This window comes from Salvelinus sp. IW2-2015, linkage group LG32, assembly GCF_002910315.2.
Source record: "Salvelinus sp. IW2-2015 linkage group LG32, ASM291031v2, whole genome shotgun sequence".
NCBI classification, from domain to species: Eukaryota; Metazoa; Chordata; class Actinopteri; order Salmoniformes; family Salmonidae; genus Salvelinus; species Salvelinus sp. IW2-2015.
In genome coordinates, this window is record NC_036871.1 from 35,543,100 (window position 1) to 35,598,008 (window position 54,909).

Genomic DNA, 54,909 nt, shown 5'->3' on the forward strand with positions numbered 1-54,909 from the left:
AGCTCCTCTTCAGCTCCTCTTCAGCTCCTCTTCAGCTCCTCTTTAGCTCCTCTTCAGCTCCTCTTCAGGTCCTCTTCAGCTCCTCTTCAGGTCCACTTCAGGTCCTCTTCAGCTCCCCTTCAGGCCGGGGTAGGGGTAGCCAGGTGGAAAGCATGGCCAGCCGTAGAAAAATGCATTGTCGTAGATTTATCAGTGATGACAATGTTTCCTATCCTCAGTGCAGTGGGCAGCTGGGAGGAGGTGCTCTTAATCTCCATGGACTTTACAGAGTCCCAAAACTTTTTGGAATTAGTGCTAGATGATGCAAATTTCTGTTTGAAAAATCTAGCCTTAGCTTTCCTAACTGACTGAGTATATTGGTTCCTGACTTCACTGAAAAGTTGCATATCGCGGGGGCTATTCGATGCTAATGCAGAACGCCACAAGATGTTTTTGTGCTGGTCAAGAACAGGTCAAGAAAGGCCAGGTCAAGAACAGGTCAAGAAAGGCCTGCTCGCTGAAGTGTTTTAGAGAGCGTTTGACAGTGATGAGGGGTGGTCGTTTGACCGCGGACCCATTACGCACGCAGGCAATGAGGCAATGATCGCTGAGATCCTGGATGAAGACAGCAGAGGTGTATTTAGAGGGCAAGTTGGTCAGGATGATATCTAAGAGGGTTACCGATTTAGGGTTGTACCTGGTAGGTTCCTTGATAATTTGTGTGAGATTGAGGGCATCTAGTTTAGATTGTAGGACAGGCGGGGTGTTAAGCATGTCCCAGTTTAGGTCACCTAATAGTATGAACTCTGAAAATAAATGGGGGCCAGTCAATTCACATATGGTGTCCAGGGCACAGCTGGGAGCTGAAGGAGGTCTATAACAAGCGGCAACGGTGAGAGACTTGTTTCTGGAAAGGTGGATTTTTWAAAGTAGAAGCTCGAATTYTTTGGGCACAGACCTGGATAGTATGACAGAACTCTGCAGGCTATTTCCGCAGTAGATTGCACCTCCGCCCCCTTTGGCAGTTCCATCTTGTCGGAAAATGTTATAGTTAGGGATGGAAATTTCAGCGTTTTTGGTGACCTTCCTAAGCCAGGTTTCAGACACGGCTAGGAAATCCGGGTTTGGTGGAGTGTGCTAAAGCAGTGAATAAAATAAACTTAGGGAGGAGGTTTCTAATGTTAACCTGCATGAAACCAAGGCTTTTACGGTTACAGAAGTCAACAAATGAGAGCGCCTGGGGAATGGGAGTGGAGCTAGGGGCTACAGGGTTAACCTCTACATCACCAGAGGAACAGAGGAGGAGTAGGATAAGGGTACGGCTAAAGGCTATAAGAACTGGTCGTCTAGTGCATTCGGAACAAAGAGTAAAAGGAGCAGATTTCTGGGCGCGGAAGAATAGATTCAAGGCATAATGTACAGACAAGGGTATGGTAGGTTGTGAATACAGTGGAGGTAAACCTAGGCATTGAGTGACGATGAGAGAGGTTTTGTCCGCTAGAGGCACCATTTAAGCCAGGTGAGGTCACCGCATGTGTGGGGGGGTGGAACAAAAGAGCTAGCTAAGACATATTGAGCAYGGCTGGAGGATCTACAGTGAAATTAGACAATAATCACAAACCAAAACAGCAAGAAACAGGCATATTGACATTAGGGAGAGGCATGTGTAGCCGAGTGATCATAGGGTCCAGTGAGTAGCTAGGCGAGCAGGAGACACAACGATTCAGACAGCTAGCGGGCCAGGGATAGCAGGCTAGCAGATGGGCCTCCGGGGACGTCGCAACGGAAGAGCCTGTTGAAACCCCCTCGGACGGTTACGTCGGCAGACCAGTCGTGATGGATCGGCGGGGCTCCGTGTCAGTAGTAAAAGGGTCCAGGCCAATTGGCAAAATAGGTATTGTAGCCCAAGAATTGGCTGATGGATCTCTTCAGCTAGCCGGGAGATGGGCCTAGCTCCAGGCTAGCTCCAGGCTAACTGGTGCTTGCTTCGTGGCAGAGACATTTGCCAGGAGTAGCCACCCAGATAGCAGCTAGCTAGCTGTGAATATCCGGTGTAAAGGTTCAGAGCTTGCGGTAGGAATCCGGACATGTGGTAGAGAAAAAGCAGTACGATATGCTCTGGGTTGATATCACGCTGTGCAGACTGGCAGGAATTGACCGTGCTGAGGCTGGCTGATGTCGGAGTTAACAGTGATGACCGCTAGCAGTGGCTAACTGACTAATAGCTAGTAGCTAGTTAGCTGGCTAGCTTCTGATGGGGGTTCCGGTTCTAAAGTGTAAAAAATAGCAGATCCATACCACATTGGGTGAGGCGGGTTGCACGAGAGTGTGTTCAGTCCGTAGATGGAAAATGAGATTAAAAATATAAAAAATATATACAAAATATATATGAAGAAAACGATATATACATGGGACGGGACGGGACAAGACAAACAGATGTTCGACAGCTACGCCATCTTGGAATCAAGAATAAGTTAATTTCTGCAAGTTTTTTTCACTTTTGTTTATTATCTATTTCACTTGATTTGGCAATGTAAACATACACACTGAGTATACCAAACATTTTAAGAATACCTTCCTAATATTGAGTTCAACCCCCCCCCCTTTTGCCCTCAGAACTGCCTCAATTCATCGGGCCTGGTCTCTACAAGGTGTGGAAAGCGTTCCACAGGGATGCTGGCCCATGTTGACTCCAATGCTTCCCACAGTTGTGTCAAGTTGGCTGGATGTCCTTTGGGTGGTGGACCATTCTTGATACACACGGGAAACTGTTGAGCATGAAAAACCCAGCAGCGTTACAGTTCTTGACACAAACTGGTGCGCCTGGCACCTACCACCATACTCTGTTCAAAGGCACTTAAATATTTTTTCTTGCCCATTCACCCTCTGAATGGCACACATACACAATCCAAACTGTCCCAAGGATAAAAAAATATTCTTTAATTAACCTGTCTTCGCCCCTTCATCTACACTAATTGAAGTGAATTTAACAAGTGACATCAATAAGGGATCATAGCTTTCACCTGGATTCACCTGTCATGGAAAGAAATCTTCATCACCCTCCCGGATCCGGGATCCTCCTCATCAAAAAAGCTGACTAGCATAGCCTAGCCTAACGGACGGGATATCATATAATATAATTTTCATGAAATCACAAGTCCAATACAGCAAATGAAGATAAACATCTTGTGAATCCAGCATTCATTTCCGATTTTTAAAATGTTTTACAGGAAAACACAATATGTATTTCTATAAGCTAACCACAATAGCCAACACACAATGTTTCACAATGTTTCACCGCATAGGTAGCTTTCACAAAACGACAAAATAGAGTAAAATTAATCACTAACTTGAACAACTTCATCAGATGACAGTCTTATAACATGTTATACAATACATTTATGTTTTGTTCAAAAATGTGCATATTTGAGGTATAAATCATAGTTTTACATTGCAGCCACCATCAAAATAGCACCAAAGCAGCCAGAATAATTACAGAGAGCAACGTGAAATACATAAATACTCATATAAAACTTTATGAAAAATACATGGTGTACAGCAAATGAAAGATAAACATCTTGTGAATCCAGCCATCATTTCCGATTTTTAAAATGTTTTACAGCGAAAACACAATATGTATTTCTATTAGCTAACCACAATAGCCAAACACACAACGCATTTATCCCGCAAACATAGCTTTCGCAAAAACCAGCAATAGATATAAAATTAATCACTAACTTTGAACACTTCATCAGATGACAGTCTTATACATCATGTTTACAATACATTTATGTTTTGTTCGAAATATGCATATTTAGAGCTGCAAATCGTGGTTATCATTGTGAATACGTAGCAACAATTCCCAGAATGTCCGGAGATATTTTGGACACTCACATAATCTGACCAAAGAATCATCATAAACTTTACATAAAAATACTTGTTGTATGGCAAATGAAAGATACACTGGTTCTTAATGCAACCGCTGTGTTAGATTTAAAAAAATAACTTTACCAAACATACAGCTTGGGTTATTGTGAGACAGCGCTCACCAACACGGCGGAGAATAGGCATCAAACATATTACACAGAAATACGAAATAACATCATAATGTTGTCTTACTTTTGCTGAGCTTCCATCAAATGTTGTACAAGGATCCTATTTCAGAATAAATCGTTGTTTGGTTTTAGAATGTCCATTTCTTCTGTCGAATTAGCAACCTTGGCTAGCATTGTGGCGGAACATTCCATCATCTCTTGGCGCAAAGAACGGAAAATTCCAAAAGTCCAATAAACGTTGAATAAACTGATCAATCTTGGTTGAAAAAACTACTTTATGATGTTTTTATCATATGTATCATAAAAATCAGAGCCGGAGATATTCGCCGTGTATACCGAACGCTTTTCAGAAGACAATGTCGAGGTCCCCGCGCCTCAGATCAAGCTAGACACCCCATTCCACCTTTCACTGCCTGTTGACATCTAGTAGAAGGCGTATGAAGTGCATACATATCGATAAATAAAAGCCAGTTGAATAGGCAGGCCCTGAAACAGAGCCTCGTTTTCAGATTCTTCACTTCCTGTTTGGAAGTTTGCTGCCAAATGAGTTCTGTTTTACTCACAGATATAATTCAAACAGTTTTAGAAACTTCTGAGTGTTTTCTATCCAATAGTAATAATAATATGCATATTGTATGATCTAGAATAGAGTACGAGGCCGTTTAATTTGGGCACGATTTTTTCCAAAGTGAAAACAGCGCCCCCCTATTGACAAGAAGTTTTAATCAAAGGGAACAGAAATGCTGTGGTTCCCACCTATATCGAGGAGGCCTGAAGTTAGAGTTGCTGTACATTCTATCTACCCCAACGTGTTCTGGGGTTCCCTTTGCAATAGATCTTAACCAACATCAACAGTCTGCCTCTTCCACTCCAGCGTCGCTCAATCTCTCAGTCAGCCTCTCAACTCACTTTAATCTATGCAGTATTTTAATGTCAACTCATCTGAATTGCAAAAGAGGGAGTGAGAGTCAGACGGCAGATGCCAGACTCATTGCCAGGCCTGGAGAGGAGCAGTCTGTCAAAGTCGCTGTTATCAAATGGACCAGTGCCACTACTACTGGGATAAGGAGCACACTGTTGTGGCCCTAGCTGGACACTACTGCTGAATACTATCAATCAGATGATAGTCAAGTCTCAAGATGTATTATTCAGGATAATGCTTATCTATAACCATCCTTACAGGTCTGTCGTAGTTTCATTTCAGAGCCAAGGTGGTAAGTTGTTTGTATACACATTACTTCTTCACTTTAATTTTGTTCGATCAACCAATTCTGACGAACTCCCACAAAAACTACTGAACTTCCTTTCACTCCTCTCCCCTAGGTCTGAAAATTCTAGTCACATTCTCCTCAATATTCTAACATTTGAACGTTCTAATTCCGGAACACTACCCCACTCTGAGTGTTCTGTTACTCCGTATATGGAATCCTCAACGCCCGCCTGTTCTACATTAAAACAGTTTATCCCACTCTGCTGGAGGCAGATTCCTGATTTTTCACCACTGAAACACACAGCATTCTAAAGAGATTTGCATGGAATTGCTTTACCCTCACTCTCACTCCCATAAATACACTCTGACAGTGGTGCTGGGCAAATCCAGTAACCGGAAGCAATGATTCATTCTCATCTTTTGTTAATGGATTTGCCTGCCTACTCGTCAGGTTTCATGACGAATGTACCTCTCCTCTGTTTTTTCCTCCCTTCATCATCATCGTCCCTTCATCTGCCGATAACGTGGTTCCAGTTAATGCTGCTTCCGACTTCCTCCTTTTCCTAAAAKGTTTTAGAAGTATGTACAGTTGAAGTCAGAAGTTTACATACACCTTAGCCAAATATATTTATACTCAGTTTTTCACAGTTCCTGACATTTAATCCTCGTAAAAATTCCCTGACTTAGGTCAGTTAGGATCACCACATTATTTTAAGAATGTGAAATGTCAGAATAATAGTAGAGACTGATTTATTTCAGCTTTTCTTTTTTCATCACATTCTCAGTGGGTCAGGAGTTTACATACACTCAATTAGTATTTGGTAGCATTGCCATTAAATTGTTTAACTTGGGTCAAACGTTTCGGGTAGCCTTCCACAAGCTTCCCACAATAAGTTGGGTGAATTTTGGTCCATTCCTCCTGACAGAGCTGGTGTAACGGAGTCAGGTTTGTAGGCCTCCTTGCTCGCACAGACTTTTTCAGTTTTGCCCACACATTTTCTATAGGATTGAGGTCACGGCTTTGTGATGGCCACTCCAATACCTTAACTTGTTGTCCTTAAGCCATTTTGACACAACTTTGGAAGTATGCTTGGGATCATTGTCCATTTGGAAGACCCATTTGCGACCAAGCTTTAACTTCCTAACAGATGTCTTGAGATGTTGCTTCAATATATCCACATAATTTTCCTGCCTCATGATGCCATCTATTTTGTGAAGTGCACCAGTCCCTCCTGCAGCAAAGCACCCCCACAACACGATGCTGCCACCCCGTGCTTCACAGTTGGGATGGTGTACATCAGCTTGCAAGCCTCCCTCTTTTTCCTCCAAACATAACGATGGTCATTATGGACAAACTGTTCTATTTTTGTTTCATCACACCAGAGGAGATTTCTCCAAAATGTACGATCTGTGTCCCCATGTGCAGTTGCAAACCGTAGTTTGGCTTTTATATGGAGGTTTTGGAGGAGCTGCTTCTTCCTTGCTGAGCCGCCTTTCAGGTTATGTTGATATAGGACTCGTTTTACTGTGGATATAGATACTTTTGTACCTGTTTCCTCCAGGATCTTCACAAGGTCCTTTGCTGTTGTTCTGGGATTGATTTACACTTTTCGCACTAAAATACGTTAATCTCTAGGAGACAGAACGGTGGTATGACGGCTGTGTGGTCCCATGGTGTTTATACTTGCGTACTGTTGTTTGTACAGATGAGAGTGGTGCTTTCAGGCGTTTGGAAATTGCTCCCAAGGATGAACCAGACTTGTGGAGGTCTACAATTTTTTCCTGAGGTCTTGGCTGATTTAATTTGATTTTCCCATGATGTCAAGCAAATAGGCACTGAGTTTGAAGGTAGGCCTTGAAATACATCCACAGGTACACCTCCAATTGACTCAAATTATGTCAATTAGCCTATCAGAAGCTTCTAAAGCCATGACATCATTTTCTGGAATTTTCTAAGCTGTTTAAATGCACAGTCAACTTAGTGTATGTAAACTTCTGACCCACTGGAATTGTGATACAGTGAATTATAAGTGAAATAATCTGTCTGTAAACAATTGTTGGAAAAATGACTTGTGTCATGCACAAAGTAGATGTCCTAACCGACTTGCCAAAACTATAGTTTGTTAACAAGACATTTGTGGAGTGGTTGAAAAACGAGTTTTAATGACTCCAACTTAAGTGTATGTAAACTTCCCGACTTCAACTGTAAGTCCTCCTCGGGTCTGAAATCCTTGCCTGTTACTGAAACTGAGACTGCATGAGAATAAAATACCAAAATAAACAATTTATTCATGCTTCTTTTTTGGGAGAAGGCTTCATTTTTCTCGCTCTTTTCTATTTTATTCCCTCTTGAAAATCACAGGTACAAAGTTTATACAGCACTGGTAAAAATTGTAAAAGGTGCACATCTGGCCCTGTGGTTAATGCACTGCCGCACTGCAAATTGTTGTAGCAGCCATAATCATTACAATCTGGGTCCACTTTCATCACCGGCAGACTGTCGCTGACTATTCAACAATAGAGTTAACAGTCACGCTTACTTACTCTGTGAGGTCATCATACCCTCTAACTGGCAGCCAGGAAATAAGAGCTAATATGATTTTACGCTTCATAATGTCCCGTTGTGAGGCAGGGCATAGAGAGTGTCCCACACGGTGGTGGACAGACACACATCCTCTCTGCCCTGAATTATTTCCTCATTACATAAGGACAAAAGGGGCAGATTCAAAAGCGCCACAGCCAGCCATAGGCCTCCCTTGTGAGATAATGTGGGGCATAGGGAGTCCGGAGGCTTTGTTAGCCCACTTTACCCCACACTGTATGTGGGGCTTCCGTAGACCTTGAAACAGTCCCCAAAACTTTGGGACAAACTTGACCGAGTTTGACTTCTCCCTATTGTACCAACAGCAATGACAAGAGGACGAGAGAAAGTCACTCTGATTCCTCTGGTTATTTTAATCAGATGAGGCGTGAGATCACGCCCCATTTTGTTTGGAAATGGGGCGGAAAAGGCACAGTCTTGACGATCAAACAGATAACGCCTTCCACTCGCCAATTCTTACGAGGTCATGTCCTGATCACTAATCAACGATGACAACGATGACAAAAGTGAAAGAAATTCACTTGGTTAATTAAGTCAGTTAAGACTTAAGACTTCCCATTTATGAGCAACAATAACTTCCAATGCAAACATGCCCAGAAATGTGACTGACATATCCTGCAGCATATACAGTAGATAATGTATACTATACATACAGTGCATTCGGAAAGTATTCAGACCCCTTGACTTTTTCCACATTTTGTTACGTTACAGCCTTATTCAAAAACGAATAAAACAATCATAATTCCTCATCAATCTACACAAAATACCCCATAATGACAAAGCAAAAACAGGTTTTCAAAATTTTGTGCAAATTTATAAAAAATACAAAACTGAAATATCACATTTACATAAGTATTCAGACCCTGTACTCAGTACTTTCTTGAAGCACCTTTGGCAGCGATTACAGCCTACAAGCTCGGCACACCTGTATTTGCGGAGTTTCTCCCATTCTTTTCTGCAGATCCTATCAAACTCTGTCAGGTTGGATGATGAGCGTTGCTGCACAGCTATTTTCAGGTCTCTCCAGAGATGTTCGATCGGGTTCAAGTCCGGGCTCTGGCTGGGCCACTCAAGGACATTCAYAGAGTTGTCCTGAAGTCACTCTTGTGTTGTATTGGCTGTGTGCTTAGGGTCATTGTCCTGTTGGAAGGTGAACCTTCGCCCCAGTCTGAGGTCCTGAGTGCTCTGGAGCAGGTTTTCATCAAGGATCTCGCTGTACTTTCTCTGTTCATCATTCCCTTGATCCTGACTAGTCTCCCAGTCCCTGCCTCCCTGTGTATGTAACCTTCTGAACCACTGGAATTGTGATACAATGAATTATAAGTGAAATAATCTATAAACAATTGTTGGAAAAATTACTTCTGTCATGCACAAAGTAGATGTCCTAACCGACTTGCCAAAACTATAGTTTGTTAATTAACAAGAAATTTGTGGAGTGGTTGAAAAATGAGTTTTAATGACTCCAACCTAAGTCTATGTAAACTTCTGACTTCAACTGTATGTAAAGTTGAAGTCAGAAGTTTACATACACTTAGGTTGGAGTCATTAATTAAAACTCTTTTCCAACAACTGTATGTACAGTTGAAGTCGGAAGATGACATACACTTAGGTTGGAGTGGTTAAAACTTGTTTTTCTGTATTCTGAAAGCTCTTTTCTCTATTTCGTTTTTCTGTATTTTCAAGGCCAAACTCAGTTCCTCTTTGCTTGACATCATGGGGAAATCAAAAGAAATCAGCCAAGACGTCAGAAAATAAATTGTAGACCTCCACAAGTCTGGTTCGTCATTGTGAGCAATTTCCAAACGCCTGAAGGTACCACGTTCATCTGTACAAACAAAAGTATGCGAGTATAAACACCATGGGACCACGCAGRCGTCATACCGCTCAGGAAGGAGACGCGTTCTGTCTCCTAGAGATGAACGTACTTTGGTGCGAAAGGTGCAAATCCCAGAACAACAGCAAAGGACCTTGTGAAGATGCTGGAGGAAACAGGTGCAAAAGTATTTATATCCACAGTAAAACGAGACCTGTATCGACACAACCTGAAAGGCCGCTCAGCAAGGAAGAAGCCACTGCTCCAAAACCGCAATGAAAAAGCCAGACTAAGGTTTGCAACTGCACATGGGGACAAATATAGTACTTTTTGGAGAAATATCCTCTGGTCTGATGAAACAAAAATATAACTGTTTGGCCATAATGACCATCCTTATGTTTGGAGGGAAAGGTGGGAGGCTTACAAGCCGAAGAACATCATCCCAACCATGAATRACGGAGGTGGCAGCATCATGTTGTGGGGGTGCTTTGCTGCAGGAGGGACTGGTGCACTTCACAATTAGATGGGATCATGAGGAGGGAAAATGATGTGGATATATTGAAGCAACATCTCAAGACATCAGTCAGGAAGTTAAAGCTTGGTCGCAAATGGGTCTTCCAAATGGACAATGACCCCAAGCATACTTCCAAAGTTGTGGCAAAATAGCTTAAGGACAACAAAGCCATCACAAAGCCCTGACCTCAATCCCGTAGAGAATTTGTGGGCAGAACTGAAAAAGCGTGTGCGAGCAAGGAGGCCTACAAACCTGACTCAGTTACACCAGCTCTGTCAGGAGGAATGGGCCAAAATGCACCCAACTTATTGTGGGAAGCTTGTGGAAGGCTACCCGAAACTTTGACCCAAGTTAAATAATTTAAAGGCAATGCTACCAAGTACTAATTGGTGTATGTAAACTTCTGACACTGTCACGATCGTCGTTATGAATAGACCAAGGCACAGCGTGAGTAGAGTTCCACATATTTTAAATAAACCGAAACTCAGCAAAGCAAAACAAACAAGCACAAAAAAACGAAACGTGACGCTACTGTTGTGCACTCAGGCAACTAAATGTAGACAAGATCCCTAAATGTAGACAACGATAAACAGCTGCCTCTGATTGGGAACCATATCAGGCCACCATAGACATACAAATTCACCTAGATGACCCACCCAAGTCACTATCACGCCCCAACCAACACAGAGAATAAACAGCTTACTGCGTTCAGGGCGTGACAGACCCACTGGGAATGTGATGAAATAAATTAAAACTGAAATAAATCAGTCTCTACTATTATTCTGACATTTCACYTTCTTCAAATAATGTGGTGATCCTAACTGACCTAAGACAGGGAATTTTTACTTGGATTAAATGTCAGGAATTGTGAAAAACTGAGTTGAAATGTATTTGGCTAAGGTGTATGTGAACTTCCGACTTCWACTGTATGTGGTAGATAATGTATAGTATACATATATGGTAGGTAATGTATGCTATCCATATACGGATAGCGCCTGGTGTAGAATCGCAGGGTCATTTAACCAGTCTTACTGTAAAATGTCCTTCCCAGGGGGTCAAATAGCCAGCTCTGACAGTGACTCCCATTACACGGCACTACTATGCAGACTSTGATCAATAGTGAACAGTAGTAGTGCACTGTATGAGGAATAGGATGTTAATGGTCGATGTTAAAGTAGTACCCTTTCTGGGGAATATGGTGTCATTTGTGCCACAGATCCTGTACCCATGGGCGAGGTCGATAACGGGTGACCACTGACGGGCACCGTCCGGATCGCGTGCAGTACCAGGAAGGCTAACCCTGGCACTAACAATGACATGATGACTCATCTTTCCTCCCCACTAGCTAATCCTGCTTCCCAGCTATTTGCTCCCTGCACACCCAGGCYTCCAACACTCTGTTTCCAAGCCTAACCCATTCTTCCTCATTATTCTGCATTTTCCCATTTCTCTTGAGTTGGCACACTATCTGCTATCACAAAAGGACACACAATAGTATATCTAATCATATTGAAATGTCTGTTGAAAGGACCGTATTCTCTCTCTTAGGTAACACCGATGAATGAAARGCACAGAGTACTTCAACCACATGTTCCAGCCCCAGCCATGACCTGGTTTGTCCTCTACCTCTTGCCTTGTACCGCACCCTGGTGGTCAATTCTGTAAAGTACATCCTCATGTGGTACTGAAACAATGAACAGTACAGTTGTCGCCCATAAAGCATAATGGAAAAAACAGTACATGTCGCTGTTTCATATTGACCCAAAATATCAGTCAAATTCTAAACAGCCATGGGTCATTTCATTGACAAATAATTGAATAATTGACAATAATTGAACATGGGTTCATGCTGGTCTTGAACAAGCCTGTATACAAAGCAGCCCTACAGCATCAGGAGTGGCCATTCCTGATTTAGCATAACCCTTGCTCTCCCCCCATCCCTCGTTCTCCCTCCCCCATACCTCTATCTCTGGATCTGGCAGCTGGCATGTAGTCCACCCAGCATCGTTCAACCCCTCTGGCTGACACTCAATGCTTTTTGTTTTTTCATTCTCCATGCTGCAGCTGTTCTTGGCTGTCACCCTCCACACAGAGGGTGTCTCTGCCACCACCCCGGCCCCGCTCCAGGACAACTGCTCATTGACAAAGGTCCTTGATGTTTTCTGAGGCACCCCTCATGTCGAACCAGGTAAGACGCACTCCGTCTGAGGTCAAGGGTTAGGGGTCAGGCAATATGGTTGGAGAGACAAGCTGCTACCCCAGCTGGAACATCATAGCAGCCTCTGCAACTATCCATGCCTGTTTGTGTGTCTGTTTCTCTATAGTGTCGACTCATCACTATTTTCAGGACTGTTATAAGATCAGGTCAAGGTTCAATCAGAAATGTAATGTCCTCAACTATGGCTTCAGTGGATTAGAATGTCATCATTTAGGTTAGTAGACTGGGCCTGAAGTTACTCAAGTGCTGGAGAGGTTGCCTTGACGCCTAACGCCTTTGTTGTTTGTTGTTGTTGCTTTACTAAGGTCTGTTACATATGTGTTGGTTATAATTATATTTTATTGTAATGACTGATTATACACTGAGTATACTTAAGCAATAATTGTGTGGTATATGGCCAACATACCACGGCTGAGGGCTGTTCTTAGGCACGACGCATCGCAGTGTCTGGACACAGCCCTTAGCCGTGGTATATTGGCCATATACATGCTATTATAAACTGGTTATCAATGTAATTAGGGCAGTAAAAATATATATTTTGTCATACYTGGCTGTCAGCCAATCAGCATTCAGGGCTCGAACCACCCAGTTTATAAAAAACATTAAGAAGACCTGTTAGTTCCATGACATAGACTGACCAGGTGAATCCAGGTGAAAGCTATGATACCTTACTGATGTCACTTGTTAAATCCACTTCAATCAGTGWAGATGAAAGGGAGGAGACAGGTTAAAGAAGGATTTTTCAGCCTTGAAACAATTGAGACATGGATTGTGTATGTGTGGGATTCAAAGGGTGAATGGACAAGACAAAATATTTAAGTGCCTTTGAACAGGGTATGCTAGTAGATGCCAGGTCCACCGATTTGTGTCAAGAACTGCAACGCTGCTGGGTTTTTCCTCACTCAACAGTTTCCTGTGTGTATCAAGAACGGTCCACCACCCAAAGGAAATCGAGCTAACTTGACACAACTGTGGGAAGCATTGGAATCAACATGGGCCAGCATCCCTGTGGAACGCTTTCGACACCTTGTAGAGTCCATGCCCTGACAAATTTAAGCTGTTCTGAGGCAAAAAAGGGGGGGGTGGTGGGAGTTTGCAACTCAATATTAGGAAGGTGTTCTTAATGTTTGGTATACTCAGTGTATAATTATCCAGTCATCATTCATTTCATTTACACGTCTATATCGACAGCAAGCAAAAAACTCCCATCTAAAAATAGCAACTAATCCATAGGTATGCTCTGACCAAATGCATTGACAATATGAAGTCTGTGTCTTGTTTCTACCCCCTAAATACTGTAGGTGTCTCAGGAAAAATAATTGTAACATAATTAACTGTGACAATCCTATAAATCTCTTTCTCGCCTCTTACCCTCTCCCTCCTTTCTCCCCCTCTCTTTCCTCTCAGGGCAGGGATGGAGAAGAGTTAGCCAGACCAGAACCTCCACCACAGAAGCCTGTCCGCAGACCAGGTCCAGGTAAGGAACACAACACAACACACACTACACACACACACACACACACACACACACACACACACACACACACACACACACACACCACACACACACACACACACACACACACACACACACACACACACACACACACACACACACAACACACACACAGGACCACTGACTCAACTAAAGCTCACTGACCACAACAAAGAGTGTGAGTCAGACACTTTTTCAGTCTCTGTGGCAGACAATCAATCACAGACTGAAGTAAATATAGACCATATTCCAATACCACTGGACCAGGAACACAACCAAGCCTTGTCTCCTTTACCAGCTGTGTGACCTAAACTCAGTTATTAGGTACCCCCCCCCCCCCCGTTCACGTAAATGGTTCGGTGCTACAGACAGTGAGTCACGTGGCTTGCTATATTAAGCAGGCAGACGGGCATCAAGGCATTCAGGTACTGTTCTATTGAACGTTAGAATATGCAAAACGAGTGACCTAAGCGACTTTGAGCAGGGTATGATCGTCAGTGCCAGGCGTGCCGGTTCAGGTATCTGGGAATGCACAACTCCTCGGTCCTTGTCACGGAKGGGCTATTGCGGCAGACGACCACACCAAGTTCCACTCCTATCAGCTAAAAACAAGCAGAAGCGGCCCCAGTGGAAACGCCATCACCAACACTGGACAATTGAGAAGTGGAAAAACATTGTCTGGTCCGAKGATTCCCAGTTCCTGTTGCATCATGCTGATGGCAGAGTCAGGATTTGGAGTAAGCAGCATGAGTCCATGGCCCCATCCTGCCTGGTGTCAACAGTACAGGCTGGTGGCGGTGGTGTAATGGTGTAGGGAATGGGGGGGGGATCCGACCTGGTTCTAGATGGGTGTATCTAATAAACTGAGTCTATATACCATTATCTTATCTTGTAAAGTTATCCTTGGGGTCAAGAAGTCTTTACACCAAGTATACTAAAACCGTTAGGGTCCCTATTTCAGAACACTGCGGTCTAATAACATGTGAGTGTTGCAGGCTGGTGGTAGCAGCATTCCTCTACATAGTTACCACGTCATTGAAATATGATCTCTGGTCCTATGAGCGCCACAGCGTGAATTCACCTCACACAGCCTTACTGGGGAGCTTTAACTAGCAAAGCTCCTATCCTCTAGTTACAACCAAGTATATATTTTCACTCTCCCTCATCTCATTTCTCTCACACTCTACTCACCCGTTCTGCACCACTAGCCGTTAGAGTATACACCACCAACACCATGTCCTTGCCTGCTCCCAATGGATGTACTATGTTATGGTGGTGGTCAACCTAGTGAGTATCCCCCTGGCTAACTCTGATCTGTTTCTCTGCAGAAATGTACGCTCAGGAGAGAAGGAGGACCCTCCAGGAGAGGACCATGCCTTCTCAACAGGAACCTCCAGTCATGCAGCAAGTCCCCAAGATGATGTCCAGAGAACCCAGTCTCCCTGCCAGAAGCAGTGAGCCCACCTCTCTTTCTCGCTCTCCAAACTCTCTCTCTTTATCTCTCAAAAACATGTCAAAGACACCTGATTTATGCTATTATAACCCCTGTCTTTGTTCCTCTTCTTCTCTGTGTATCTCAGTGTCTCTGCGTAAAGCTATGTCTCTCCAGAACTTGAGCCAGATAGAGACACCCTGGGAAGGGGTCACCCTCAACCGCTGTCTGTTCATAGCCATCACCATCCTGCTGTTCAGCACTGGCTTTCAGAAACTACATGGCAAGTAGACAAGTGTAACCCACACCCCACTACATACAGTATACTGTATACAGTAAATCATCTCTTTTCCATAGGAGAACTGGCACACCTCTGAGGTGCTGGGAATAAAAAAAGTACTTTGTCATTAATGATTAAAGTGATTTCCATGACGGATGTGATTGTCCTGTCATCCTATAGAAACCATAAAAGMTGGACGGGGTGTGGAGGAAGAGGAGTATGACATTGCACTGACTGTGAGGCGCTCCGCGCTGAGACACAAAGCCAAACCACAGGAGGTAGTGGTACAGACATACAAAATACTCTCCCGTCTCTCTGGGCTCAGAAACCTCATTCCCGACATGGTATGGATTACAGGAGATTTGATGCCAAGCAGCGCTCATAAAAGCCTGCAGTGGGTGCTGGTTTTCATCTGCACTTTGCAGATCAGCTACTACCGTCACTGACGGTTAGCTGGACAATCCATTAAAATATGGATAAGTATATAGATTTTAGCTGCATGTGTGTGTATGGAATCTCACACTTCCATACAGCAGGCTTAATTAGTATGGTTGAATCGTGCTTGAAATATGTGAAATATGAAATATATGAAATATATGAAATATGAATGTCATACAACATTCACTGAAAACGTGTATGGGACCACAACAATTCCACCTATTTATACAATTCCATCCATTTATACCCCAGAATGCATAGCTGGCGGAAAGGTACACCAGATAGATAGTGCTCTACGCATGTCTCTGATTTGATTGACCGCTTTACCTGGACAACTTTCCCAAATCGGATTCTTAAGTTTGATAACGAGCGAGATATTAACACAATCACCACATCATTTTCAAATAGTACGTTGTTTTATGAGTATAAAGTACATACTCATGCAGTGTTAAAGTTAGCATGCAGTACCTTTTTCCAAAGATGTTCTGCACCTCTGTGTTTGCTTATGACCATTTCCTGTTTCTGTAGCCTGAGACGTCTCTGTATGAGGTGCTCTTCTGGTGGTTACCTGACTTTGATGACGATAATGAAGAAGAAGCTGATGAAGGGGAAACCAAACAAGGTCGAGTGAAGAAAAGGGTTCGAGAGAGGTCGCTGAAGGGCCTGAGAAGCAGTGGAACACCAGAGACAAGACTTGTCAAAGGCAGAGTGGGGAAGACAAAAGATAAGAGGGCCAAGCGAGAGAGGGATGAAGGAACCAAGGGAAAGAAAAAGGGAAAACAGGCCAAGCTGATTGATGTGGYAAAAATGGATGAGGAAATCAATGAAGAGGAAGACGAGGTAAAACCCAAGAAGCTACAAAAGGTTATGAAGTCAAAAGCCAGCCAATCTTAAGGCAAACACCACGCTGTCTGATGAAACATTTAGTAAAGGAGTACAACGATAGATCTAGTTCTCCATTTGTAATTGTAAAATGAGGCCAKAACACTTACAACTAATACATGCTGTTGGCTCATTGGCAGCCATTACAAGTGCCAGTCAGAAGAGCAAACCAGTTCTTAGTCTGCCATGTACTTCTTGCTTAGAATATTGAATGATTTGTGGTTTGTATTGTAAAGATGAGACTTATGATTAATTGTAAGGGTGCRATTGTAAAATAACTGCTCAACTGGGGCCTCTTTATAGGAATGCTGGATGTTTCAGACTGCCTAGGCAACTTATGCAATTGTTTTGATAACACTGTAAATACTGTACTTMAAAAAWATATATATACWRTRATGTAACATTTCATTTCTGCTACCCTAACTCCATCACAAAGCATTGGACACATCAATAAAGCTTTCCCTGTGTAATCTTTGAGAAACAAATAAYTATTGTATTATTCCACGCATATATTGTCTTTGTAGCTACACACATTTTCTTTCCAGCCAAGCACAGAGTAATTTCATAAGWCACAACTCACTTTTCCACATTCTTTATTATAAAAAAAAAAAAAGTATATTTAAAGATGAATTGTGGATCGTCAAAGATGTTGTTTAATTCAGAGGGCTCAACATCTACAATACAGGGGAATATATTCATCCTGGTGCTATTACAGAGCTCACACAACAATGACCACCTTACAATATCCACACTAGCAGAAGACTTAGAATGCATGACCATTACATGTACACTGCTTAATTCTGAGTAGTACCCCTAGTGTAGATGTTGCCAGAGACAATATTTCAGTATGACAAAATTCCCTTGGCAACTGTGTACAAAACCTACTGAATATGGTCCGTGGGTAAAAATGCATGTGGATAAACAACATGTCATCCAGTTTAGAAAGTGTACATTGAAACAGTACACTTGACACAGTCCAATGAAGGGGCACTGTAGTGTAATAGCAATCAAACGATAGGCAAACACAATCAGTTGTTTTGATGGGGCATTCCTCCATGACTGTCAGAAGGGAGCGGGGGTCTCATCAGGGGTGGCATGCCCATCCCGGGGCCACCGTGTTGCATCTGATGGTGGTGGTGCATCTGAGGAGGGCCAGGGGCACCAGGGGGCATGGGGGGCATATGCATCCCCCCTGGGGGTGGAGGGGGCATGGCCTCATTGGGGGGCCGAGGCCCTATCCCACTCATCAGCGGAGGGGGGCGCTTTACACCCATCGGGGGTACGGGTCCGCTGGGTGGAGCGAGGGATTTCTCCATCTTGAAGTGGAATTGGAGGAAAAACTGGAAAGATATTGGGGGGGATTACATGATGTGTACATTCAGTTCAGGATTCTATTAATACCCAAATATCCTCCGAAAGATACGACCATCTATGGGACTGTCAGCACCAGTACCATACCTGTTTTGTATCTTTGTTCCAGTGGGTCCAGAAGCGACTCTCGGCTTTATCAATCTCTCTGCTTGGCACCTGCAGAAATACAGAACATACAAAACAGGTATGATTTGTCATTCACAGGAAAACAGTYCAAGGCAAAGACAAATTGGAGTGATTGGGGATTCCCTTAGGTCCAAATGAAGACACACACCTTGAAGGCGATGGTCTCATATGGTTCTGCAGCCAGTAGAAGGTACTGCCAACGACGGTCTGGGGGCTCAATGCGCTGCTCGTATGCAGACATGAAGCGATGCCTGGGCCCTATGCCCTCCGCTATCTCTGGGTAATCAATCTGATAAGGGAGGAGGAGGATAGTTACTCAAGGTAACCAGTGTGTTCCAAGACTCAGAACAGTAGAAATTGCTGACCTTGTTGTATCTCGCTACAACAAGCATTTCACTACACCCGCAATAACATCTGTTAAACACGTGTATGTGACCAATAAAATGTGATTTGACCCATGTTAATTATGTCCATGTCTCATTCAGACTCACCTGGAAGAGTAAAGACTGTTGCCCACTCTCTTGATCTCTCTGCTTGGTTACTGTTGACAAGGGAAATAATATCAGTTCAGCTCCATGATTCTCCCCAAAGAAGGTAAGAGGGACGCTGCGCCACCTTGTGGACTGCCCCACTATATATTTTTTTAAACTTTGTTATCATTTAAGGACTATTTTTGCTCTAGATTGCAGAAAATGGCATTTATAGCTATTCAAAAATGCTAAAATTGGGGCCACTGCACAGCCACCTGTACTCAGGAGCACCACCTTGTTAGAAAATCCTGGGGAGAACCCTGACAGTACATAACAGATTGTTCTGGAGTCATTGAATCCTTGATGACTAACTAACATCAAAACACATAACCTACCTTTGTACCCTGGTCGACCAATCTTCACAAATTTCTTGACCTCAACCTTCACCTTTTCAGGGGCTGGCTGGGCAGGGGCTTCTTTTGCTTCTTTGGCTGCTCTTCTCGCTCTGCATTCAACAAAACAGGGAAGTGAACAACACCAAATATACAAAGTTGTTCAATTAAAGAAACATTTAAAGTAGTAATAGATATGTACTTACAAATTGGTCTGATGCTTCTTTCCCTGTGTATGGGCCAGATAGCTGCCCTGTAATGAGAAAACGGTTAAGATCATGAATTCACATGAACCTTTTGAACTAGGGCTGACCACATTTTGTCGACTGGTCAGTTGTTTGGTTGAAAGTCTGTAGGTCGACCAAGATTTTTTTTAGTCGAGCAGTTGCAAATATATATGCAGTACCAGTCAAAAGTTTGAACACACCTATTTATTTAAGGGTTTTTCTTTATTTTTACTATTTTCTACARTGTAAAATAATAGTAGAGACATCAAAACTATGAAAACATATACTGAATCATGTAGTGACCAAAAAAAGTGTTAAACAAATCAAAATATATTTTATATTTGAGATTCTTCAAAGTAGTCACCCCCTTTGCCTTGATGACAGCTTTGCTAACTCTTGGCATTCTCTCAACCAGCTTCATGAGGTAGTCACCTGGAATGCATTTCAACTAACAGGTGTGCCTTGTTACTTTGTGAAATGTCTTTCCTTCTTAATGCATTTGAGCCAATCAGTTGTGTTGTGACAAGGTAGGCATGGTATACAGAAGATAGACCAAGTCCATATTATGGCAAGAACAGCTCAAATAAGCAAAGAGAAATGACAGTCCAGCATTACTTTAAGACATTTCCGAAAATTAAGAACTTTGAAAGTTTCTTCAAGTGGAGTCGCAAAAACCATCAAGCGCAATGATGAAACTGGCTCTCATGAAGACTGCCACAGGAAAGGAAGACCCAGAGTTACCTCTGCTGCAGAGGATAAGTTCATTAGTTACCAGCCTCAGAAATTGCAGCCCAACTAAATGCTTCACAGAGTACAAGTAACAGACAAATCTCAAACGCAACTTTTCAGAGGAGACTGCATCATTCAGGCCTTCATCGTTGAATTGCTACAAAGAAAGCACTACTAAAGAACACCAATAAGGAGGAGACTTGCTTGGGCCAAGAAACACGAGCAATGGACATTAGACCGGTGGATTTTGGTTCCAACCGCCGTGTCTTTGTGAGACGCAGTATTTAGGCAATAGGCCTGTGGGCATACATAACCCATACTATTTACACTGTCTATGCACACTAGGTAAGACCTGGCCGCACCACCACCTATATTTTGGTTAGCGCGCCAGTTAGTGCTAAAGGTTAGGTAAGCTGTGGGAAGGCAGGAAAGGTAGGAAAGGGGACTCTAACTTTTACTTTCTTTGGTTCCGTCCAGCCCCTTTTCCCCACCTTACCGTGTTTAGGAATAATAAATTCCATGTAAACTGTATTTCTCTCTGCCTCTGTCCTTTCCCGCACCAACAATCACATACTGTTCCCTCTACGGGGAGTTGAGATGTAGCAGGGTGTTACGTACGCCTCTTGGAGGAGGGAACGCAACAGTAGGTGAATGGATGATCTCCACATGTGTGGTTCCCACCGTGAAGCATAGAGGAGGWGGTGTGATGTTGTGGGGCTGCTTTGCTGGTGACACGGTCTGTGATTTATTTAGAATTCAAGGCACACTTAACTAGCATGGCTACCACAGCATTCTGCAGCGATACACCATCACATCTGGTTTGCGCTTAGTGGGACTTTCATTTGTTTTTCAACAGGACAATGACCCAGAACACCTCCAGGCTGTGTAAGGGATATTTAACCACCAAGAAGGAGAGTGAGTAGAGTGCTGCATCAGATGACCTGGCCTCCACTATCACCCGACCTGAACCCAATTGAGACGGTTTGGGATAAGTTGGACCGCAGAGTGAAGGAAAATAGGCCATCAAGTGCTCAGCATATGTATCAACTCCTTCAAGGCTATTGGAAAAGCATTCCAGGTGAAGCTGGTTGAGAGAATGCCAAGAGGGTGTAAAGCTGTCCTCAATGCAAAGAGTGGCTACTTTGATGAATCTAAAATATATTTGGATTTGTTTAACACTTTTTGGTTACTATATGATTACATGTGTTATTTCATAGTTTTGATGTCTTCACTATTATTCTACAATGTAGAAAATAGTAAAAATAAAGAAAAACCCTTGAATGAGTAGATGTGTCCAAACTTTTGACCTGTCATACACGCCTGTCTCAGTGGACTAATCCATTGTGGAGGCCGCGGGGATGGCACAACAGTATCACCAGTAGTAAATGTACCGTTAATTCTCATAATTTCTAGTCCACAATGTTTGTTTGGATAAGTTAATTTATGTTAATGAACTCAATATATTATTACAGTCTTTTAGCGTTCTCATGGTCGGAGTGGACACATTGTTTGCAGACTGCACAACCTAGGCTACACTTGTAGGAAACAAGTTTTGGCTCCTGTCAATGTTGATTAATAAGGACACAAATCTGATTATGCAAAGTAGGCCTAGGCTACCTGGCCTGCATGCAAATGTAGGCCTATAAATGTGCCCATTTGGGGATCTGACAGTATTTCTGATTTTCTTAACTCACCACCACTGGAACTTCTCAAAGTAATTTTTTCTTCACCTCAAACAGCAAAGTAAACTAAGTCTGTTTTTACAGCCATATAAACTCATACTTTTTTTTTTTTTTTTTTTTACTCACTGTCAACTGTGTTTATTTTCAGCAAACTTAACATGTGTAAATATTGTATGAACATAACAAGATTCAACAACTGAGACAAACTGAACAAGTTCCACAGACATGTGACTAACAGGAATAGAATGTGTCCCTGAACAAAGGGGGGGTCAAAATCAAAAGTAACAGTCAGTATCTGGTATGGCCACCAGCTGCATTAAGTAGTGCAGTGCACTCCTCCTCATGGACTGCACCAGATTTGCCAGTTATTGCTGTGAGATGTTACCCCCCTCTTCCACCAAGGCACCTGCAAGTTCCTGGACATTTCTGGGGGGAATGYCRCRAYRCCTCACCCTCRYATCRAACAGGTCCCAGACGTGCTCAATYGGATTGAGATCCGGGCTCTTTGCTGGCCATGGCAGAACACTGACATACCTGTCTTGCAGGAAATCACGCACAGAACAAGCTGTATGGCTGGTGGCATTGTCATGTCAGGATGAGCCTGCAGGAAGGGTACCACATGAGGGAGGAGGAAGTCTTCCCTGTAACTCACAGCATTGAGATAGCTTGCAATGACAAGCTCAGTCCGATGATGCTGTGACACACCACCCCAGACCATGACAGATCCTCCACCTTCAAATCGATCCTGCTCCAGAGTACAGGCCTCGGTGTAACGCTCATTTCGGGAATCCAACCGTCATCCCTGGTGAGACAAAACCGCGACTCGTCAGTGAAAAGCACTTTGCCAGTCCTGTCTGATCCAGCGACGGTGGGTTTGTGTCCATAGGTGACATTGTTGCCGGTGATGTCTGGTGAGGACCTGCCTTACAACAGGCCTACAAGCCCTCAGTCTAGCCTCTCTCAGCCTATTGCAGACAGTCTGAGCACTGATGGAGGGATTGTGCATTCCTGGTGTAACTCGGGCAGTTGTTGTTGCCATCCTGTACCTGTCCCGCAGGTGTGATGTTCGGATGTACCGATCCTGTGCAGGTGTTGTTACACGTGGTCTGCCACTGCGAGGACGCTCAGCTGTCTGTCCTGTCTCCCTGTAGTACGGTCTTAGGCATCTCACAGTAAGGACATTGCAATTTATTGCCCTGGCCACATCTGCAGTCCTCATCTCATGCCTCTTTGCAGCATGCCTAAGGCACGTTCACGCAGATGAGCAGGGAACCATGGGCATCTTCTTTTGGTGTTTTTCAGAGACAGTTGAAAGGCCTCTTTGGTGTCCTAAGTTTTCATAACTGTGAACTTAATTGCCTACTGTCTGTAAGCTGTTAGTGTCTTAACGACCATTCCACAGGTGCATGTTCATTAATTGTTTATGGCTCATTGAACAAGCAAGGGAACCCGTGTTTAATTCTTTTACAATGAAGAGCTGTGATGTGATTTGGATTTTTACAAATTATCTTTGAAAGACAGGGTCCTGAAAAAAGGATGTTTCTTTTTTTGCTGAGTTTAGTTCCTCAAAGTAGCCTATTTAAAAATAAAATTCCAGCTTTCTTTCAATAACCACTCAGCTTGAAAGAGAGGGAAAAAATGTCATGCTCTAATCCGGTGGAAACGTCATAAAATAGGCCTACCTGATTACTTCTTATGCCTTGCGCAAATAGCCTACAGCTATGTCTGTCTGAAACTCACTGGAGCTGGAAATTCTGAAGGCCCAGAATATTTGAGACAATGTTGCAAGTTTGCTAGAGTGAGCTTCAGGCCAGACCAAGTTAATAGATGATACAATGTTTCAAGTTCCTTGCAGACAGGCCATGCATAGCCAATGTGAATTATAGGATATTTATAAGGATATTTTCTACCTGCAATGTTTTAATTTGTAGGCTATTTGTTTTTACATTGTTGGCAACGGCAATAGAACTTACTTTTAGAATTTTGATTAACCACATAATCATTTTGAGATACGAAGACTTATTATAAATTAAATTAAACTGTTCCACAAAAATCATAACTGGCACACGGATTGGTAGAAATGGTAAGATAAATTGGCACTCCAAATGGAAATGGTTGCCACCTCCTGGTGTAGCCTCTTAGGAGCATAACAGCAGAATCTGCGAAGGCCAGCAGCAGCGGAGGAAGAGGGTCGGGAACCGTTTTTCTTCTTCTGGTTAGACTATCTTGATCTCTGGCTCCCTCAAATCATTTGTGTGTCTTAATAATTTAAATCACAGTGTGCTTAAAGCATCAGACAAGCTCAGTAGCCTACATATTGTTGATTTTATTAAAACACATAGGGTGTGTCGATATAGGGAAAAATGCATGTTTTAAAATTTTGACTAATCGATTGAACAGACGACTCTAGGCCAACTAAGATTTTTTMGGGGGGGACCGCCCTAAATTTAACATCATATAAAGAGAAGAGTTATGGTGTGTTAAAATGAGCACTTTCTTACCTCATTGTTGTGGAGTGTCAGACACAGCTTACACTCATAAGAGCCCAGATGGTTCTTCATGAAATAGGGGTCCTTGTTGATGTCGATGGTCTCCAGGGCCAGCTGGCGGAGCCGCTCTCGCCTATCCCGGTTGCTCTCCGAGGAGGACGCCACGCCACCGCTCCCCGTCTTGCCCCCAGCTCTGTGTTGGAAATCCATCTTTGCGGGGCGATGGATTCACTCACCCTCAAACCTCCTCCTGCTGCTAGACAGCTGGTGAAATACTCTGAAAATATGTCTTCAGACTGTGGAGAAACATACAGGAAGAATATTGTCAATGTTATGTTTGTAACAAATACAAGCAAAATAACTAAGATTGATTAGCTCAATTCCACAACTTATCTGCACTGTGGCATAGAAGGTGGAAACTACTTAACTAGCTAGCCACCTCTGTGGCTGTGATTGGCAATCGCCAATCTAACCTTTGCCATTGGAGAACAACACGTAAAATCTATTCATATGATGTATTTGCAGAACAACTAAAACCACGTAACGTTACCTAGTTAATAGATTAGCGTGCGACTAATTAAATAGCTAGCTATTTATCCAATACTAACTAGTTACATTATCCATTTGCAAACATAACTACATCAAAGCACTGCGTGTATTAACTAAGTCAAATTAGTTACATCTAATCTACGTTACTGGGTTTTGGTGCGCATGTTAGCTAAAGTAGCTTTGTTGAGCTAACCGGCAAGGTAGCTCAACATAATGACTATTTTAACTTTAAACGAACAAAACGGGGCACCTTTTCATATCTGGTTGCCGTATATGTAGATGCCTCTATTAAAATAAATACAATACCCTAGCTAATACCACATTTACCAGATAATGACTAGTTTTAAAACTCACCAATTAATTTACGTTTCGATCACGCTGTTCGCAATTTAAACACTCATGCGCACGCGCGAACATCAGTTTTGTACTTTTGTATATCTTTATTGACAAATGTACACAAAACACAATTTGACGATGTCAAATGCGGTCTTTCTTTAGCTTTACTGTACGAACTAGATTAACAAAAATATCAATATCTTAATTACTTCCCTTTCTAAAATTTGAGACATCCCTTTGGCCATAATTTATAGCCTATAATGTTCAAATGCGTATCAGTCCAACCACAAAATGTCCTCACACGGTCACCATACTACGAAAGCAAGTGTCACATATGAAGGAGTGTCCACTTTTCTTTTTTCTAGGGACGTAGCTAGGCTAGTATCGAACACTTCGACCTCAGTGTGTTTAACCAACCACAAGTCAACACATTTCATGACGCTTTGTCAGTTAGGCAGCGAGTAGTTGAAAGTAAGTGCACTTCTTCTGACAGCAGCAGGAGGCGGCTTGTGAGGAACTAGCTGAAACGAGTTTACCCGCATGAAACTACCGCAGTGAGACGTGTAACGATGGATATTACCAACACTGACATTTTGACAGAATAGCAAGCTAGGCTAGGTTGCCCTCCGCCATAAGGACATGGCTCTTTTTTAGCTGAGAGTGTTGCTTACCAAAGATTTGTATAATTAACGGTCAACCCTGTGCTGCATTTGTGAACCGCCTCAGGATGCGTTTCAATGAGAAGGAACTCATTTCGTTGAGTCGCCAACCATCTGAGAGGGCAGCGGAACTTGGCATGCGAGGACCGAAGAAAGGAGATGGTATGACTAATCCGAGTGGGATCACTATCATTATCACTGATGTCCATAACACCTAGTCTAGATCTTAGCTACTCTAACTTGCCGGTTAGCAATTGTTACTCATTCATTGGAAGGCTACTGTAATGTCAAATTGATGGCATGATCAGGAAGACGTTTGCTTATTCATTCATTTGTTCTCATCTGTTATGCCAGTTGTAAAGAAGAGGTTGGTGAAGCTGGTGGTTAATTTCCTGTTCTACTTCCGAACTGATGAGGAGGAGGTAGGACGAGTTACCACCACCATCTTATGTCTGTCTCTGACTGTATGGGGATTGGGCAAGTGACAGTGGGTGTTTTCTCTCCTTGACAGCCTCAGGGTGCCTTGTTGCTAGAGCAGTGTCGGGTAGAAAGAGAGGACAGCCAAGCCTTCTCAATCAGTGAGTCCAAAACTGATCTCTCTTCTCTGCATTCATTGTTGAGTTTGGTTGGCTGTGACCCACTTTTTGTTTGACTTTTTTTGTAATTTAGCAGATGCTCTTATCCAGAAGAAATATTGCTAGAGTGCCCAACAAGAAAAGAAAAACAAAGTCCATTTTAAGCTTTAGTCATTGTACAAAAACATTGTGGGAACTGCTGTCCTAAGGAACCAATCTTCTCTCAGCTTTTCTAGATGAGGCAGAGAGGAAGTACCTGTTTGAGTGTGACTCCCAGGAGCAGTGTCAGGAGTGGATTGACTCCATCATCAAGGCCAGGTAATATAGGACTGCCCCATTTCACTTGCCTATTAGTGCAGAGGGTACAGCTACAGAAGCTATTCAGGACCAGGGTGGGTGACTATTTGTGTGACTCATCCTAGTTGCAACTCTATTCCTCATCTGTCCTACAGTTATGAGTTCATGAGGAAGAACTTGATCTTCTATCGTACAGAGATCCACCGGCTGACCGGCAAGGTAAGACAGACAGACCTGTTATCTGGATGGTCTCTTCTAACCATAGACTTTACAAAGTAACTTTACACAACCTGAATACACACTGATTACCTTCTCCTAGGACCCTCTGGAGCAGTATGGTATTGAAGATGAGACGCGCTTCCAGGTCACTAGTGGCCTACAGCTCATGCCTAAAGACATTTAAGATGTACTGTAGCCCCTGCCTACCTATGATGGACTAGTCACACCAACCACATCCCTTAGCATCTCAATATTATAGTGGTCTTTTCTTGCGAGAGAGTCCAACCTAGGTAAATGGGAAAGCCTTTTATATTTTAGATTAATTGTTTGTCTGTTTTTATGTTTGTTGTAATGATATGGCCTCCTATATCCACGTACTGTACAACTCTTTCACGGGCTACTGCAGTGATATTCAAACTTTTTACTAAAAAATTTTCCCGACAATTTCTGGGGACCACATTTTTTTCCCTACAATATTAACTTTGACCCTTCTGTCACCTGCTGTACATTTAGTCATTTCACTCATTGAGTTGGCTGGCTGTGTGATTCTCATTTCCTATATATGTAGATATGTTTTTTTTTTACAATGGTTTTCTAGTGTAAGAAGCTGTGTTCTTAGTACAATGTGACGACTGTAAAGCTGTCAGCCTTTGAATGTGCAGAGGTTTTTGACTTCTTGAACCCCCCCAGTGAATGAGACTGAAATGATGTACAGGCTGCACTTTTATCCAACCCACTTCTTTTTTCACTTCATGTTCTTGTATGTCATGTGTTTAGCCAGATTGGCAATACCTTTTTAGCTTGACCAATATTCCACGACAGTTGATCTTATTGGTGTTTGGTATGATTACTAATCTTATTTGTACTTTAGACCAATGTTTTCATGATACTTTTGCACATGTTTGTCTAGAGAATGGATTTGACTTGTGTACAGTCTCTCTCTGTAACAAATACTTGTCATGACTAGTTTAAGAATTGCACTCATCTACCTTCTTACCTGCCTACTTTTAAAGCTATTTTACATCAGTTAATCTGTTTGTCTAACACTTTAATTCAAATTGAGGACTACTGTTATTTAAATGTGAAACTGACAATGTCATCCTCTAAAACTGTTTTATCCAAAATCAAAGTCTGACTTGGAATAGAGCAGCAGTGATCTTACAATGGTAACAATGCATGTTACTTTTTTCCAGACTACAATTTCCTCAACACTGCATCACTGTTCTAGGACACTGTATCAATGGATTTGCAGAATGTCCTTCCAATAATGACAATGCTTTGATAATGTCTGGGTATGTATGTTGAATGTTTCTGTTGCGTTACTTTGGCACGTTGAGTGTGCCGTGTGGTTAAACCTCAAGCCTGATTCTGCTTTTACTTCAAGTAATACAATGTCAATTTCACTGTCATACTTCAATACCACCAAGTATGAGATCTACAATGTATTTTTTTTTTTTTTTTTAATAAAGTCAGATTTTAAAGACATAACCTTTTGTGAGTGAACATGTTTATTCCAAGCTTAATCAATGTATAAGTCAAAATGTAGTGTAAAAATGGTCTCCCTGTCACCAGTTGATCTATTGCTCACGCTGTGTCAAACAACTTCTATCTAGTGCACAGAGACCGGATGCCTCCGATTTCCAACGACAGTCCCTGATTCTGGTGGCCTGTCCCTGACTAGAGCTGTCTCAAATGTACCTGATTATTCTTCAAATAAAAATGCAAAGATTTAGACTGATATTTCAATAATCAAATGTTGTATCGCTGGTGACACCTTAATTGGGGAGGACTGGCTGGAATGGGATAAATGAAATGCAGCACTCCACCATTCAGGCCATTATGGTAGAGTGGCCAGAAGGAAGCCACTCCTCAGTAAAAGGCCACTGACAGCCCGCTTGGAGTTTGCTAAAGGACTCTGACCATGAAAAACAAGATTCTCTGGTCTGATGAAACCAAGATTGAACTCTTTGGCCTGAATGCCAAGCATCATGTCTGGAGGAAACCTGGCACCATCCCGCTGGTAAAGCACMGTGGTGGCAGTGCCATGCTGTGGGGATGTTTTCCAGTGATTAGTCAGGGTCGAGGGAAAGATGAACGGAGCAAAGTACAGGCGTGGCTTCGGGACAAGTCTCTGAATGTCCTTGAGGTTCCCATCCAGAGCCCGGACTTGAACCAGATTGAAAAGACCTGAAATTAGCTTTGCAGTAATGCTCCCCATCCAACCTGACAGAGCTTGAGAGGATCTGCAGAGAAGAATGGGAGAAACTCAGCAAATACAGGTGTGTCAAGCTTGTAGCATCACCCAAGAAGACTCTAGGCTGTAAACCCTGCCAAAGGTGCTTCAACAAAGTACTGAGTAAAGTGTCTGAATACTTCTCTAAATGTGATCCTTCAGGGTATTTGTTTTTATACATTTGCAAACATGTCATTATGGGGTATTGTGTGTAGATTGAGGATTTAGAATAAGGCTGTAAAGCAACAAAAAGAAAGTATTCACACCCTTTCTCCCCAAAAAATATTCTTACAGCCTGAATTTTAAATTGATTAAATTTCTATTTTTTGTCACTGGCCTACACACAATAACCAATAATATCAAAGTGGAATTATGTTTTTTGAAGTTTTAACTAAATATGAAAAGCTGAAATGTCTTGAGTCAATAAGTATTCAACCCCTTTGTTATGACAAGCCTAAAGTTCAGGAGTAAAAATGTGCATAAGTTGCATGGAATCACTCTGTGTCAATAGTAGTATTTAACATGATTTTTGAATGACTTCCTCCTCTCTGTACCCCACACCCACAARTGACAGAGTGAAAATAAGGAAGCCTGTACAGATTAAAAAATATTCAAAAACATGCATCCTGTTAGCAACAAGGCACTAAAGTAAAAATGCAAAAAGTGTGGCAAAGCAATTTCCTTTACATCCAATACAACACATTATTGACTCAAGACATTTCAGCTTTTCATTTTTAATTAATTTGTATACAGTGAAAAAACATAATTCCACTTTGACATTATGGGGTATTGTGTGCAGGCCAGTGACACAACATCTACATTCAATACATTTGAAATTCCGGCAGTAACTCAACAAAATGTGAAAAAAGTAAAGGGGTATGAATACTTTCTGAAGGCACTGTATCATTGGGTCCTACATTTCAAATCAAATCAATCAAATTTTATTTGTCACATACACATGGTTAGCAGATGTTAATGCGAGTGTAGCGAAATGCTTGTGCTTCTAGTTCCGACAATGCAGTAATAACCAACAAGTAATCTAATCCTAACAATTCCACAACTACTACCTTATACACACAAGTGTAAAGGATAAAGAATATGTACATAAAGATATATGAATGAGTGATGGTACAGAACGGCATAGGCAAGATGCAGTAGATGGTATAGAGTACAGTATATACATATGAGATGAGTACTGTAGGGTATGTAAACATAAAGTGGCATAGTTTAAAGTGGCTAGTGATACATGTATTACATAAAGATGGCAAGATGCAGTAGATGATATAGAGTACAGTAATACATATACATATGAGATGGGTAATGTAGGGTATGTAAACTTATATTAAGTGGCATTGTTTTAAGTGGCTAGTGGTACATTTTTAACTAATTTCCATCAATTCCCATTTTAAAGTGGCTGGAGTTGAGTCAGTATGTTGGCAGCGGCCGCTAAATGTTAGTGGTGGCTGTTTAACAGTCTGATGGCCTTGAGATAGAAACTGTTTTTCAGTCTCTCGTCCCTGCTTTGATGCACCTGTACTGACCTCGCCTTCTGGATGATAGCGGGTGAACAGGCAGTGGCTTGGGGTGTTGTTGTCCTTGATGATCTTTATGGCCTTCCTGTGACATCGGGTGGTGTAGGGGTCCTGGAGGGCAGGTAGTTTGCCCCCGGTGATGCGTTCTGCAGACCTCACTACCCTCTGGAGAGCCTTACGGTTGTGGGCGGAGCAGTTGCCGTACCAGGCGGTGAACAGCCCGACAGGAGCTCTCGATTGTGCATCTGTAGAAGTTTTGAGTGCTTTGGTGACAAGCCGAATTTCTTCAGCCTCCTGAGGTTGAAGAACCGCCTGTCGTGTGGGTGGACCAATTCAGTTGTCCGATGTGTACACCGAGGAACTTAAAACTTTCCACCTTCTCCACTACTGACCCGTCGATGTGGATAGGGGGTGCTCCCTCTGCTGTTCCTGAAGTCCACAATCATCTCTTTGTTTTGTTGATGTTGAGTGTGAGGTTATTTTCCTGACACCACACTCCGAGGGCCCTCACCTCCTCCCTGTAGGCCGTCTCGTCGTTGTTGGTAATCAAGCCTACCACTGTAGTGTCATCCACAAACTTGATGATTGAGTTGGAGGCGTGCATGGCCACGCATTCGATTTCAGCACTACAAGACAGGGCTCATTCGTTACTGTATTACAAGAAAGCAGCTACCAGAATGACCACTAACCACTAGAATGACCACTAGCGACAAAGCTTGCACTAGCGACAAAGCCTGTTTTTTGGTGAATTCACTCACCTGTTCACAAATTCGGACTCCATTTTCTCTGCACAACATGTAATGGATATAATGAAAAATGTGCATTTGTCTTTTTCTCTCACTTTGTGACATCAGGGCTGGCAACATTGCAGAATGTGAAACTGAAAGAGACTCTGTTTCCATTTAGCCTACTGCCAGTTAAATCTTTCCCGAAAAAGAATTGTGCCTTTTGCACGTGTCTTCTAACAGAGGTATTATTCCACAAAACAAACAGGGGTTCCAGTGACACATTGTTGACAGAGTAACTGCTCCTTTCTGCTGTTCCTCCACCATGCTCTGTAACCCACACCCTACTCAATTATTGACACAAGCAATCTCATTAGGTTTAATAGAGTGGACTCATCAGAGCACCAGAGAGAGAACATTTAGTTGTTTTCCTGTCCTGATGTGTGCCATTGTGTTTTTTGTTGTTGTTGCATACTTGCAGTTGTCTGTGTGTCTGTCTTTGTGTGAAATAGAGAGAATTTGGCAGGGTGGTGCATGTAGTATGAATACAGACAGAGGTTTAGACTCTGTGGTTGGTCTCTCTGTCTTGTTACCATTCAGGAAGGGACTTTCCCAGAGAACAGTTGTTGAATTCCTTCCTTGAAGGTATCCCAATGGGCACAGATGTCAGTRCAACGTCTAGTTTTGATTTACTTTTGATTGAGTTGTCAACTAACGTGATTTCAATGTGAAATCAACAAAAAATGTTAACCATGTCATTGGATTTAGGTTAAAAAAATGGTGAAAATAATAATAATATTCCTGAAATTCCTTTACATTGATGACTTTTTGAAAATCCAATCAGTTTTTGCACTTTGATTCAACGTCATCATGGCCAGCACAAAGACTGAAATATGACATGTTGTTATTCCACATTTTATATTCTATGGGAGTTATTGGAGGAACGACTTGGGAGCATTCACTAGGTTTGAACTAGTTGAGAACGATAAACGCAACTCCTAACATCACCCCTGGTGAGACAAAACCGTGACTCGTCAGTGAAGAGCACTTTTTGCCAGTCCTGTCTCCCTGTAGCGCTGTCTTAGGCGCCTCACAGTACGGACATTGCAATTTATTGCCCTGGCCACATCTGCAGTCCTCATGTCAGTAGAAAGGCCTCTTTAGTGTCCTACGTTTTCATAACTGTGACCTAATTGCCTACCGTTTGTAAGCTGTTAGTGTCTTAACGACCGTTCCACAGGTGCATGTTAATTAATTAATTGAACAAGCATGGGAAACAGTGTTTAAACCCTTTACAATGAAGATTTGTGAAGTTATTTGTATTTTTACGACTTATCATTTGAAGACAGGGTCCTGAAAAAGGGTTGTTTCTTTTTTGGCTGGGTTTAGCTACGTCACCAGCTAACGTACTACAAAAATCCCCTTTTCCACATTTTGTTATGTTACAGCCTTATTCTAAAATGGATGAAATATTTTTTTCCCTCATCAATCTACACACAATACCCTGTAATGACAAAGCAAAAGCAGGTTTGTATACATTTTTGTATTCAGACCCTTTGCTATGAGACTCAAAATTGAGCTCAGGTGCATCCTGTTTCCATTGATCATCTTTGAGATGTTTCTACAACGTGGTTGGAGTCCACCTGTGGTAAATTCAATTGATTGGACATGATTTGGAAAGGCACACACCTGTCTATATAAGGTCTCACAGTTGACAGTGCATGTCAGAGCAAAAACCAAGCTATGAGGTGAAGGAATTGTCCGTAGAGCTCCGAGACAGGATTGTGTTGGGCACAGATCTGTGGCTAGACGGAAACCGCTCCTTAGTAAAAGGCACATGACGGCTCGCTTGGAGTTTGCCAAAAGGCTCTCAGACCATGAGAAACAAGATTGAACTCGTTGGCCTGAATGCCAAGAGTCACATCTGGAGGAAACCTGGCACCATCCCTATGGTGAAGCATGGTGGTGGCAGCGGCAGGGATTGGGAGACTCGTCAGGATCGAGGGAAAGATGAATGGAGCAAAGTACAGAGATCCTTGATGAAAACCTGCTCCAGAGCGCTCAGGACCTCAGACTGGGTCAAGGTTCACCTTCCAACAGGACAATGTCTTGGCTGTGTGCTTAGGGTCAACGCAGGAGTGGCTTCGGGACAAGTCTCTGAATGTCCTTGAGTGGCCCAGCCAGAGCCCGGACTTGAACACGATCAAACATCTCTGGAGGGACCTGAAAATAGCTGTGCAGCGACGCTCCCCATCCAACCTGACAGCTTGAGAGGATCTGCACAGAACAATGGGAGAAACTCCAAATACAGGTGTGCCAAGCTTGTAGCGTCATACCCAAGGAGACTCGAGGCTGTAATCGCTGCCAAAGGTACTTCAACACAGTACTGAGTAAAGGGTCTGAATACATATGTAAATGTGGTATTTCAGTTTTTTATTTTTCAAACATTTGCAAAAATATCTTAACCTGTTTCTGCTTTTTTTCATTCAAAAACAATTGAATCCATTTTAGAATAAGGCTGTAGCGTAACAAAATGTGGAAAAAGTCAAGGGGAAATTTTCCTAAAATATATACAAACATATTTTCCCTTTGTCATTATGGGGTAATGTGTGGATGTGTGAGAAAGAACACTCAAATTTTATCCATGTTGAATTCAGGCTTTTAAACAACAAAATGTGGAATAAGTCAAGGGGTATGAATACTTTGTGAAGGCACTGTAACTCAGGTGAAGACAGGGCTCATAAGTGATCGTAGTGAACTCCCATGAGGGGTACTGAAGGAGCCTTGGGGTGCACCTTTTAACTAACTACGATACTAGAGGGTGTGCCCTGATGTTGCACCTGCAATCTGGTTATGACCCATAGAGATGGCTGCCATATACACGTTCAGTGTAGATGGGGCCTTTCCTGCAACCATGAGCTCCTGGAGGAAAGTAAAAATGACAAATTGGGCAGGAAGGTGACATTTCTGCATGGTCGACACAACACTTCCTGAACACATTTCACTTGTAGGAATACAGGGTTCGCATAGAGCAGGCATCATCTAGATTTAGCCGCGGGCCGTTTCTTTCATGATGGTCAGGGAGCGGAAACATAATTACAAATCATGTGTAGACTGCAAATTGACCGCAAGAATCCACAAACAGATATGACTAAAACAGAATTGTTTCAAACCTTGCTTACCTTTGTATATACTGAACAAAAATATATTTCAATGATTTTACTGAGTTACAGTTCATATAAGGAAATCAGTCAATTGAAATAAATAAATTAGGTCCTAACTATGGATTTCACATGACTGAGCAGGGGTGCAGCCATGGGTGGGCCTGGGACGGCATAGGCCCACCCACTGGGGAGCCAGGCCCACCCAATAAGAATGAGTTTTTCCCCACAAAAGGGATTTATTACAGACAGAAATACTCCGTTTCATCATCTGTCCGGGTTGCTGGTCTCAGACGATCCTGCAGGTAAAGAAGCCGGATGTGGAGTTCCTGGGCTGGCGTGGTTACACGTGGTCTGCTGTTGTGAGGCCGATTGGACGTACTGCCAAATTCTCTAAAACGACTTTGGAGGTGGCTTATGGTAGAGAAATTAACATTAAATTATCTGGCAACAGCACTGGTGGACATTCCTGGAGTCAGCATGCCAATTGCACGCTCCCTCAAAACTTGAGACATCTGTGGCATTGTGTTGTGTGACAAAACTACACATTTTAGAGTGGCCTTTTATTGTCCCCAGCACAACGTGCACCTGTGTGTTGATCATGCTGTTTAATCAGCTTCTTGATATGCCACACCTGTCAGTTTGATGGATTATCTTGGCAAATGAGAAATGCAAATGAGAAATCGTGCAATAAAAGATCCCAGAAATGCAGGGATGTAAACAAATTTGTGCACAAAATTTGAGAGAAATAAGCTTTTTGTTCTTATGAAACATTTCTGGGATCTTTTATTTCAGCTCATGAAACATGGGACCAAGACTTTATTTGTCCTTTATATTTTTGTTCAGTATATATGATCACATCTCTATTATGCTTGGGAATACTTGGGAACAGATTACAAAATTAAAATCAATTGGAGCTAATTTCCTGGTGTTTTTAGAGTATTTTATGTACAACAATTATTATTATTTTGCCCAGAACAATTGGGGGGCCAAATAAAACCATCCAAGGGCCAAATTTGGAGGGCAATCCTGGAGCTACAAGGCAGTCACATTCAGGGGCCACACTCACAACTTCAGTATGCTGGGTTTGGGGTGCCAAAGCTTGCCATTCACTTGTGACAGGTCTGCTCGAAGAGGGAGTTCCCATGGTTGAGAGCTGTACAAGGTCTGAAAACCAGTGATGTTGTGGCCAATTTGGAGCAACAAGTAGAACTGACGCGCTCTCGAGACTAATCTTCCTCAATACTTGAGGGAGCAAGGGAATTGGTGGAAGCGCATACAGCAGCCATCTGTGTGATAGGGCATCGACCCTGAGTGGGCCTGCTGGACCCTTTATTGAGAACCACATAGGACAATGGGTTGAGTCTTGCGATGCGAGCCGACGGCAATGGCCCTTCCGAATCGAGCCTAGATCATCTCCATTACTGTGGGATGTGTCCTCCAGTCTGAAGGAAGAGGGCCTCCTCTGGAGAGGTCTGCTGCCTGATTCTCCAACCCCGGTGAGTGTATTGCTCTGAGGGATGTAAAGTGTCTGCTTGCCCAAAGCAGTAGCTCACTTTCTACCTGGTGCAGTGAAATTATTTATATTAAAGATGCACCAATATGACATTTTTTGGCCGATACCGATATCTGATCTTTTCCTTGCCCCCAAAAAAACAATAGCGCTAACCGATATTTAACATTTTTGCGGCCTTTTAAGCATTCTAGTACAGTTAAATAGTTAACACACACACATACATGGAACGCAGCGGTCTAAGGCACTGCTTTCCTCAGTCGGAAATCCACGACGACCCATTGTGCTGTCAGACTCAGCATGCTCATGGGGCTGACATCGCTGATCCAAATGTCAGTTGTGAAGGTAATAGCAGTGACGCTAATAGCAATACTGTGTAACTCCGGTAGGGCAACATCTGAAAAATAGCACCAACTTGGTAATGTGTACCGGTGCTCGACCAGTCGGCGAAAGTCAACATCACCCACGACAAAGAACGGTTGATTGTCAAGGACAATGAATTCCATTATCTTGGCGTTTATGAATTTCGCCTTTGAGTTGTCTCGCTATAATGTTCTTACTCTTTCAAATGACTGCTCGACTTGTTGACTGCTCGATCCACACACCAGAAATTGTGGGCTAGGTTAGGAATGCTGTGTTGCACATGTAGCGCAAAATTTTACCTGGTGTCATTACATCATGTACCGACATTATATAGGTATGCACGTCAACTTTGACATCGGTTTTGCACATCGGCGTTAAACTAGACATTGGGCCGTTGCCGATGTTGGCATTTTTAGCTAATATCATCCGATTCCGATATGTTTACATATATATCGTGCATCCCTAATTTATATATACACTAGATGACTAATAGGGGGCGCTGTGTTGAATCTACCGCGTCTCCATCTTGACACTCCCAAGATTATAAAAGAAATTGGGAAGCTTTAGAAATGCATTTATTAATGTCTAGATTACATGTATTATATTACAGACGTCTTAATGCATACTTTTACTTTTAAATTATATTATGTGAGCTAAACATAAACATTTAAAATGAAAGATTATATAAAAACATTTTAGCTAAACTACCATTTTTAGAGATTACTAAAGTCACTGTTCCCACTACAACAACAAAAATACTTAAATTCATGTAATTTTGGCCTTGAAACGTTTCATTGAAATGGTGTAGAATTCCATTCATTCCTATGGAGGACTGCTCCTACTGGGGAGTGCCAATATGGCCGACAAGTGGCTTCAAAGCCTCTCAATGGCCAATAAATAGCATCAGTCATCCAGGGTTTATATACATCATTGGTGCAGTGCCCTTGACCTCAGTCCACACTGGCGGTTGATGTGTGCAACCACGATTGTCTTGTCTGTCAGTATGAGTACATGTTGTCCTCTCAGTACTGGAAGGAAGTACCACCTTGCGCTCCGGTATGTTGATGTAGGGCGTTATCCATGGTGCTGACCATACACCATTGAACACTGACTGGTTCAAGACTGCTCCCCATCCCTGTTGGGAGGCGTATGTGGTCAAAGTCACCCGGTTGTGAACTATGCCTAGGAGAGCTCCACTGGAAGTTTGAAGTGCTAAGCGCCACCATTGTATTGCTCTCAAGCAACTAATTGAAATTGTCAGCTTTTTGTGTTTGTCCCTTCTGGGACATAGATTGTGTCTGTTGTACCAGCTCTGTATTGGCAGCATGTGGAGCACGCCCAATGGTACAACATGGACTGCAGCAGCAAGGAGGCCTAGGAGCCTCTGACTCTCTAGAACGGTCACCTATTTTCTTAGATTGAATGGTGAAAGACAATTTGTCAAAGATACCACACTTTCTGGAGAGACTGTTGCTTGCATTATTTGGGTTTCCAGTGTCAAGCCTAAAGTGCACACTAAGTGGGGACTAGATTACTCTTTTCTAAATTCATTGGTAATCCCCAAAAAACTGAAACACGTTTTTTGATGGAAAAAGACTTTCTGTGTGCTAGTAGAATGGGGATATGAAAGTATGCATCTTTCAGGTCCACTGTGGTGAACCAATCACCTGATTGTACTGACTTAAGGATGGTTTTGATCGGCAGCATTTTGAAGGGAAGTGCTGAAAGATGACGATTCAGGCACCTTAGGTTCAGGATCGGACAGAGGCATCCGACATTTTTTGTTGGATCTACCTCTTGTTGTTTTCAAGACACCCCTGAAGCGTGGGTGTCGCTGACAAAATTGTATTGCGCAGCCTTGTGTTAGAGTGCGTAACACCCATTTGTTGGCCGTTTACCTTTTCCAGCTGGAAAGGTGGTGCTCGAGGAAACTGTGATGTGCTAGATAGTCGGTCTCATCAGGATCGAGGCTCTGTGTGCTGTGGTGCAGAGGGGATGTGGCCTGCATATGGTGCACTTCTGCCTCTTGGGCGATGCTAAGCTCTTCGGTAGGGCTGAGGGTGTCTGTTCCTCCAGTCCTGAGCAGCATTAGTCTGAGCCTGGTTTCTTGGCATCCCAGTTGGGACCCTGGGATGGGAGAAAAGGTTTGCTGGCTGATGCATTGTAGGCTTTAGAATGAGGCACTGAGGCTTCATATGTGCTTCTCTGTCTTCCCTAGACACTTGGAGGAGGTGGGCCACTGCTGGGCCAAATGTCTGGGCAGGTGTTATGGGTACACCTACGAGTGGAACCGTCTCTTTGTCAGGGAGCTTAGACTGAACTAACCATAGGTGGCGCCGTGCCACACACTGTGTTGCCAAATATTTCCCAACCATCTGAGCAAGTCTGTAACTGTATACAATTCATTCACGGTCTCAGTATCATAGTTTGCGGAGAGGGGTTCATGCAGCTCCTTCTGTTAAAAGGCCAGTACTGCTGCTGAGTTGCTAAGCCTAGCGGCTGAAGCAGTGCTGTCATGTGTTCTGCGTAGGAAGCGATCAGATCTCCTGCATCGTTTGTTAGGCAGCTCTTGGTCTGAACTGTGACGGAGAGAAGTAGGCAGAACAAGCGATGCAAATTATTTGTCCATACGGGGGAACTGTCCAAAACCACTCTCATCTGCAACATATACTGTAGCTAAGTGAGTGCATATGCTTGGCAGGAGTTCTGTCATTTGGCATGCTCCAAGTGCATTGGATATAAATGCACAAAGTCTTTGAACAACAGAATGGATGTCTCAGTCTTTGAAGAACTGAATAAAACATGGATGTGGACGCCATGGCAGTAGGTGCATGTTCCACTTTGAGGTTCCTGCTTGCCCTCTCAAATATTTCAGACAAGGATATTTTCTGGTTGACCATCACTGCCAGGCCAGCAGGCTGGGACTGGACGATGTTAGAGCTGTGGTACGTAGCATCATCACCAGAGTGCTCATAAGAGTGGGAGGCTCTTGTGTGTCATGTGACTCAACAACCATGCTGCGTTCAGAGGTAGGGGTTGGGTTGGTACCGGCGGAGGAAGACTGGCCAGGATGTGCTCGAGGGAAGACTCAATGGTTGCCATACGACTGTCCAGTGACTTAATCTCCTTGCACATCTCAGTGTTTTGAGATTTGTGTCCAGGCGAGGATGAGCAATGGTGTTTATTGGGCGGTGGATCACGAAGGGAGCGAAACAGGTTTTTAGACCTGGAGCGTTTGGAATGATCATTGATCTGTGTGGCAGACTCATCTGATGAGAATCCAGAGGCTCCCCCCCGAAGCCCACAAGTTGAGATTTCATTGCTCTTGGTTTGAATTTTTGACAGTGAGTGCATGAGCTGCTACCCTGTGCAGCCACTTGAGCATGTTCAGCTCCCTAGCAAAGAACGCAAAGTGTGTGCTCATCTGAGGGTTGGTGTTGTTTTTCACACTGTTGATATGGGTGGAACAACATCCTGTGTACAGTACTGAATCAGTGTGCTGTCAGAAGGTGAGTGTAGCTGGTGCATGAAGTCAGGCGCAGGAGAGCAAAATGAGTGAGCAACGTACTTTACTCAAAAAATAAAGGCACAAGGTAAACAAATACACTTGACCAAAATACCAACGGTTAATATAAGGCACGGCTGAACACAGCACCCGTCGAAAAAGTCATCATAAACCGAACTGAACATACAAATAATCACGCACAACAAGCATGGGGGAAACAGAGTGTTAAATACATGAACATTTAATTGGATAATGAAACCAGGTGTGTAGAAAATAAAGACAAAACCAATGGAAAATGAAAGATGGATCAGCGATGGCTAGAAGACCGGGGACGTCGACCGCCGCCCGTACAAGGTGAGGGACCGACCTCCGCGGAAGACGTGACATGTGCAAAGAATGGATTTTCACATAAGAGAAGTGTGTTCCAAGAAAAAACATTTTTTTTTAAATGCTTTTTGTTTTGGTGTGTTTCTGTGTATGCTTCAATTGCCTCTGTATCGGCTTCAGATGCTTCGAGAGAAAGTTATACTTATTATACTTATAAAGTTATACCGTCATGCTTTGGGTTCGAGACTCCCGCCTAAATATTTATCAAGGTCCGGGCTTTAAACTCCTGCCCATTTGAAGTTATCTGACTGGCATTGTCAAGCGTGGACTGTCTGTCTCGGTGTTGGTGGACTCGGTCAAGTGAGGACCGGTAGCCAACAGGACCGCTAAGCTCCGTGATCACTCCAAACTAGGGAGTGGCAATGCTGGATCAACAGGCTGGTATGGCAGTGAAGCGGGGACTGGCACGACATCACGAGTCAACAAGTGCCCACAACAGATACAACAAGTTAACTAGCTACGGTAGCATTGTGTGGCTAACTTAGCCAGCTAGCTATGAACTAACTTCCGAGGTAACTGACTTCTCTATGTGGCCGTGTATGGAAATTGTCTTTCTGGGCCGGGCAACAGTTAAATTGTAGTACCAAAGCAAAACTGTAGGAGCAGTCAACCAAACATTAGGGTGTTTTTGTTTGACCCACTCAAACATGACCAAAGACATGACTGAAACAGAAACTAGTGATGGGCATTCCAGCTCTTTTCAGTGAGCAGGCTTGTTCGGCTCAGCTCACCAAAAAGAGCCGGCTCCTTCGGCTCTGCTCACCAAAAAGAGCCGTCTCTTTTGGCTCCCAAACGGCTCTTTTAAAAAATATATGTTTTGTATTTTTTCAAATCAAACAGTTTGCGATAGTTTGACTATGATTGGTGTTAAAACAATTCTAATTAAATTATTAAATGAAATCATACTCTACCTTAACCACAATGTATTTAAAAATGCATTGGTTTGTTATGAAAAAGAATGCTATTAAACATGTGCATTTAAAGTATAACTTTTTAATGTATATAAACAAAGTGCATATAAATGTAACAATTCAAAACCAATACAATCTGAACATAATAATAGAATATTGCACCATATCAAAGAAAAATAAATAACAATGTGCAAAATGCAACATTAAACTGGTCCCTCTTTTCTCTCTCTTCTTTAATGCCATGTTATAACCAGCAGCACACAGCAATGTTGACCATATTTTGCTTTTATGAGAGATTTGCATTCAGAAATGCAAGCTGCCTCACTTTCGAGGGGCTGATGCGGTTTCTTCTCTCAGTAATTATTTGTCCCCTTTTTGAGATGACCCTCTCAGAGGGAAAGGATGTGGCCACTATGCAGAGTCTCCCTGTCATGACTTTAGTAAGCCGTGGGTAGACAGAGGCCTTGTTCTTCCACCAGCTCAGAGGATCTGCAGGTCTTTGGAGGAGGGGCTCCTCCAAATAGGATCGGACCTCCATTATGGCATCTGATGAGGGATTCCTTCGTGCTGCATCCCCAGTTGCTCTCTCGTCAAACAGCATCCAAACAGCAGATGTTTGTGGCACTACTGCTGGTGCTTCTGCTCCATCTGATCCCTCTTCTTCCTGTTGCCCTGGTGCCTGAGCCAGCTGACTGCTGGGGCTGTCCCTCCCTGCTACTGAGGTTATTCTTTGAAGAGCCTCATCAATCGCTCTGGCATCACTGAAGGCTAACTTCTTAAACATGGGGTCAAGTGCAGCGGTTTCTGATAGCACGTGATTATATTCCATTCTGTGGAACTTTCTGTCCATTGATGAACATAGGGTGTCCATCAACTCTACCACATGTCCTGTGGTTACGTTTGCTTCTCTCTGGCAGCTGACTGTGATTCGCTGCAGACCCTTACACAGGAGTTTCACTTTTGAGGCTGTCACATAGCTGAAAAGAGAGAACAGTAACTTATTAGTTCAGGTTCATGTTTTGTCTACTGATTCTACATTCTCATCTACTGCTCATATGCATATATAATACTGGATTAAATAATGATGTAGTAATAACTGCTTACTGTACCTCTCCACTGATCTCCACAGTGACCTGCTCAAAGGGTTCCAGGACTCTGCACACCTCCTCCACCACCTCCCATTCCTCTTGGGTCAGAGCATCAACAGGTGCATTGACAATGGCCAGGGTAGAGATGATGGCATCCTTTGACTCGGTAGAGATGATGGCATCCTTTGACTCAAGAAACCGCTTCAACATATAAAATGTTGAATTCCACCTTGTAGTGCAGTCTTGTTTAGGCCTCAGCTCAGGCATCCCCCATCTGGCGTTGTGCAGACTTGCGTTTTTCAGCACCTACTGTGCTCCTTCAGAGCATCTCTTACAATCAGGTTGATTGTGTGGGCAAGACATGGATGATGGGTCTATTTTAAGATTTTCATGGCTTTGGTTATGTTACCTGCATTGTCGCTAACACAACAGACCACTTTTCCATCTACTTGCTATTCTCTGGCCACTCCCAACAGTTCCTCTGCCAAGTTTTCTGAGGTGTGTCTGTCATTGAACTCAAAGCAGTCCAGAAGACAGCTAGACATTGAAAAATCTTCAAAGAAGTGACATGTAACCGACATGTAAGAAGTGGTTACCCTTGCTGTCCAGCAGTTAGTGGTAAGGCAAACTGCAGTAGCTTTTTGGACTCTTTCCAGCACTGAAGCCTGTGTGCTCTTGTACAGTGTGGAATAAGTGATTTTGAAAGGGTTTTCCTGCTTGGAATTGTGTACATTGGATTTAGACTATTGCTATCATTTCTAAAACCTCTGTTCTCCACGATCGAAAATGGCTGGAAATCGGTGGCAATCATTTAAAGCCAATGCAATATCAATTTGGCCTTGTTTTGCTACATAGACTTTGGCATAAACTGGTCAATAGAAGACTGCGTTGCTGTGGGTCGCGGAGTAGGCCTACTTGACTGAGTGGATACTGGCTCCACCACTATCACTAGCAGGCCTGCTAGTTTCTCGAAGCTCTGCTACAGCTAGCTTCACAGTTGGGTGCACAGTTCGCATAAACCGGTGTAGGTTGTGCGTAGAACCGGCTTTATATGAGATTTTGTTTTGGCAAATTCTACACTGTGCTCTAACATTGTCTTGTTTATTAAAATGCATCCAAATGCTACTGTGCTTCAGACTGATTTTCCAGCTGTTGTTTTCACAGCTGTCCTTCCTCTCTCTTCGTTTGCTAAGTGTGACTGTGAGTGAGTTGGCTCGGCCTTCCCTCGCGCATCTTTGGTTCATTGGTTGACACTGCGTGTCTGATTGCGCTTGAGCAATTAGGCCTATATTATTTTATTTACTTTTTCGTTCTTTGAATTAGTTAATCCTATTCATTTAAATATTTTGATTATTTATATCTTAATTTTTTAATAAATATATTTGTCTCTTCTGATATGTGAGCCGGCTCCCAACGTTCACCTACAAGAGCCGACTCGTTCGCAAACGACCAATCACTAACATAATCCAATTTACCTGGGATATATACAAATTGGTGTGATATTTGAGGCTCTCTCTCAATTGACTGTATAATGAACACACATATGATTTCAGTTCATGAGTGTGTGATATGGGGGTTGGAGACATGTTTAATTCGACATTATAAAGAAAACGTTTTATGTTGCAGATCACCTCCTGTCGACTCCACTCCTCGACTTTCGGCTACAGTCGGTTGCTTTAGCGTACTACTCAAACGAGCCCATTATTAGCTTTCAATGGAATGTCTCAACTGTAACAAAGAGACTATCACATTATGGTGCTTCTTCCTTCTTCTTAGTTTCACTTCAAAGTAATTGACATTTTTATGATATCTTTAGCACAGTAATGTCCCCTAAAGATGTTTCATCAAAGATGGTTTAGAAACTGTGGTCACTGGTTTCACCTCCCTGCCTGCCCCTCTGCCTGGTAGTCATTCGTTACCATAAACACAAAGTAAAAAACAACAACTTTTTCTACCATTTCTCTTCATAAAATCTGATTGTACACCTAACCCCAACCTTAACCATACTGCTAACGTTATGCTTAACCCTAACCTTAAATTATGACCGAAAAGCTAAGCGTTGACTTTGTGGCTGTGCTAACTAGTGGAAACCCTCTGTTCCCTTGACGACGTAAAATGTGTGATTCAAAAACAGTGACGTCACCGCGCCATTCCCATGTTGCTTTGCGAATCCCAGTCGAGCGTTTGTTCGATTTGTTGGTCTAAACATTTGTCTCTGTCTGGGCTGGAGAATAAATAAAATTMATTTATTTTACAAAAAATCTCGCCAAACAAACCGTCTCAAACTTGGTGCATAACAGAGTCTTTGACGCTGCACGGTAGGTCAATCTGAAAAATAATGGTGTGAGAAACAAGTTCGAACGTTTGGAGATAAACAATCACAATAGCGCACGGTAGCTAGATAGTGCTAACTTTTAGCCTATTCAGCGTGCTAATGGCAGTCTAGCTACTATCAGTGGCCTTTTCTAATGGGTTTTAAAAGTGGCGCTCATGTTGGTTCTCTTGTCTTGAACTACGTTAGCTAGCTATTAATGACTAACTAGCTAACGTTAGCTTTGTAGCTAGCTAGTGCAACGAGCACTCAGGTTTGTCGACTAATTAGCTAACGTTAGCTGTCTACAACATCGATTAGTATTTGTTGAGRAGACTAGTAGAGCTCAATTACGAAATTCCTAGAAAACCTCATATTTCCACTCCTTCATCGAGATACATGAAAGTGACAAGCGTAATGTTAGTTATGGGATGGAAGTGTTCATCCGTTCTGAGGCCTTCTGTCAATGGGCTAAGTTTACAGGTCACGACATCAATAAGCAATACCAACAGGTTTCTGATGGTACTATATACACAACAAACACGACAGAAGATACATTGAGATTAGTGAACCAGCTGGTCAAGTCTCCACACAAAACGACCTCAATAGTTAGGTACAATTTCCAGAAGTCAAAGCAGTGCCATGAATCTGAGGTGTTGAGTTTATATACACCACGCAGTATAATATAGTAGTGGTTACTGTACCAACAAGTAAATTTTTCTCTGCCAGGAGTACTGCTGAAGTCAAGTCAATTTTACCAGTAGGCCAAGTACCCCTGGTTGGGAACCACTGGCATAGAGGCAGCAGGTAGCCTAGTGGTTAGAGCGTTGGGCCAGTAACCGAAAGGATGCTGGATCGAATCCCTGAGTTGGCAAGGTAAAAATGTGTCGTTCTGCCCCTGAACAAGGCTGTTAACAAGGCCGTCATTGTAAATACGAATTTGTTCTAAACTGACTTGCCTATTTAAATAAAGGTTAAATAAAAAATATTTTTTMGGGGGGGGATCTGTTTAGATGACAACGTATGAAGTTATATCCATGCTGTATCTTTTCTGGGGGTGAATTTATAGAGCGAAACGGAACTAATTGAGGAGGGACCTACCTGCATTTGTCCAATAGAAGCTCAAATTTTTGTTGCAAAAATGTTTTCCAAATATTGTGTTGGCCTACTACGTCCCTGTTGTAGGGCGGCAGGTAGCCTAGCAGTTAAGAGCATTGTGCCAGTAACCAGAAGGTTGCTGGTTCAAATCCGCGAGCCTGTAGATGTGCCCTTGAGCAAGGTACTTAACCCTAGTTGCTCTGGATAAGAGTGTTCGCTAAATGACTGAAATGTAAATGTGCTCCTTTACAGATATGGACCAGGACTATGAGTGTCGGCTGCTCAGGCAGATCAACATCCAGAATGAGAACGCCAGCCCTTTAGTAAGTGCATAGACTCAATAAAAGTTGTGTATTATTCTGGATTGGCTTGTGTTGCACAATATCATTCTGTATTGAGATGGCATATGATGTTCATAGATGCCAACATCTAGATGTAATTTGTCGGAATTGGTTGGCACACTCAGCTGACAGCATAATGTTCAGGGATTTCAAGAGTAAGTTCTAGTTCAGTTGATGGGACGAAGCGTATGGTCATCTATCCAGAGATACAAATCCCCTGAAAGTAGGTCAGGTGTACTAGAGAACCAGTTTGTGTATTATTTTCTTGCTAAACTATATCAGACATACATTTAGCCTAAGCAGAACACACTGTCAGTGTTTGAAGTTGACAGCTACTGAACAAAGACTATATAGATTTTTTCAGATTAGCTTGACAATAGTCTGATACTGGCTCCTCCCTTACATGTTTAATAACAAACTGCTTTGTGAAGACTAAAGAGGGTGTCTAATGTGTGACACGAGCTTTGCTGTCAAACAGTGTGTGAAGTCTAAAAGTTACGGTTTTATTCAATTAGTCGCTCTGTCAGGTCCCCTGATGTTTTGTCTGCATTAAAACCACCTCTCTGATTGACCCCTCCTGTTTACTTTAAGTCAAGTTTCTCCCCTTTCTCCCTGTGGAAACCCATTAGAAAATAGGCATAGGCTATATCTTAGAGTATTCCTTTTAATTGTATCTCTATTGAACACCTCACCCGTGAATCACGAAACCCCCTTAGTTAATCGTTTATCTTACTTGGGCTCTGCGGATCTCATGAGCTATTAATGTGCAATGATTGTCTTTTTCTCATCTCTCGTGGTTAAATTGTCCTCTCTGTGGACGAGTCCCTCTCTGACCCTGTATCCCCTTCTCTCTCCCCATGAAGAAGGCCATAGATACAGTACGAGCCCTGACACCCACCAACTCCCCCCTGTCGTCACCAAGCAAACATGGCGACCGCTTCATCCCCTCCCGCGCCGGCGCCAACTGGAGCGTTAACTTCCACCGCATCAACGTGAGTGCCCCCGCAATGCACTTTGGGATTTTTTTTTGTGCCCCAAGTTTTATATCTGTGTTGATCGTGTCACTTGCTGGGTTTCTCTGTCACCCTAATGAAGGGTGTTGTAGCTGCACCATGTCGGTGCATTTAACATTTTTTGCTATGCATTAAACAATAAAGGCTTTTAAAATTGTTCCACTACATGAGAGTGCCTTGATTACTTCCGGAAGTTTGGTTGCAAAGGCTTTTCCGGCATTGTTTACTATCCAGCATCAAATCATGTACAGTATTTCACCCCATGATCAAAGAGCACCTCATGGATTAACTATAAACCAATGAAGCGCTCCTCTCCTGTCTCTACATATTAGTCATTGTTAATGTTGTTGTGTAGGAGAATGAGAAGTCTCACAATCAGAACAGGAAGACAAAGGATGGCACAACAGACACTAGCAAAGGTAAGCCTATTGACTCTTGAATTTATTGTGTTTCTGTAGTGTGCATTGATTCTGTTTTACTCATTGATTCTGTTTTACTCATTCATTCATACCCATTAAAATGGAGATTAACATACCCCTCCCTCCTTCTAGCGGACGGCCTGGCGTACTCTGCCCTACTGAAGAACGAGCTGCTGGGGGCAGGCATAGAGAAGGTCCAGGACCCCCAGTCAGAAGACCGCCGCCTCCAGCCCTCCACCCCCGCCAAGAGGAGCCTCTTCAGTGTACTTAACATAGGCCCTTATACATTCTGTTGGAATAGCGTCTTTTTCAAAGCTACCAGGGGTAGTGTATTGTGTGTGCTGCAGTTTTAATTTATTAGTCGTACAACATGTTTACCTTTGATACTAAATATGCCAGTTGTTTGTGTTTACAGTATTCTGTCAGTGCCAAACGATCTCTACCCGAGGATGGTAACACAGTGTCTCCATACTCCTTGTCTCCTGTTAGCAGCAACAGGTATTCACCACTTTCACTTATGCATTGGTTTTATATTATATGGCTAACAGTGGTGTTCTAGTTCTCCTCTCCCTCTCATTCCATTATAATGAGTCTTTTCTGTGTCACATTGAATGAGTCATCCGTCTTGTCTCCTTGTCTCCCTCCTTGTAGTCAGAAGCTGTTACGGTCACCTAGGAAACCCACTCGTAAGATCTCTAAGATCCCCTTCAAGGTGCTTGATGCTCCAGAGCTGCAGGATGACTTCTACCTCAACCTGGTGGACTGGTCCTCCCTCAACGTCCTCAGTGTCGGCCTGGGAACCTGCGTCTACCTCTGGAGCGCCTGCACTAGCCAGGTGTGTGTGTGTGTGTGTGTGAATGTTTGTGTGTTATCACACTGAAATCAGTGACACTGTCTCCATTTATCGCAAATACCTTTCTTTCGTAAACTCTTTCATATGATGTGAATTGGAAATTGACAATCTATGGATTGTGTCTTTTGGTCTTCAGGTGACGCGTCTGTGTGACTTGTCAGTGGAAGGGGACTCTGTCACGTCAGTGGGCTGGTCAGAGAGGGTGAGTCTGTCTGCTTTAACTCCTATGTGTTGTCATGGACACCCCTTGTTTACCCTATACCTCCAGGGCTCTGTAGTCCTGGCTCTATATGCTTCAGGGGGTGTGATGGATATGCCCTGATACCATGTGTGTCCAGTTATTGTACTCTTCTGTGTGTGTGTGTGTGTGTGTGGTTTCTCAAGGGGAACTTAGTAGCGGTGGGGACTCATAAGGGCTATGTACAGATCTGGGACGCGGCAGCAGGGAAGAAACTGTCAGTACTGGAGGGACACACAGCCAGAGTGGGTGAGTAGAAGGAGGCTGGCTGTCCTACAGAGAGAAGAGGAGAGCTTCTCCTCTGAGTCAGAGGAACGGTAGTGCTGCAACCATAGAATATAATATCTAGTAATTCTATTGCTATGGCTTCATCATGAAATATTCATCCTTTAGTCAAAAGAAAACGATGAAAACTGAGTGCATTTCAGCTGTTTTTATATTTTTTGCTCAATCTTTCTCTAGGTGCGTTGGCGTGGAATGCCGACCAGTTGTCGTCTGGCAGTCGTGACAGGGTTATCCTGCAGAGGGACATCCGGGCCCCGCCCCTCCAGTCAGAACGTCGTCTCCAGGGACACCGACAGGAAGTTTGCGGCCTCAAGTGGAGCACAGACCACCAGCTACTGGCCTCAGGGGGAAATGACAACAAGGTATACACAGCACAGACCACCAGCTACTGGCCTCAGGGGGAAATGACAAACAAGGTACACACAGCACAGACCACCAGCTACTGGCCTCAGGGGGAAATTGACAACAAGGTCACACAGCACAGACCACCAGCTACTGGCCTCAGGGGGAAATGACAACAAGGTACACACAGCACAGACCACCAGCTACTGGCCTCAGGGGAAATGACAACAAGGTACACACAGCACAGACCACCAGCTACTGGCCTCAGGGGGAAATGACAACAAGGTAACACAGCACAGACCACCAGCTACTGGCCTCAGGGGGAAATGGACAAACAAGGTACACACAGCACAGACCACCAGCTACTGGCCTCAGGGGGAAATGACAACAAGGTACACACAGCACAGACCACCAGCTACTGGCCTCGGAGGGATTGCAGGACACACACAAACCTCTTGAATAACTATTGTACACTCCTGCTTTTATCCTTATCCTATGGCATTAACTTCCCAGAAAAATAACAATCCCTCCCCATAGCTGCTGGTATGGAACCACTCCAGCGTTCTCCCGGTGCAGCAGTACACGGAGCACCTGGCAGCAGTGAAGGCCATCGCCTGGTCCCCCCATCAGCATGGCCTGCTGGCGTCTGGAGGGGGCACGGCCGACCGCTGCATCCGCTTCTGGAACACCCTGACAGGCCAGCCCCTGCAGTGCACCGACACGGGCTCCCAGGTCTGCAACCTGGCCTGGTCCAAGCACACCAATGAACTGGTACGTAGGTAGGGGCGGCTTTTTAGGGTCATTCTGTGGGAGACAAACATTTGTATGAAATGTGATATTTTCCATATATTTGGCACAAAGACAGGCCCTTTTTAAAGGAAATCATTTTGACTCCTAAACATTTGTGACTAAAATCCTTTTTACCTCCAGGTAAGCACACACGGCTACTCCCAGAACCAGATCTTGGTGTGGAAGTACCCTTCCCTCACACAGGTAGCCAAACTCACAGGCCACTCCTACAGAGTGCTTTACCTGGCCATGTCCCCAGACGGAGAGGCCATCGTCACAGGAGCCGGAGACGAGACGCTGCGCTTCTGGAACGTCTTCAGCAAGATGAGGTCCACCAAGGTAGCCAGACACCTCATATTGATTGGGGTCATAGATTTTGGTGCTGCCTGTGCCCCATATGAAGTCTACCTTTCAAATTATTTTGTTACCAATAACAACCCAATAAGCAAAACCACTGTCTCAGCTGATATAGAGGATTGTAGTGTTTTAGAGATCTGACCCCTGCTCTCTTCCTCTGCAGGAGTCTGTATCTGTTCTGAACCTGTTCACCAGGATCCGGTAGCCAGAGGGGCGCAGCTGTCCGGCAGGGGAACAAGCGGGGTGGGGGAACAAGCAGGGGGGGGGGACAAGCGGGGTGGGGGAACAAGCCCATAGGGAATAATGTACTGCACACAAGTCCGACCCCTTATCTCTTCCTAGGCCTCTGGTAGGCTAGGGTCCTTTCACATACCCAAGGCCAGGTCGTCAAGCCGATAGAGGAGTCTTCTTCCAGTGCCTCACCGCCCATCATAACCAGTGTGACATCACAAGGCCACACCCCCATACAGTAATATTGGTGCTTTCCCAGGAAGAGAAAGAAGAGGACTCTGGAACTTTCCTTTCCCCCAAGTGATTCTGTTTTTTGACAGACACTGTGTGCATACCTGCCAAATACGAAGTTTGTCCTTTTATTGAATGTTTATTTATTGTTTTTCTTTTTTTTTAAACATTGTTATCACGTGTCGTCGCCAGTCTGCTTCTGCAGCCTGTGTTTGGGTTTTGTTTTCTGTGTGTTAATGTTACGTGTCAGACTTTGTGAAGAGCCTGATGCTTTTGTGGTTGTGCCTGCCTTAAAGGGATAGTTCATGTCTAAAATCAAACTCATGTTTTCACCATTGAAGGTATGGAAATGTATGACATGCTTTGACTTCAGGGTGAGCTGTCCTGTACCAGTTTGTAAACTAGTGATGGTTAACCCTAGGGCTTGAGAGGTGGGAGCTCACTGTTTTTTTGCATGTTGTAGACCATTGTAATTTATTCACCTTGTAAAAACACCTTTTTAAGTTCATTTGAAGTGTGATGATACGTGATAATAATAATGGCGGAAATCTTATGTTTTTTTAATTAGAAAAAAATCTGCAATTTATAATTTGAGCAGTGGCCGCAAACAAACTATATATACTCGTATTGTTTTGGCAGTTATCTTTTTTAACCAGTTTCTATCTTTAACCTACATTAACCTAGACACATTTCACATTATTGCTGTCTTGAGTTACAATTGCACTCAGTCTGATAATGGACTAGTAGCATTCAAAACAGATGTAAATAACTAGGCATAACCTTTGCATTGAGACTTATACAAGAAAGAAAAAACTGAAATATCAAAAGTAACATTTTTAATCATAATCAGGGTAACTTTTTTTCCTGGGTGTAGCAGGAACTGAAAGTCACTGTAAAGAAAAAAGTAAAGATGTTGATGGCCTCTTAAAGGCATTACTAGTGCATTGTGCTGTGTGTGTCTGTGGTATAATTTTTTTTTTTTAACAAATATATATTTAGTCCATGGCACTTATCGTTTTGCTCTTGACTCTAAGCAGATGTGAAAATCTCATTTTGTTGTAATTCATTTAAAATAAATGTTTAGGCCGATTTTTCTAGTGATTATTTTTCATTTCCTCAGTTTGGATGTGGTGTTGGAGTGACCTGGTGTGCCATCTTTGAATGAGTGGTATTTATTTGAGCTGTGTTAGTGTCCAGTAGTACACCCATAGCTTGTTCTGAGAGTTTAATATTATCTGAGAAAGGTGGAACGCTGATCTGTTCGGTGTATATACTAGCTCCAGTCCTAAATAAGCATTTGTACTCCTTTTATGCCACTTAGAAACAAATAAAAACAAAGAATGCTGCCAACTTGAAATGCCTAAAGAATGTTATGAAGATAAATATTTCTGTACTGAGAGAAACGGAATTTAAAAATAAAAAAAAAGTGATTGTATATAAGGTTTTTGAGTGTACGTTTTTATCTGTTTGTATCAACTGTGTCTATGAATGGGAATGTGGAGCATGTGTAATTGTTTGTGTGATCAACTGTGTCTATGAATGGGAATGTGGAGCATGTGTAATTGTTTGTATCATCAACTGTGTCTGAATGGGAATGTGGGGCATGTGTAATCGGCAGAACGTGTGGAATAATCCCTCAAGACATACATCACTATTGCTAAAGAGCTTTGATTGCTGTGTGTGATGAAGAATATCATACTATGAACTGAAGCCCTCTGTTAGATGGCTCTTGTTGCTGTCCCAAAGGAATGACCGGAGAGCGTTGTCTCCTACAGCAGCAGCCTCATCCAGGCCCCTGTTCCATTTCCGCACCAAGATCAGGCTGTAGTTCGTGCAGGTTTTTGTTGCTATTTGATTCACAATAATCATTTGAATGTACAGCCTGGTCTTATAGACTAGATGTAACATAGTAAATGTAAATCTAGGACACTTAAATTAGTAGGCCTATGTTACGTATGGTTACGTAAGACAGAAGGTTACTTGGGTCAAAAATGAAAGTAGGGTTATTGTATAATGCGAATGTCTAGCAACCCAAAGGTTGTGTGTTTGAATCTCATCATGGACAATTTTAGCTAATTAGAAAATGTGCAACTACTTAGCATGATAGCTAACATTAACGCTTTAACCTGACTCCTAACCTTAACCCTAACCGCTAGCTGAAGTATTGTGGTTGCAGGTTCACCTGCATCATCAAAAGCCTATTATTTTAGGGTGTTCCTATAGGCCACCAAGTGCTAACAGTCAGTATCTACACTGAACAAAAATATAAACGCAAAAAGTATTGGTCCAATGTTTCATGAGCTGAAATAAAACATCCCAGAAATGTTCCAAATCTCTACAATTTTTGCACAAATTTGTTTACATCCCTGTTAGTAAGCATTTCTCCATTGCCAAAATATTCCATCCACCTGATCAAGAAGCTGATTAAACAGCATGATCATTACACATGTGCACCTTGTTCTGGGGACAATAAAAGGCCACTAAAATGTGTAGTTTTGTCACAACACAATGCCACAGATGTCTCAAGTTTGAGGGAGTGTGCAATTTGCATGCTGACTGCAGGAATGTCCACCAGAGCTGTTGCCAGAGAATGTAATGTTAATTTCTCTACCATGAGCCGCCTCCAACCTCATTTTAGAGAATATGGCAGTACGTCCAACCGGCCTCAACACCGCAGGCATTGTATTGGCGAGTGGCTTGCTGATGTCAACGTTGTGAACAGAATGCCCCATGGTGGCAGTAGGGTTATGGTATGGGGAGGCATAAGTTACAGACAACCAACACAATTTTATCAATGGCAATTAGAATGCACAGAAATACCGTCACGAGATCCTGAGGCCCATTGTTGTGCCATTCATCCGCCGCCATCACCTCATGTTTCAGCATTATAATGCACAAGGATCTGTAGACAATTAATGGAATCTGAAAATGTCTCAGTTCTTCCATGGCATGCATACTCACCAGACATGTCACCCATTAAGCATCTTTGGGATTCTCTGGATCGACGTGTACGACAGCGTGTCCAGCAACTTCGCACAGCCATTGAAAAGGAGTGGGACAATATTCCACAGGCCACAATCAACAGCCTGATCAACTCTATGCGAAGGAGATGTGTCACACTACATGAGGCAAATGGTGGTCACACCAGTGCCTGGGATCTGGTTCAGGTTATTAATCAACTTACCATGGTGTTTACAAACACTACAGGAACTATATCATCCATATGTATTGATCACATTTTTACTAATACTGTAGAACTTTGTTATAAAGCTGTATCCGTTGGATGCAGTGATGCGCTGCTATATCCAGGAAAGCCAAGGTTCCAAAAGCTGGGCCTAAAATAGCGTATAAGAGATCATACAAAAGATTTTGCTGTGACTCTTATGTGGATGATGTTTAAAATATGTTTTGGTCTGGTGTGATTAATAAGGATCATCCAGAATCTACACTTGATGAATTTATGAAATTGCTTGTTACAATTATTGATAAACATTGACCTGTTATGAAACTGACTGTTAAAACTGTTAAGGCTCCATGCATTGATGAGGAATTGAAAAACTCTATGGTTGAAAGAGATGGGGCAAAAGAAGTGGCTAATAAGACTGGCTGCACATCTGACTGGCTAACTTATTGCAAATTGAGAAATGATGTGACTAAATCAACAGAAAGAAGAACAAACTGTATTATGAAGCCAAGATCAATGATATAAAAAAACTTTGGAATAATTTAAATTAAATTCTAGGCAGAAAGACAACTCCATCTTTCAGCAAATCAGATGTCTTATTCATCACAAAACCATTTGATGTTGCCAATTATTTTCATAATTACTTAACTGGCTAAGTGGGAAAATTTAGGCAGGAAATGCCAACAATGAACAGTGAGCAGTCAAATCAAATCAAGTTTATTTTATATAGCCCTTCGTACATCAGCTAATATCTCGAAGT

The 54,909-nt window shown here is 42.9% G+C and overlaps 4 protein-coding genes and 1 long non-coding RNA gene across 7 annotated transcripts; 3 read left to right on the top strand and 2 right to left on the bottom strand.

The window, feature by feature from the left end:
• Positions 1 to 12,236: 12,236 nt before the first annotated feature.
• LOC111956335 (uncharacterized) lies at positions 12,237 to 17,388 on the top strand. 2 transcript variants are annotated; one of them, XM_023976789.2, is made up of 6 exons: positions 12,237 to 12,361; positions 13,799 to 13,868; positions 15,215 to 15,340; positions 15,467 to 15,601; positions 15,779 to 15,942; positions 16,565 to 17,388. In XM_023976789.2, exons 1-6 carry the CDS (start codon positions 12,329 to 12,331, stop codon positions 16,928 to 16,930), a joined length of 894 nt encoding a protein of 297 aa, XP_023832557.1. In that variant the 5' UTR covers positions 12,237 to 12,328; the 3' UTR covers positions 16,931 to 17,388. The 2 variants fall into 2 exon arrangements, with proteins under 2 accessions (XP_023832557.1, XP_023832558.1); XM_023976790.2 differs by having other exon boundaries at positions 15,779 to 15,876.
• A 106-nt stretch (positions 17,389 to 17,494) lies between these two features.
• On the bottom strand, positions 17,495 to 25,581 carry LOC111956717 (splicing factor 3A subunit 2). Its single transcript, XM_023977258.2, has 8 exons — positions 25,308 to 25,581; positions 24,417 to 24,700; positions 19,484 to 19,530; positions 19,281 to 19,390; positions 18,907 to 18,956; positions 18,564 to 18,704; positions 18,377 to 18,445; positions 17,495 to 18,258 (listed from the first exon to the last, which is right to left on the bottom strand). The coding sequence occupies exons 2-8, from the start codon at positions 24,612 to 24,614 to the stop codon at positions 17,947 to 17,949; spliced, it is 927 nt and encodes a 308-aa protein (XP_023833026.1). The 5' UTR covers positions 24,615 to 24,700; positions 25,308 to 25,581; the 3' UTR covers positions 17,495 to 17,946.
• A 154-nt stretch (positions 25,582 to 25,735) lies between these two features.
• plekhj1 (pleckstrin homology domain containing, family J member 1) lies at positions 25,736 to 28,404 on the top strand. 2 transcript variants are annotated; one of them, XM_023977260.2, is made up of 6 exons: positions 25,736 to 26,110; positions 26,303 to 26,370; positions 26,460 to 26,526; positions 26,751 to 26,841; positions 26,976 to 27,039; positions 28,233 to 28,404. In XM_023977260.2, exons 1-6 carry the CDS (start codon positions 26,017 to 26,019, stop codon positions 28,305 to 28,307), a joined length of 459 nt encoding a protein of 152 aa, XP_023833028.1. In that variant the 5' UTR covers positions 25,736 to 26,016; the 3' UTR covers positions 28,308 to 28,404. The 2 variants fall into 2 exon arrangements, with proteins under 2 accessions (XP_023833028.1, XP_023833027.1); XM_023977259.2 differs by lacking the exon at positions 28,233 to 28,404 and adding an exon at positions 27,140 to 27,736.
• A 503-nt stretch (positions 28,405 to 28,907) lies between these two features.
• Positions 28,908 to 31,774, bottom strand: LOC139023518 (uncharacterized). Its single transcript, XR_011474640.1, has 2 exons — positions 31,563 to 31,774; positions 28,908 to 29,282 (listed from the first exon to the last, which is right to left on the bottom strand). It is a non-coding gene; the product is annotated as an uncharacterized lncRNA (long non-coding RNA).
• A 12,844-nt stretch (positions 31,775 to 44,618) lies between these two features.
• On the top strand, positions 44,619 to 52,409 carry LOC111956749 (fizzy-related protein homolog). Its single transcript, XM_023977323.2, has 13 exons — positions 44,619 to 44,775; positions 46,119 to 46,189; positions 47,071 to 47,199; positions 47,576 to 47,639; positions 47,772 to 47,902; positions 48,055 to 48,137; positions 48,291 to 48,474; positions 48,629 to 48,694; positions 48,877 to 48,979; positions 49,193 to 49,377; positions 49,895 to 50,128; positions 50,288 to 50,485; positions 50,667 to 52,409. Exons 2-13 carry the CDS (start codon positions 46,121 to 46,123, stop codon positions 50,706 to 50,708), a joined length of 1,488 nt encoding a protein of 495 aa, XP_023833091.1. The 5' UTR covers positions 44,619 to 44,775; positions 46,119 to 46,120; the 3' UTR covers positions 50,709 to 52,409.
• The last annotated feature ends 2,500 nt before the right edge of the window (positions 52,410 to 54,909 follow it).

Excerpts from the sequence above, each read along its gene's own strand:
- LOC111956717 (XM_023977258.2), bottom strand. The coding sequence starts at position 24,614 with ATGGATTTCCAACACAGAGCTGGGGGCAAGACGGGGAGCGGTGGCGTG. Across the intron at positions 19,391-19,483 it reads AAGAAGCATCAGACCAATTT|AGCGAGAAGAGCAGCCAAAG; the intron begins GTAAGTACATAT and ends TGTTGAATGCAG. Across the intron at positions 18,957-19,280 it reads TGGTCGACCAGGGTACAAAG|TAACCAAGCAGAGAGATCAA; the intron begins GTAGGTTATGTG and ends CCTTGTCAACAG.
- plekhj1 (XM_023977259.2), top strand. The coding sequence starts at position 26,017 with ATGCGTTTCAATGAGAAGGAACTCATTTCGTTGAGTCGCCAACCATCT. Across the intron at positions 26,842-26,975 it reads GACTCCATCATCAAGGCCAG|TTATGAGTTCATGAGGAAGA; the intron begins GTAATATAGGAC and ends TCTGTCCTACAG. Across the intron at positions 27,040-27,139 it reads TCCACCGGCTGACCGGCAAG|GACCCTCTGGAGCAGTATGG; the intron begins GTAAGACAGACA and ends ACCTTCTCCTAG.
- LOC111956749 (XM_023977323.2), top strand. The coding sequence starts at position 46,121 with ATGGACCAGGACTATGAGTGTCGGCTGCTCAGGCAGATCAACATCCAG. Across the intron at positions 48,695-48,876 it reads CAGTGGGCTGGTCAGAGAGG|GGGAACTTAGTAGCGGTGGG; the intron begins GTGAGTCTGTCT and ends TGGTTTCTCAAG. Across the intron at positions 49,378-49,894 it reads CAGGGGGAAATGACAACAAG|CTGCTGGTATGGAACCACTC; the intron begins GTATACACAGCA and ends CCCTCCCCATAG.